The 72089-nt window shown below is 33.1% G+C and overlaps 1 long non-coding RNA gene and 1 other non-coding gene across 3 annotated transcripts; one reads left to right on the plus strand and one right to left on the minus strand.

Annotated features, from left to right (window-relative positions):
• The first annotated feature begins 21826 nt into the window (after positions 1-21826).
• Positions 21827-41071, plus strand: LOC109120950 (uncharacterized). Of its 2 annotated transcripts, XR_011211103.1 has the most exons (5): positions 21827-22277; positions 31430-31562; positions 36395-36587; positions 37144-37251; positions 40808-41071. It is a non-coding gene; the product is annotated as an uncharacterized lncRNA (long non-coding RNA). The 2 variants fall into 2 exon arrangements; XR_011211104.1 differs by lacking the exon at positions 36395-36587.
• A 4611-nt stretch (positions 41072-45682) lies between these two features.
• LOC112942098 (U6atac minor spliceosomal RNA) lies at positions 45683-45811 on the minus strand. Its single transcript, XR_003247975.1, has one exon. It is a non-coding gene; the product is annotated as a U6atac minor spliceosomal RNA (small nuclear RNA).
• Between the last annotated feature and the right edge of the window lie 26278 nt (positions 45812-72089).

Raw genomic sequence — 72089 nt, forward strand, 5'->3', positions numbered from 1 at the left:
AGGATATCTAGATTTAAAAAGAAATAGATGTTTCTTTGAAATTCCAACAATAAAGCTAGCTTGCACATTTCCCCCATGCTTGATCAAGTTTATTCTTTTCCATAGGATCCATATAATAAATGCAAGAATTGCTTAAAAAAATGGTTTAAGTTTTGTAGAGGAGTGAGCATTCCACCAATCCTTCAGAAATTGACAAAGATGTGAACCTGCATCTTCCATAAAAAACCACTTCCACACTTGATATGAATCAAAACAGAGAATAAACAACTGCATCAAAGATTCTTTTATACTATCATTACAACAAAGACACTCCATAGAATCAGTTATGCCTCTTCTAATCAAAACATCTCCTTTAGGAATTCTTTCTAAAACACTTTCTCCCCAAAAGGAAAGACACCTTAAAAGTCATGTCTTTTTCCCAATTGTTAGGTTCTTTCCTAACCTTGCAGAACTCCCAAGCAGATCAAATTTTAAATTTCCCAATACCACTAAGCATCCAGTAAGGATTATCTCTTCCCTTTACAAAAATCATATCGCCCGGAACATTTTTAATGTGCCGACAAACCTCCCCACTGAAGATAGAAACTAATACCTTATTATTTCATCCTCCTGCATTGCACATTTGAAAAATTGATTCAACATTTCCATAATCATGTGAGATCGGTAAGACATACTTCAGGACTCAAAATTGAGTCCAATTATCAAATTAAACAATCGCATGACATTCTCTTGGTTCCCAAAAAAATTCTTCATAAAAAATATCTCTAGCTTGAAGCATAGCTTTCCATTCCTATGAACCACAATTCCATTCCACTATTTGAGGTCTATGTCTCTTACAATATTTATTCCACATGAATTTATCCCATAAAGAATAATAAGTCCTAAACTTCTACAAGAGTTTTGTGAATAGAGATTTGGAAACATCAAATAAGGATCTAAAACCCAAACATCCCTCACTCTTTAGAACACGGATATCATCCCAAGCAATCCAGTGAGTGGCTATGCCCTCCTCTTTAAAGATCCATTAGAATTTATCAGAAATCCAATGAATATCATAAATAACACATTTCGGAGGGCTAATAGCATATAAAAGGTAATAGGCATAGTTTGCAACACATGACTTATCATAATCATTCCCACTCCAAAAAGACAGAGTCTTCTTTCCATAATTGGAGATTATTATGAATTTATTTGAGCAATTTTGAAAAGCCTACCTTCTTCTTCTTACCATGCCCAGTGGGACATCCCAAATACATCAAAGGAAACTTTCCTTTAGACATGCTTTTAACTTCTTCCAAAAACTCAACAGAAGTCAATGCAGATTTGTTGAACATATAATAAAAAATCATGTTCTAATCAATAAGTTGACCAAATTAATCTTCATATAGTGTTAGGATTTTCATAATCAACTCTAAGGATCTTCTGTCTGCTTCTGCTAAGATAATTGTATCGTATGCATATGCAATATGATTCAATTGTTCACTTTAATTGGTAGACCATAAGACTTAAAATCAGATCTTTCAAACAACTTATTAAGAGATAGAGATAAAACCTCCTCAATCAAAATAGAAAGAGGAGGAGATAGAGGGTCCCCTTTCTTCACTCCCTTGGTAGAATGGAAAAAGACATGTTATTTTTCATTAATTAATACTGAGTACCAATAATTACCAAGAATCCTCCTAAACTTATCATTCACATTAGAATCAAAATCAAAACTTTCTCGAACTTTAATCATGAAATTTCAGTCAAATTTATCATAAACATTGTCCATATCCAACTTAGTAACCACATTGTCTAGTTTAACCCTCAATCTTATATCAAAAAACCAATTTCTTGCGCTAAAAGCATATTTAGAGTTATTTCTAACCTTAACGAAGCTAAATTGATCCTTGTAATCAACCTTGAGAGAGAGCCTTTCAATCTACCATGAATAAGCCGAGGTTTTTTTTTAAAGAAAGTTACTCAAACTAATTATTCTATGGTCCTAAAAGGAATTCACCACATCCTTTTTAGGGCTAGAAATAGAATATATGAATGTGTATAGACTCATTAACTTACAAATTATGAACATATACTTGATAAATTAGAATGTTTTGAAGGAATTGAAGAAAGGAAAAGCATTAGAGAAGTAATTAACTAGACTTTGGTTATTCTGTGGAGGTAGGTTATGGTTTATTATATTTGGTAGATAGTTTTTTGATCGTGATTGATATGCATTGAGTGATATTGTGAAGTTATATATGTATTTGACTGTGTGATTTTGTGACTTTGTTTTTTGGTTTGGATAATATATGTGTTCTTTATGAATGGTCTAGAATCGTGAGACCGTGAATTTTATAATCTTAAACCCTCTAAACTGAAGTGATGCCTTAAATAAAGAAGGCTTGATGAAATATTGTTAAGGATTTGAAAAGTGGTGATAATAAATTGAATTATTGGATTGGAGTGTCACATTCTAATACAGTGTTGTTGGATCAAGGTGTCACGTTCTGACACGATAATAATAAAGAGGAGAACATATTGAATTAACTGAATGCACTCAATCTCAAAGGACACATTTCCCAAACGAGCATGGTATGGAGGCATGCACCCTCGATTGTGTGCTTGATATTGAGATTGATTACATACTTTCTTCATCTGTCATTTGTTCATGTCGTTTGTTGTTCATTACCTACTAAGTGTTATAGTTGATATTATAGTATTATTTTATGCATATTATTACTATTTTGAGTTTGTCGGTAATATTTACACAATACATGTTGCCCTATACTCAACCCTACTTGTGTTTTTCTTTAGTGTAGTGCATCGAGTGTAACAACGACTTCGAATTGACTTTAGCTCTAGTCAGTCTTCAGCATATCAGCTTCCAGGGTGAGGTATACATTCAAGCTCATGTTGGATTTTCTAGGTCATGACATGAAGTCCTTAGTTTTCAGAAATAATGTATTTTATTTATTTATTTTTAACATCGCGGATACTATATAAAATAAGGTTAAGCTAAGAAAAACAAGAAAAATCAAATTTTGAAATAAGTAAGATTTCCCAGATTTCAGAAGTAAGTTTTGGTCCATTTTAAAGGGTCATAACTCCCAGCTCAAAAAGAATTTGGATGAGTTCTATATATGGATGGAAATATCATTGTAATATATTTATAGAGATGCCAAGTTTGCAAATTTCCAAGGTCGTATGAGTGATATATGACCTTCGGAAGATGGTGTATTGAGTAGGGAAAGTTCGAAAGTCGGATTTAGTAAGGGTGTTGTGGTCTTTTCCTGAAGTCAATTAATTATTTCGTTTTGGAGTTATATGTTGGGGTCTAAACTGATCCCATTCACTTTACACCCTTAGAAAATAGACTAGGGTTTTGAAAGCAAGGAAAAAAAAGGAGAAGGAATAACAAGACGCAAGAACACCAAGTCTTGCTTTGTGGATTTTCGCTGCAGGTGATCCCTAACAAGGTATGTGTGCTCTTTTGTGTTTGTTTACTTCACCACAAACAAATTTCATTTAAACTAGTCAAGTTCATCAATTAACTCAATTAGAGAGTTGAATCTTGAAAGAAAGTTTGACGTTCTTGTTGATTGATTTTTGTTATTGATCGCTGTTAGTTCTAAGCCATGTTTTGATATATTTTTGGGTCCAAATCATTGGGCACTAAATTAATTTGTGATTCTATGTTTTTGGGGTGGAATCCATGGGAGTTTTGGAAGGTTTAGATATGAAAAACGAAGAATAAATTCGGAAAACCAATTGGGGGGATGTTGAGGCACTACATCTCCAAAGCCCCTTAGGACAGAGTCTGTTCGTCAAGCTCTGGCGCTCCACGCCTCTTATATCGCCAGACAACAGCCTCTGTCCATCAGGCTATTGAGCTCCGTGCCGCATAGAGCGCTAGTACCCCCTGGAGACCTTGGTCTTTCCCTATCTCTTCGTACTAGTTCCTAAGTGATGTACCCCTTATTCCTACTTGTTTCAAAACAATCTAAGGTACATCCAAATATCCTTAAATCATCCATAAACATGAGACCATGATCCTTGATACATAGTTCAGTTAAAGGAAAGTTAAAAATCAAAGTCAAAGAAGTTAAGAATCACTTCTAGAAGTTAAGAAGCAAGTCAAAGCAAATGTATAAGTTCTCTAATGTCTTTCACAAATGTTTCCACTTTGTTTAAATAATTAAAATTCAAGTAAAGAAAGAGAAAATAGTTTAGCTCATATCTCAAAAGCTATAAGAAAACTAAGTATTCCTTAAGAGTTTAAGTTTCAAGTTAAGTAAAGAGAAAGAGTTGAGTTCATTTCTCAAAAAGATATAAGGGAACTAAGTAATTTCTAAAGTTTTAGAAACGTTTCAAATTTGATTAAAGAGGGGAACTAGAAGTTCCAAAGGTTTTTGAACTAATAAGGGAATAATGATTCCAAAAAAGAACTTTTTCAGTAAATTATCTCAACCCAAAGGAAGGAAGTTTTATTAAAAGTATGAGCTAAAGTACATTTCTTTGAGTAGTATTGAGCACCGATGTGGAGATGAGAGTTCATATTAATTCAAGTCTCCATGTAAATCATGTAGATAGCATGGGCATTCACATGTCATACATTTTAGATGATCACTTAAGGAGAGCTAGTGAATCTGTAAGTTGAGTAAGGTCCTATACTAATGGAAAAGTGTAGGATGGTCCTCTTGAAATGTTAGGTAAGACGTTGTACCATCACTTAGGCTCATAGTGATGGTTTTCTGTTAGAGAAACTCCCACAGAAGCGATATTACTTTCTTATATAAGTAAATTTGAGTTTTCTATTGCATTTGCTTTAATGAATATAAATATATAAGTGTATTTATATATATATATATATATATATATATTGTTTAGTTGAGCATATCTAAGGTAAGTTCATCTAATTCCCTCATGATTAAGTCATTATTTACATATCTAACTTGTATACTCTTACATTCAATGCACTGATATTAGTTGGCCTGCATCATTTCATGATGCAAACGCAGGTACCCAGGATAAATACGCATCACTTTTTTGATCCAGATTGAGATTTAGAGTTTATGGTGAACCTCATTGCATCCTGGAGGACGTCTTTTTTCATTTATATAGTACCTTATCTTTTAGGTTGTTCTGTGGACTATGCCAACATCCATTTCTAGAGAGTTTAGAGGCTTTGTAGACTAATGTATTTCTGTTTGGAGTTGATTTTAGTATTAAGACTCAAGTGCATTTTGTCCACTGTTATGAAATGATGTATTTCCCTTATATCATGTGCTACTCATGTAACAGTTGAGGTTTTGTCTTCCGCTAAAATAAGTAGATCAGTCAGGGGTTAGCTTGAGGATAGGTAATGGTCTTCGAGTTCAGGTCTCGCCTGTATTATAGGCTCGGGGCATGACAATATTGGTGTCTTTATTACTCTTAGATTTTGTATTTGAAGATCACATGTACTTAATGTCATGATTTTCTGGTTTTGTGGAAAATATGTAATAGACTTTAGAGGTTAATTTGATTAGTTACTTTAATAATTTTAAACTTTTGCTTTGTGGTTGTCATCCATAGTTGAATAATTGAATATAAGTTGGGGTTGAATTTGTTAGTTCTCCCACCTAGGAGGTTAAGTGTAAGTGTCACCCATGACTTGTTTTGGGTCGTGAAAAAATTGGTATTATAGATTTATATTTGATGATCTCATCACATAAGGATAGGTCTACTAGAGTCTGGCAGAATGGTACAAGGACATCTTTACTTTTCTTTGAGAGGCTATAATACTTTAGGAAAAATATTCTTTTTCTTTCTTTCTTGCTATTAATTGAATCCAATTGGTAGATTACCTTTTTCACTCTATTTTACAAATGATAGAACTATAGTAATACTCTGATAACACAAATATCAGTAAGCCAGGTTTCTCCAAAGCCAATCATTGGGGCTGAAAATCAAGAGGGGAGCAATGGCGAGAGGTCGTGGGAGAAGGTTCACTAGAGGCAGAGGACAAGCATCGGGTCCAGTTAAAGATAGAGCAGTGAATCCTCATCTACTGGCGAGATAGCGAGAGAGGGTGTTCAAGGGGAAGATAAGAAGATTTAGGTTGAGGAAGTACAACCCCAGCCTACTTAAGAGATGAATAATCAGGTTCTTACTTATCTTAGCAGGTTATCTAATAAGGGCAAAACACCCTCAGTATTTTCATACCAACACCTCAAGTTCAGGGAGTACACCATGCAAATGTTGTGGCTCCCCGCATGGATGCTCCCTTAGACACAGGCGTGTTTCCCTTATTGACTACATGGCCTATAATGATTAGTGACTTGCATGACCTTTTTATTAAGTTCTTAAAGTTGAAACCTCCGGTATTCAAAGGTAATTAATCTAAAGATGCTTATGATTTCCTGATTGATTGTTATGAGTTGCTACATAAGATGGATATAATAAAGAGGTTCAATGTTGATTTTGTGGCCTATCATTTTAAATATGGGGAAGTATATACCCCGAACATTGAGGGACATGAGTTCCTAATCTTAAAGCAAGAAAGTATATTTGTTGCAAGTTATGAGGCTAAATTTTGTGCATTATTCAGGTATACCACTCACATTTGCTTCACTCTTCAAGAGCTTATTTGCCCATTTTTAATGGAATTAAGGTCAAATTTGCATATTCTTGCTTTATAGGTAGCTACTTTTGAAAAATCTTTTTAGGACGTGTTTTATTTTCTCATAGACGTAGAGGGGGTGAAGCCGGATGACTTCACCAATGTGTCAATTAAAAAAGCTCTCTATGGGAAGAGACTTTAGTGGTTCACAGTCTAGAGGCAGAGTTCGGGAGCTATCACACATTATTTTCTATAATCACTACAGGCTTAAGATGAGGGTCCATTCTAGAGCACTAAGACTTTTTAAAAGTTTATGGGTTATCTCTAGACTTTTTCAACTTCAGGGAGACCTACACTCGATTTCAGGACTTTTTATGGATATGTAGAGGGCAAACATATGAGAAAAAAATTTTCTAAGTAGAGTCAGACTTTGTATAGTAAAAGTTAGAGATTATCAGGAGTCATAGGTAAAGGTGGTCATGGAAGGTCCCATCATTTTATGGGACGTCATGGTCAAGGTAATGGTGGTTACAAGTTCATGTGAGGTGGAGGGTCAATTGAAACTACTGGAGCACAGTCCTGCAAGGAAAATGGACAGATAGGTGATATGTCCCATAATGATTATTTCATCGAGGGGCTAGAAGTAGGGACACCTAATCTTCTTATCACATGTACTATTATGTTTTGTGATCTCATCGCTTCACTTGCTTGACATGCCTATTCGTATCTGTACTCTTGTTTGTGAGTCTTTGATAGTTCAGAAGGTGTATAGATCTTTCCTTATGATTTTTTTTGGAGAGAAACACTTATGTAGATTTAATTATTCTAGAGAGGGTTGATTTTGATATAGTTCTGGTTATAACATGGTTTCTCTAAGTTTGGGTATATTATGTTGTAATGCTCTGTGACCTTAGCCAAACCTCGGATAGATCCACCAATGTGGGAGGGTGACTATATTTCTATCACATTTCAAATTTTATTTTTCTTCATTCTAAATGGTTGGTGAGTAAGGCTTGTTTAATATTCTTGGAACATTACAGAGATGATACTTCTAAAATGCCTTCGATTGAGTCTTTTGCGATAGTCTGTGAGTTTGTGGATGTTTTTCCTGCATATTTGTGTAGCATGCTACCAGATAGGGATATTGATTTTTGAATTGACTTTTAGCCAAGGACTCGCCCCATTTCCATTCCACTTTATATAATGGTCCTAGCTGAGTTAAGTGAGATAAAGTCCCAACTTCTACGAGTTGTTAGATAAAGGTTTTATTAGACCTAGTGCATACTTGGGGTGCTCCTTTTTTATTTGTGAAGAAGAAGGATAGTAGTTTTTGAGTATGCATAAACTAAATGTAGTTGAATAGGTTAATTATTAAGATGAAGTACTCCATTCCTTGCATTGATGACTTTTTTAATTAGTTAGAGGGTGCTTGTGTCTTCTCTAAAATCGATTTGAGTTTCGGTTAATATCGGGCAATTGACGTGCCAAAGATTCCTTTCCGAAATATTATGAATTCCTAGTAATGTCTTTTAGGCTTATGAATGCCCTTGCTTCCTTTACCTGATGAACAAACTTTTTTAAGCCATGTCTAGACCTATTTGTTATTGTATTATTTGATTATATACTGATATACTCAAAGAGCACGAAGAAACATGAGGATTATTTAAGAATTGTATTGAGGTTGTTAACAGAGAAAAGATTTATGCCAAATTCTCTAAGTTTGCGTTTTGGCTCGATTCAGTGTCTTTACTGGGGCACATTAATTTTAAGGATAGAGTTATGGTGGACCCCACTATGATTGAATTAGTCAAGAGTTGGGTATGGCCTACTAATGTTTAAGAGGTAAGGAGAAGGCTTGTTGGTTTATCTAGCTACTATCACAATTTTTCAAGGGATTCTCTTCCGTTGCTTCCAAGCTTAAAAATTTGACCTAGCAGAATGTTCCATTGTATGGTCAGATGAGCGTGAAGAAATTTTCATGAAACTCAACACTATGTTGAATTGCACCGACTCTTGCCTTGCTAGTGGAAGTTAAGAATTCCAAAATTTATTATGATACATCCTATTCTGGTTTGGATGCAATGCTAATGCAGAGAGAAATATCATTGATATACTTAAAGGCAATTGATAGTGTATGAATGCAACTATTTGACCCATGATTTGGAGTTGGCTGCAGTGGTATTTGCATTGAAGCAGTGGAGGCATTATCTATATGGGGTCAAGTGTGAAATGTATACAAATAATCATAACGTACTATATGTGTTCACTCAGAAGGATTTGAATTAGAGGCAGAAGAGGTGGATGACGTTATTGAAAAGCTATTATCTTACTATTTTATATTAAACAGCAAAAACTAATGTTCTGTTAGATGCCCTATGTACAAAAATAGGGAGTATGACTATTTAGCCCACATAAAGGTTTCTACACGCCCATTGTCTTGAGAGGTTCAAACTATAGCTAATTACTTTAAGATGCTGGAAGTACTTGAGAAAGGAGGATTCTTGGCCTGTGAGGAGGCAAGATCCTCCTTTCTTGACAAGATTAAAGGAAAAAAATTTGATGATGAGAGGGTGACCAAAATTAGAGATTCGTTATTGCGAGAAGAGGCTAAAGAGGTTTTAATTGATGAAAAAGGTGTCTTGATAATTAAAGGGCGGATATTTATTTCCCCTGTTGATGATATTACTCATACTATTCTTGTAGAGGTTCATAGTATGATATATTCCATACATCCTAGTGCAAAAAAGATGTATCGTAATCTAAGACAATATTATTGTGGAGTAGTATGAAGCGTAACATTATTGATTTTGTTGCTCAATGTCCGAAATATCATAAGATAATGTATGAACATCAGAGGCTGAGGGATACTTCACAGAACGTCTATTCCTAAATGGAAGTGTGAAATAATTTCAATGGATTTTATGGTTTGTCTTCCATATATAATAGGTAAGTTTAATTCTATTTGTACAATTATCGACAGTTTTAGTAAGTCTCTAACTTCATTCCGGTCAACATGAATTATAATTCAGAAAAATTAGCCAAAATCTATATCTGTGAGATTGTTTGGTGGCAAGGAGTTCAAATGTCCATCATATCAAATAGAGGTACACAATTTAATTATAATTTATGGAGGTCCTTGCATGTTGAATGTGGTACTAGATTGAATCTTAGTATCTCTTTTCACCATAAGACCGATGGAAAATCAGAGTGAACAATTAAAGTGTAGGAGCATCTGCTCTATGCTTGACTGATAGATTTTGGTGGTCATTGGGATCATTCCTTTTTATTAGAAGAGATTTCATGCAAAAATTGTTATCTCGAGTATTAATATTTCCCTATTTGAGGCATTGTATTAGAGGAGATATAGGTCTCCTATTAATTTGTTTGATGCATTTGAGGTCAGACCTTGGGAACTGATATTTTGAGGGAATTGTTAGAGTAAGTGAAATTCATACATGAGAAGTTTCTAGCAGCTGAGGGCAGGAAGAATGACTGTGCAAATTGGAAGGTCAGGGACTTAGAGTTTATGGAGGGTGAGTAAGTCTTGTTGAAGGTTTCACCCATTAAGGTTGTAACATGGTTTAATAAGTGAGGTAAGCTTAGTCTGAGGTATATTCGTCCATTTGAAGTTCTTATGTGTGTGTTGGAAGCGACATATAAATTTTCCATTCCTTTAGTGTTGTCAGGTGTGCACTCATTGTTTCATGTGTCTATGTTGAAGAAATATCATAGTCATAGAAACTATATTACTTGATAGTTTTCAATCATTCTGGATAAGAACTTCTAGATATTTTAAATAGAGAGGTCTCCAAGTTGAGATCAAAAGAGATTACGTCAATTAATGTCTAGTGAAAGAATCGCCAAGTTGATATGTCCAATGTGGAATTAAGGGAGATATGCATAGAATGTACCCACTCCTTTTGTTGATTCAAGTACCCTTCATTGCCCTCACCTTCTTTGATCGTTCGAGGATAAACAATGGATAAATTGTTATCTAATGTAATGACTCATTTGATTGTTTTGAGTAATAGAGCTTTTTATTTAATAAAATACGTCCCCTAGATTCTGAATGGATATTTTGGACTTTTCATAACTACATTATAAAATTGTTAGGGTAGTTTTAATAATTAAATTAGTCGGTAGTTCAGGAAGATAACATTAAAATAGTAATATTTAATTGTTTTTAGTTCATTAGTTACCCTAGATAATTAAAAAGATTAAGCGAGAGAAACACCAACTATAGTGTCAACTAGAAGTGACTGCCATCCCACTAATGCTTCACCTCTTTGATTTCTTTCAGGAATAGGCAAAAAGTTCAATTTATTAGTAGTATGTTGCATTGTTATTGGTTGTGAAAGAGAAATCAAATTGAGAAGAGGTTGAAATTGGAAATTTCTCATGTACACGTAGGTTTATATTAATTGGGGGTAAAGAATATTTAATGCATTGTAGTGGGTTTCATTATTAAATTTGTGTTAAATAAAAAGTGTTTGTATTCTTTATTTCAGAAAGTTGAGTGTTGAAAGGGTTCCCATTAAATTTATTCTATGATGTGCTGGGAGAAAGAAGTTGCAATGTTTAATTTTAAAGGCAGGGTTTGTATTGATTGAGAAATTTATGCACATGGAAAGTTAATAGTTACTTGGTAGTTGTGGGTTTAAAGAGAATTTATGTTCAACTCTTAGTGATGCAATTGGATTATAGTGTAGCAATTGGTTTCTTGTACGAGAAAATGGTTTCGCAAATAGTGAGTTTGACTTTTTAAATTAATTTAATTAAAAAATTAAAAATCAAGATTTTATATATGGAGATAGGTAATTAAATTTTAGGTGTATCGAATTGATAAAATTCTATTGAAGTTATGCTAATTAGAGGACTTAAGAGTTACCCATAGGTTTGAACTTTAGAAAATTTTGATTAAAAGAATTTGGTACGTTTTTGGGTCTAGGCTAGGCATAGAATACTATGAGTGTTTATAGACTCCTTAACTTACATATTATGCACATATACTTTATAGATTGCAAAGGTTCACACATTGTGAGAAGGAAAGAAATAATTTACTAGACTTCGATTCTTCGATAGAGGTAGGTTATGATTTATTCTATTTGGTAGATAGACTCTTTATAGTGATTCATATGCATGGAGTGATATTATGAAATTCTCTCTATACTTGATTGTGTTATTGTGTGCCTTGGTTGTGTGGTTTTGATAATCTATATTTTTTTTCTAAATGGTTATAACATCTCATAACTCAAAATAACTAAATATAAGCTAAGAAACTATATATAATCACTTTTAGAAAGAAAGGATAAATCTAGAATCTTTTCTAAGTTCAATAAAGTGAGTTTTGGTCATTTTCAAGCGACAATGAGCTATAACTAGTTCTTTATATGGTTGGAACTCCTTGGAGACATCTTTCCAACAACGCCGAGTTTGCATGATTTCGATATCGTATGAGGGAGATATGCCTTTAGGATGTTGGGTATTTAAGGAACTAATGATACTAGGGGTTTGGGGATGAAATCATTGATGTTTGGGCCACCTAGGACCAGAAAACTAGTTAAACATTTTGTTAGACGCACCTGGGCAAGGCTAGGCTAGGCTAGGCGCGCCGATAGTGGCCCAAAAGAGGGCTTCAGTCAACTTGGTCCTTCCGGGAAGCGCCACCAGTACGCCAAAACCAAGCCTCAGTAACTGAAGCTGGAGTGGCGTGCCACCAATGCGCCTGGATCGACATTTTTCGCATAGTTTTCGTAGTCTAGACTTTTCATGTTCGTCTAAAGTACTTTAACATCTTCCAATGATTCTAGTTACCTCAAATGATCTCTATTTACCTAAAAATCATTAACGAACACAAATCAGAACCTTGAATCCAAAATACAATTCAAGGAAATCTAAGATCAAAATCAAAGACGTTAAGAGTAAAGTTTAAATTTAGGAAGCTAGTCTAAAGCAAAGTTCATATGGTTTTCAAGAGTCTTTACTAAACTTTCGTTTAAAGGCTCACGTTTCAAGTTAACGTAAAGAATACAAAGGTTGAAGTCTTTTCTTTAAAAGTTATAAGGGAACTAAGTAGTCCCTAAGTGTTTATTAAGATTTATGCTTCAAGTTTAGCAAAGAGTAGAGAAGTTGAGTTCGTTTCTCAAAAGTTATAAGGGAACTATATTCCCAAAAAAAGGTTACAAATGAGGTTAGGGTCATACTTTATTAATGTAAGTTAAGATAGTGTATCTACTAAGTTAAGTAAGGTCCTATAGAGATGGCAAGGTATAGGATGGTCCTTTTCAAGATGAGGTAAAACGTCGTACCATCACTAAGGCTCACAGTGATGGTTGTCAGTTAGAGAATCTGCCAGAAAAACTATATTACTCTCATATAAGTAATTTTAAGTTGGTTATTATAATTCTTTAACGAATTGAGTTGTTTACACATTCTTACAAGTTGTGTGTGTGTGTGTGTGTATTTATTGCCTTATATAAAATTCAGTATTATATGAGTTGAGCAGAGGTAAAGTAAGTGTTTCTTCTTACTCATTTCGAGCTAAAGTGTAGTTTAGGCATTCAAACTCGCATACTTATACATTTAATATAATGATGGTAGTTAGCCTGCATCATTTTTTGATGCAAAAGAAAGTAAGCAGAGTCATCATCCAGTGCCTCGTTTATCCTTGCATTCCATAGGACTCTTTTATTTGTTTCCATTCTTTTTTTTCATAGAATGTTTTGGGGTTTGTACTAACAATTATCTTAGTATTATTCATGCTTCATAGATATATAGTCAGTTAGATTTTTCGGTTTGAGTTTCTCTCTATCTTGCATTTTAGGTGATTTAATTTTGAGATTCAAGTATCATTTCCCCCCAAGACTTTTATTTAAGTTATTTTATAATAATCTTTCTAGCATTATGATTTATTTAAGTCTTCCTATTAAGTAAGTTATGCCAAGGGTTCTCTTAAGACCAGCAATGGTCATTGGGTGCTGGTCACGTTCAGGGTATAAGCTCGAGGTTTCACAATGGTCTGGAATACTGAGACTGTGAAAGTTATAATCTTGAATCATCTCTAACAATGTGATGTCATGAATAAAGAATACTTGATCAATTATTTTTAAGGAAGTGAAAAGTGGTGATGATAAACGATAAATTAACAATATACTATTGGAAACGGGTATCATATTTCGACACGGTACTATTGAATCTGGGTGAGACATTCCAACACAATATTATTGAATAGTGGTGTCACGCTTCGACACAATATTATTATATCGGGGTGTCACATTCCGAAACAATATTATTGGATCGGGGTATTACATTCTAACATGGTATTATTGGATTGGAGTGTCAGATTCTAACACGGTATTATATAATATGGGTGTCACGTTCTGACACGATAATATTAAGGAGGAAAACATATTGAATTAACTGAATGTACTAAACATAAAGAACCAATATCCCAAATGAGCGTGGTGTGGAGGCATGGGTCCTTGTGGGTGTGTGCTTGATATCGTCATTGATTATGTATTTGCTTCAGTAATAACTTATTCATGTCGTTTGTTGTTTTTCACCTTCTAAGTGTTATAGTTGAGTTTATACAATTAATTTATGCATATTAGTTACTATTTTGATTTGGCCGATGATATCTACTTAGTACATGTTTCCTAGTACTGAGTCGTACTTGTGTTTTTCTATGTTTTTCTTTTATGGAGTGTATCCAGTGTACGAACTATTCAAATTTTCCTCACCTCCGAGGGGGGAAGTGGTGTTAATAGGATCTTAGTTTAGTTAAGGAGTAACTATAAGATTTCGGTTATAGTCTTGGGTTTACTTTTATCTTATCTCACTAAAATTTAAAATTTACTTAAATTGGCGAGACCGTTGACTGTTTTTCATTCTTCCAGTTTAACCATTAATAAAAAAATTTCCTTCTTTCTTCACCCTCATCCTCTTTTTTCATTTTATGCATTTTCCTAGTTTTTAATCCTTTTCTTTAAAATTTTATGTAACGCAAACGTGAATCACTTTGAGAGAATTATATATGAAAAGACTCAAAACATCGAGATCATTCCATATCTAAAAGAATTAAATTTGGGACTATTTAGACATAAATTAGAGTTGATCGAAATTGTATAGTCAATGTATACTTCATATATAGTTACACTATATTTAGTTTTTTGAGTGTATCGTAATGTATAGTCAATGTATAACTCATATATTTGTACACTTTATTATATAGTCAGTACATACTTTACGGAATAGACTCAAAAATACCCCTAAACTATAGAAAATAGCTCAGATTACCCTTTTAATTAGTAAATTCATCACAGTTATGGATCCATCCACAACTTTGAAATCATAAACATAATAAAATATGAATAAATGTTTACTAACCTACAGCAAGGAAGATCCACTTTGAAACATAGCCACGAAATCAACTTCCGAAATCCAGTCGCAAACTGAAGAAATCTGTGAATCGTTTCTTACCCTACCAACAAAAATGAGGTGAAATGGCTGAAAATTAAATATTAAGTGAAATGAGGGGAAAATTAGATATTAGAGATCTTATTGGTCTATGTGGAGGTTGTAAATCTTTGGCGCTTATGTGGGGTCCATGTGGCGCTTACCATATTTTTGTTAATTAGATGGCCAAGTATGACCTAATAATTTAATGGATAAGGTAATTTTGAGCAATCATATAGTTTAATGGCAAATTTTAGCAATACCCAACAGTTTAGGGGTATTTTTGAGTCTTTTTTCGTATACTTTATATGACTTTAAGCAAACTAAAGCATATACATCAAATAGTTTTTTAGTCATATAACAATATTTATTTGCAAATTAATTACTTATTTGTATTATATATAATTGAAAGTATTTGTAAAATCTAAGAGTAAAATAAACATTACTCTTAAATTAAATATCATTTTTGTAATTTTCTTAAAAAGTCTCACATAAAGAATGAGTAATTAACTCATATCCTACTCAAACTCTTCGGTTACTTAGCGCCAAAAAATATTTGAAGAAGCAAAAGTTGTCATTAGAGGGTTAAGCTCACGATAGTTTCCTTCTTTCTCAACCTCCAGTTTCAATTATATATTCATGGCTGTTTGTGAGTTAGAGGGATTCCAGTATGTTTTGTTACTCATTGTCATTGTATGTTTATATTTTGGACATTGCTATTTTTTGAATAAAAAATGAAAAAACTATACAAAATGAAGTTTTGATTTTTTTCCCAGTGAATTGATTTAACGAGAGGACCTTTTTTAGTTGTTATTATGTTAAAAGTTAACATGTGTGGATCAAAAGCATGATATTTTTTTTTTGTTTTTATACTCAATTCTGATTTGATGAAACTACGGTTAGGGTTTTTTTGTGTGTGTTTGTGTTGAGGAATGCATGCTTTCGCTAATAAATTTTTTATATAAGGGAGAGTGACCATGAAAATTGAGAGTTTGAAAAATATTTCTCACTTCAAATCACTTGCAACAACTCAAAAACAATTAACTCCAATTTGTATTCACAACCAAACATAAATCCTATTTTCAATAATCGTTATTCACTTTGAATAATGATGATTGAAAATTGGAGTAGTTTTTGAGTTTTTATGAGTGATTTGGGGTGAAAAGGGCTAAAAAAACTTGAATTTTATGGCCAATCTTATTTGTTTTTATATTCTTTCCTAAAAAAAAGAAACTATGTTATTCACAAATTTCCTAATCAAATTATAGATTAAAATAAGATATGAAGTTCTTTTCTTCTGAAAAATTGAAATTGAAATAAAGGAATGAACTTTGTAAATAATCATATAGCTAGTAGAGCAAGTGATTCATATCTGTTTTATTGGAAGTAATTTCTTCCCTTTCCTTTTCCTTTTGGGTGCTCTTTCTTGAGGAGTCGAGTATTAGAATGTCAAATTTTGATACATATGATATGTTGTTTGTGACTAGCTTTCCAAATTGGATATGGGTGATGTAGAGATGGTGGATGAAGAAATGAATATCCTTGCTAGTGATGTGCTAGTGTCCAAGAAGTGATAGGTCAAGTATGAAAATGGTGTTACGAAAGAGTGCTTGATGGGGATAAGCAATGTTGAGGACAAAACAAATTATAAGAGTGATTCAAAGGGAGAGGACATGAAGAATGATAGAAGTGAGACAGAGAACCAGCTCAACTCTAAGAGTCAGCCAGAGGCACACAACAACGTAGTCGTTGAGGACAAAAACAATTTAGAAGGCCACAATGTGCTAAAAATTTTGAAAATGGAGAAGGGGAACTTTAACGAAATTTGTTGGTAGAGAAAAAAGCACCTACGATTGTTGCTGGATCGGATGATATGTAAAGTGTCTATTTGAAGGTGATTGATGATAAAGTACAAATGACTGATGAAGGAGAACTGAATGAGGTTCATTAGAGTGATAAAATTATATATGATATCAATCAGAATAGTGATGATAAAATGGTGATAGACAAAAGGACCATTAAATTAAAAAAAATGGAACAACTGTTACCAGTGATAGTGCTAGATTTGATGAGTTTCCAATATTGATAATTTAATTTACTAATTCTTCTATTGGAAAAATGCTAGAACTAACTAGTCCAATGTCAAGACCCAAAAATCACAAGTGGTGATTACACCTATATTCCCAACCGATAGGTAAGCCAACCCAATAGATTTCACCATTTCAACTTAAACGTGAAAAGATAATGTTAACTAATATCTAACATACTAAGTATTAAAAATAAATGTGGAAAATAGAAACACCCCCACCCCCCCACCCCCATGATTTAGTGTCATAAGTACAAGAGCTTCTATAGTAGGATACAAGTCGAAACTAATATGAAAATCTAAACATAAGAAATATCCTACAAGAAAATCCTATTAGAATACAAAAATAACCTAATAAATAGAGGTATATTGAAGGGGTGCACCGCAATATATAGTAAGCAGCGAACCACAACTTCAATATAATCCAAACTCATATCAAATCTCCAAGAATATGCCCGAATTTGAAATATAATCTGCACCACAAAAGAGTGCAGCAAGTGTAGTATGTCTACGAAACCATGTGTACCCAGTTTATCTCTTTGACCGACAACGAAGGAGTAGTGACGATAGTTTATATAAGAAAAATCAATTTCTTAATTATACAAGTGTATATTACACTTTCCAGTTAGGTTTTATCAAAGATAGTAATCAATAATCAAGTAAATTCCAACCACCAAATGAAACACATAATCATCAAGTATGAATGATGTCATGAGATGCAATGCAATATGACGCAATGAAATGATAGGCCTTAGAATACCTAGTACTCTCTCAATCGTATATACATGATACTCCTCGAAAATACAACAAAAGTTCATGACCTATGGGTGACACGCGAGGTCCATATACCGACACGGACGATCTTCACGTGTCTTTGCGGAAGATTTTAACGCACTATCATATTATCAAACAATTTTCACACAGACGGTCTCCATGTGCCCAAATTACAATCTTAACATCTCACCATCCCCAGCACGGACGATATCCATGTTCTCAACTTATACTCAATCTCATATTAATGCATGTGCACAATATTATTTCAAACAAACTCAATTATCACAACTATACGAGTGTAACAAATAAAACACAATCACACAAGGAATTTAAGTCAATAATAAATAGGACAACGCCCATATGCTTTCGCATTCACAAATTACAATCCATATTCTATAGAATAACTTTCCCTTTATAACACTGATATTCGTACCAATGCCCCTCACAACATTAGTATGGGACACCCATTTTTCACCCTTACCCGTTGTCTATTCCGTTTTAGTCTTTAATTTTAAAAACATCCTTCAACAAGCCTTGAAAAGTCTTAACATACCTCGAATGTTAATCTTGTGCCATAAATCCTCAAGATTTTGCCTTTTCCTTTTGTAAAGCTTGAAGACGTTCACCATCTACCGCATTTGCATTATTCGTAAGCAAAAAAATATATATACATCACTAGAGCTATACCTGTATTCTGAACCCCAAAACTCATTCAACCTTATGATACCAAAACTAACATCCATGATATATAATTAAAGTCATAAATTTGGATGTCGTCTACTATGTCAAGTCTCATATTCCTAAATTTTAAGCTTAGAGTTAAATACACTAAATAACAAACCATAATAGTTTTGATATAAACTAGGCTTACTAATTAGTAGTGAGTCACAAGAACAACATCAAAAATTAAACGAAAAATAACAAAAACTAAAAATTTCCATAACTTCTATACTTTAGTTCCTTTAGCTTTATTTATATTATATATTCCTCAGTTAAAATCTTACCAACACAAATTTATAAATTTAACTTAATCAAATAAACACAATAAGTCAACAAAATCGTCTCATATACCAAGAGAAAACTTATGCTACTGTGCAATAACAAGAGAAAAATCCAAAACCTTTATACCCTTTTTATTCCCCTTTTCTTTTTATGGAAAAGCGCCTAAAATATCCTTGGAGTATTGAAAATGGTACAAATTACCCTCCATCTACCTATTGGCTCCAAAATACCCTTATCATCGACCTATTGACTCCAAAATACCCTTGCCATACACCTTTGGGTTCAAAATATATCATATATTTAATTTTTTTAAACATCAAACTCTTTAAATATTTTTTTAAATACTTGGCATTCAACTATTGGTTAAAGTTTAATTTATTAATATTATTCATAAACAAACCCACTACTCACCCATTAATAACTAAAATCCCACCCAATTAATCATCCAATTATAATATCAAAATCGCCATAAACACTACTAAAACACAATTAAATTAAAGATTACTGAAAAATGACATAAAAAATTACTCGAGTCCGAATCGAAGCCCCAATTAAATTTAGATTGAGCCACTTATTTAGGAGGACACTTTCAATTGAATTCTCTTTCAAGATTTAATTATAAATTTATGATTAAAGGTAAAGAAGTAATACATCCCGAATTAATTCATGCTTTTTTAAAATATAATTTTATAAATATTTATGATTTGTTTTATAACCTTTAGTATGTTATTTTGAAAAAAATTACCTACGAAGTAACATCACATAATAATACGTAAGAATAATTAAGATAAACATTGTCAGACTCTTATGTTTATCGGTAATTTTTGTTTAGAAACTTGAATGTATGATAATTTACTTCTATAGATATTTTAACCTCAATTTTTTAAAAACACTCAATTGATAGTAACTTTTCTATTTTTGCATTAATATTGTGACATGTTTATTAATTTGGAGGTGTTTAATTAATAATGGTTGAGTAGTGGATTGATTTATAAAATATACTAATAAGTTAAATTATAAAAAATAGTTTAGCGCCACGTATTTAAAAAAAATATTTAAATAGTTTAAATGTAAAACCGTTAAATAAGTGGTCAATGTTGAACAAAAAAGGTGGATGACAAGGGTATTTGGAGCAAATAAGTGGGTGAGAAGGGTATTTGGGAGCCACCTGGTGGATGGAGGGTAATTTTGTACCATTTCTAATACTTTGAGTGTATTTTAGGCCCTTTTCCGTTCTTTTTAAACCTAAGTCACATAATAATTATGATTGGCCCACATTAGCGACGCCCTAGTGCCTCAAATTTAAGGAAATCACCCAATCTAATTAAATATTCATTTCATAAAGAAAGACTTCACTTCGTTACCGCAACAAAATTAAAGAACACAATAGAGATAATTCAACTCAATCATAACCCCTTAATACCAATCCCTTTTCTCCATTTAATAATATAATAACAAGACTATGCCACACTGACTGCCAAAGTTAGCAAATTTCCAAATCCTTAACACTTTACTATAGATAATAGTATTATATTTTTTAGAACTTATTCTAATTATGACTAAAAAAATATTAAATCCCTCTAACTTATTCTAATTATGTGGACCAGGTGATAAAAAGAATTAAATAAGTCATGGACTCGGACCATCGACTATTAATTATATTAATTATTTAATAAAATTTTCAATTACCAAATTTTCTTAGTTACTGAATAGTTTAAAATTTTTAATTCAAATTTTATTTGAAGAGTCAAAATAGACCTAGTTCTTCAAACGGCCTAGGGGGTCGTTATATCCATTGTTTTTTACCAGTCCTTCAACTGCAAATGTTGGACAAAATAGTGGGGAAGCATATGAGAATATAATTGCAATGGTACATACTTTGATATACCCTTGGGGCCCAAAATGAGTATATTAGAGTATGTACCACTACGGAAATATTCTCAGATGCTTCCCAACTAACAACATGTAATGGGTATTCAATCAGTTCAACCAAGAAGAGATTCGACGAGATTATCAAGAATTCACTTCTATTAATGAAATCAAATTCTAAACTTAAATAATATTGATATGAGGATTACTTAACCCATTACAAAAGATCTCACATATATTGATACGGATCACTATCGACGAATTCCACTCGAAATCCCTTGCCGTTCTTGGCGAAATCTTGATCTTTCTCCCTTCTCCTTCTTCTCATCTCTTTTCTCCAAAACCCTAAGCATGGATGAAATTTTTAGTCTGATCTAAAACTTATTTTTACCCATACTAAACACTTAAAACAAATTAGAAAATAAATGGGTAAAAGGAGTAGTTTTCCTTTTCTTAAATCTGGATAGGACATTCCTTACCTCAACAACCCAACATTCTAAAGGTATTGCCCCTTCATACGATATTGATAACGAGCAAAGAAGTTGCAAATATCAATTTTAAAAAGCAGAGTTTGTATTTTGATTGAAAAATTTATGCAAATGGGGATTTAATATTTATATGGTATTTGTGGGTTTAAAGAAAATGGGAGTTCAACAGTTATGAGTGCAATTCGATTATAGTTCTGCAATTTGTTTTTGTACGAGTAATTGGTTACACATAATAGTGAGTTTGACATTTAAAATTAACTTAATTATCATACTAAAAATACGTACTTTGATATATGGAGATAAATAATTAAACATTATGTGTATCGAATTATTTAAATTAAATTAAAGTTGTGCTAATTAGAGGATTTAAGATTTACCCCTTAGGTTTGAAATTTAAGAAATTGATTAAAAGAATTATGTAATTTTTTTATTTTAAATACAACCTAATAAGAGGTCATTTATTTTATAAAATAAAAGTATAAAGAACATACCAAAAGTGGTATGTATTCAACGGGAATAAAACAAAATAAAGCAAAAGAAAAATTGAAATCATAAAAAGGTAGAGCCCCATTTCATCTGCTCCGATCTAATCCGCAAACTACCGCATCTTCTCCGAAAAAAATCCAGCTTGCAGATCTCCATTCATATATAATCACCTCCACACAAACTAAATTTACATGATACACAAATTTTGTGTGAAATCATTTTATTACAAAATTTCTCAATGAAGTTATTATTCGAACCAATAGAGACTTCAATTTGACTGACTTAGATCTAAATTTCCGTAGATTTACGTGATATTCTAGAGAATTTCAGTTTATTGTCCTTTGAAATGGCCTCAAATATACTTTCTCGGGATCTTCCCAAACTTCATCCAATCTTAATCGGGCTTAATCCAGATAAATCTTCCATTCCTTCGACAGACATTTAGTTTTCTTTGGTTCTCACCTATGATTTATTCTCCCTGTAGGTTGAACCCCTAAAGGAGTTGATACCACTGCTTAAGACAACAAAAACACAGGTTTTGTTTCGAAGTGTACTAAATATTTCATTGTTCTAGTTCTTGCATATCAACTTAGTCTGTTACACAATTCCTTGTTGTTGATACATTTACTTAACTTTATGTCACCCTATTTTAGCGTAGTCCTTATTTTGAACTTTTATTATCCGAAAATTATGAATTTTTGATATTTCTACTACAATTACTTTAGCCTTTTGCAGAATCTCATGCCAATTGTTAAATTGTTGCCTATTTATACCTGCAAATTCAACAATATGATTTGTAGAAAAGTATGCTAGGATTGTCCCCTTTTGTGAATGTATGCCATATCTCCACCTCCTTATTAATCAGCCAGATTTTTATGTACCTAACATCCCAAGCTATCAACCATGGAACCTCCTAGTTTCAATTTAATACTTGTTGAGTCAATAGAGAGTCTGTCTCAATGACCAGTGGAACTTTATTATTATGCAAACAATAATCCAGATCCATTTTGATAGCTTTAATTTAAGACTCAATAACTGATACATCTTTTAATAACCTAGTCTCAACATAAAGGAAGGCACCTTCTTTATTTCTTACAGAGAAGGCAAAGAATCCATCACAGACCCATCTGTGTTATAAGTTCCACTGGAAGGATGAATCAATCTAACAACCTTTTAGTTGATTAGTGGTGAATACTCCTCAAAGAACTTCAGAATTAGGGACTAAGTTTTAGGCATCCATTTCAACCAAGGATATCTACAACCAATAAATATATGTTTCTTTAAATCTCAAACACTAAATCTAGCATACTCATTTTCCTCATGATTGATAAAGTTTCTTCTTTTCCATCTGCTCCATATAATAAATGCAAGATATGCCTTAAAAACTAGTTTCAGTTTTGTAGAGTTGTTAGCATTCCACCAATCCTCCAGAACCTGCCTAAGCTGAACCACATGAAATTAGCCTATACAGAATAGAAAGTCCTAAATTTCCACCAGAGTTTTGTTACAAGTATTTCGACATATCAAATAAAGATCTGATTCCCAAACTTCCCTCACTCTTTGGAACACAAATATGATCCCAAGTAATCTAGTGAGTGGCTCTGCCTTCCTCTTTAAAGTTCCATAAGAATTTAGCAAAAACCCTATGAATATCATAAATAACACATTTCGGAGGGCTAATAGAAGATAAAAGGTAAATAGGCATACTTTGAAACACATGATTTATCAGAATCATTCCCCCCCCCCCTTAAAAAATTGCAAAATCTTCCCTTTCCGTAATTGGAGCGTATTATGAATTTATTTGATCAATTTTTGAAAAGTTTACCTTCTTTTTTTTAACATGGCTAATAGAACAACGCAAATACATCAAAGGAAACTTTCATTTAGAGAATCTTTTAACTTCTTTAACAACCTGAACATAAGTTTGTGTAGCTTTGCTAAACATATAATAAGAACTCTAGATCTTATCAATAACTTTACCAGATTAATGTTGATATAGTGTCGTGGTCTTCATAATCAGCTGTAAGGATCGTCTATCTTCTGCAAAAATGATAATTGTATTATCTTCATATGCCAAATGATTAAATTTTTCATTTTACTTGGTTAGTCCATAAAACATAAAATCGGATCTTCCAAAAAACTTGTTAAGAGATAGAGATAAAAAATCCCTAGTCAAAATAGAAAGAGCATGAGATAGAGGTCCCCCATATTCAATCCCCTGGTAGAATGAAAAAAGCCATGTGCTTGACAATTATTTAGTACCGAGTAACAATAATTAGCCAAAATCCTCCAAAACTCATTAGTCACATTATAATTAAAACCCAACCTTCCTAGAACTTTAATCATGAAATTCCAGTCAACTCTATCATAAACATTGTCCATATCCAACTTAATAACCACATTAGCTAGTTTACCCCTCAGTCTAATTTCAAAAACAATTTCTTGTGCTAAAAGAACATTTTGAAAGATATTTCTACCCTTAAAAAAGCCACAATTATTCTGACAATCATCCTTGGGAGAAATCCTTTTAAGCTATCATGAATAAGTTGAGATATGATTTTATGAAGATAGTTACTCAAACTAATTTTTCTAACATCCTAAATGGAATTCACCACATCCTTTTTAGATCTAGACATAGAAATTGCTTATAGACTCATTAACATACAAATTATGCACATATACTTCATAGATTAAAAAGTTCCAAAGACATTGAGGAAAGGATTAACATTGCAGAAGTAGTTTACTGGACTTTGATTCTTCTATGGAGATAGGTTATGATTTATTCTATTTGATAGATAGACTCGTAATAGTGATTAATATGCATTGAGTGATAATGTGATGTTCTGTATGTACTTGATTGTGTGATTGTGTGGTTTGGATAATATATATGTTATTTCTGAATTGTCTCAAATCTTGAGACCATGAAATATATAATCTTTAACCCTCTCTATCATAGTGATACCTTGAATAAAGAAGGCTATATTAAATATTATTAAAGAAATGAACAGTGGTGATAATAAATGATAAATTATTAATATATTTTTTGATCGGGGTGTCATGTTTTGACATGGTATTATTTGATTAGGGTGTAAAGTTCTGAAACTGTATTATTTTATTGGGGTGTCATGTTCTGACACAATATTATTTTATTGGGTTGTCATGTTCTGACACTCTAATATTAAAGAGGAAACATATTGAATTAACTTAATGTACTCAATCTCAAAGAATCCATTTAAAAAATGAGCGTCGTGTGGAGGGAGGAGTCCAAATGTGCGTGCTTGATATCATTATTGATGACGACTTGCTTTTGTTGTCACTTGTTGATGTCGTTTATTGTTTATCATATGCTAAGTGCTATAGTTTATTTTATACTATTACTTTATGCATACTAGTTACTATTTTTAGTCGGCTGATAATATCTACTTGGCACATGTTGCAATGTACAGGGCTCTACTTATGTTTTTCTTTTGTGCAGTGCATCGAGTGTACTAACAATGAAAATTTCCCTCATCTCTAGGGTGGGCTGAGGTTAATAGGATCTTAGTTTAATTAAGGCATGTATATGACATTTAAGTTAAAGTCTAGGGGTTTCCAATACATTATCTCACTAAAATTTCAAAATTACTAAAATTGGCCCAACCTTTTACACTTCTTCCTCTTCCATCTAGGTTCGCCATTAATAATATATTTTACTTCTTTCTTCCACCTCCTACTCTTTTTTCATTTCATTCTTCTTCCTAGTTGTTTATACTTTTCTTTAAAATTCAATGTGCTGCAAACGTGAATCATTTCAAGCGAATTATATAAAAAAGACTCGAAACATCAAGATGATTCCATTGCTAAATTTTGAGACTACTTAAATATGAATTTGAGTTGATCGAGATGAATAGTCAATGTATACTTCATGTATAGTGAAAATATATTTAGTTTTTGAATATATCATAATGTATATTCAATGTATAATTCATATATAGGTACCTTATATTATATAGTAAGTATACTTTATGAGAAAGGCTCAAAAATAGCCCTAAACTATCAGAAATAGATTACATTTACCATTTTAACTCGTCAATTCATCACCAATTATGGATCCATTCACATATTTGAAATCATAAACATAATAAAATAAGAACCAATCTTTACTAACCTACGACCTTAAAAATCCACATTGTAACCCAACAAGGAAATCAACTTCGAAACCCAGCCGCAAAGTGAATAAATTTGTGAATCATTTCTTACCCTACCCACGAAAAATGGGGGGAAATGAGTGAAATTTGATCTTATGAGAAATGAGTGGAAAATTAGATATTAGAGAACTTATTAGTCTATATGGAAGTTTGAAATCTTTGGCACTTATGCGGCATCCATGGGGCACTTAACATACTTATGTTAACTAGAGAGTAAGTATGAATCCATACATTGCCTAAAAGGGTAATTTTGAACTACAATTTAGTTTGATAACAAATTTGAGCAATTTCCGATAGTTAAGGGGTATTTTTGAATCTTTTTCTTATACTTTATATGACTTTACCAAACCATAGTTCATAATCAATCTATATAGTTTTTTTCAAATTATACAACTATATATATTTGTAAACTAATTACTAATTTATATTATATGTAATTGATACTATTTCTAAAATATAAGATCAAAATAAAACAATACTCTTAAATTAAGTGTCATTATAGTATTTTTCTCAAAAAGTCTTACATAAATACATCGGATTAACTCATAACCTACTCACACTCTTCAGTTACTTGGTGCAAAAAAAATATTTGAAGAAGCCAAAGACGTCATTGGAGGTTAAGCTCACGGTCCTTTTCTTCTTTGTTAACCTCTTATTTAGATTGCATAGTCCTGCCACTAGCTAAGGTTGATGAATTCCTGTATGTTTTTTTTACTAATTGGCATTACTTGTTTATCTGTTGAACATTTATCTATTTTGGAAAACAAATGAAAAAACTATACACATATGATAAGTGGACGAAGTTTTGATGTTTTTTCCGATGAAATGATTGGTGGAGGAACTTTTTAGCTGTCATTTTGTTCAGATTTAACATGCGACGATGAAAAAAAGTATTTTTTTTGTTTTTTTATCCTCAAATTTTTTCTGATGAAACTAAGGTTAGGTTTTTTTTGTGCGTTTGTGTGGAGGAATGCATGCTTTCTTTCACTTATAGATTTTATATATAACGCAAGTTAGCCATGAAAATTGAAATAATTTGAAAAACTTTTTCACCTCCAATTTAAATTCAAAACCAAACACAAATTTGATTTTCAAGCATCATTATTCAATTTGATTAATAATGATTGAAAATTGGAGTTCTTTTTGAGTATTTTGTAGTGACAAAAGTTAAAACAACTTGAATTTTATGGCCAATTAGTTGCAAAGGAAGAAAAGATGTTAAGTTATTCATGAAATTTGAAATAAGTTATAGAATGAAATAAGGTATAAAATTCTTTTCTTGTAAAAAAATAAATTTGAAATAAAGGTATGAAATTGATAGAGAATCATATAACTAGTGGAACGATTGATACATATCGGTTTTTTTTACGTTAACTTCCCTTTCCTTTTTCTTTTGGGTTCTCTTTGTTGAGGAGATGATTATTAGAATGCCGAATTTTTATACATATGAGATGTTGTCTGTGACTAGTTGTCTATAGATATTGGTGATGTAGAGATGGTGGATGCCAAAAATAATGTCCTTGCTAGTGATGTCATAGTTTCCAATGAGTCATCGTTCAAGTACGAAAATATTGATAAGAAAGAAGGATTGATTGAGATAAGCAATGTTGAGCTGGTCCTCCATCTCACACGTAGCATTTTTTCAAGTCCTCTCTCTTTGAATACCTTTGGTCATCTATATTTTTCTCAACATTGCATGATCCAATCAAACCTTCTATCTTAACATCATTATTATACTTGACCGGGGATTAATTGGACACTACAACATCACTAGCGGGAACATCCTTTTCGGCATCCACCATATCTACATCACCCTTATCCATTATGGTAACTAGTCACATGAAACATATGTATCAAACTTCGACATTATAATACCCATCTTCTGAAGAAAAAACATCCAAAAGAAAAACAAGATGGAAAAAATAACATCCAAAAAAAACTGATATGCATCACTTATTGCAGCTGCTACATGATTCTCTACAAATTTAACACCTTATTTTTTAAAAAAAAATAAACTTTATATCTAATCTCATTCAATAACGTCATCTCAAAATATATGAATGACTTAGCTTCTTTTTTTCAGTTGCCACTGATATCTATGGCAGGGAAGAAAGACTCCAAAATATATAACATGATTGGCCATAAAATTCAAGTTCTGTTCATTTTTTTTCAATCCAAATTACTCACAAAAACTCAAAAACAATTATTTCAATGTAACATTCACAACCAAACCAACTCTTATTATGAATAATCATTTTTCACTATATATATAATAAAGTGAATAATTATGATTGAAACAGAGTTATGTTTGGTTGTGAATATAAATTTGAGTTGATTGTTTTTGAGTTTGTATGATTTATTTGCAGAGAAAAAAGTACTTTCAAAAGAACTCTCTCAATTTGTATGGCCAAAGTGCATATATATAAAATCTATTAGCAAAAGCATGCATTCCTCCACACAAACACACAAAAAACCCTAACCCTAATTTCATCCAAACAAAAATTAAGTTTACAAAAACAAACAGAAAAAAATCATGTTTTTCATCGCCGTATATTAACTCTAGATAGAATGAAAACTAAAGAGAGGTCCTCTCACGAACCAAATAACTTGAAAAAAACATTGTAACTCCATCCACATTTCACAAGAGTTTAGTTATTTGTCTTTTTTAAAAAAAACAGAGCAACATTCAACAGATAAACAAGTAATGCCGATGAGTAAAAAAACATACAATAATCCATAAAATTGAGCCATATGTAGGAATCTTCAATCAAAATTGGAGGTTGATGAAGCAAAGTAGCTTGACAAAGAAGGAAAAGATTGTGAATTTAACTCTCCAATGACGGCTTTTGCCTTTTCAAATATTTTTTTTGCATTAAGTAACTCAAGAATGTGAGTAGGATGTGAGTTAATTCCTTTGTCTTTACGTTAGACTTTTTGAGAAAATAACTAAAATAAGAATTAATTTAAGAGTATTGTTTTATTTTGGCCATATATTTTAGGAATATGAATTTCAATTATATATAATAAATTAGTAATTAGTTTATAATAATACAATCATATAATTAAAAAATATTCAATAGATTAATTGATTATATGCTATAGTTTGCTAAAAGTCATGTAAAGCATATACTATCTATATAATATAACGTACCTATATATGAGTTATACGCTAAATATACATTATAGTAAACTCAAAAAATTATATATGGTTTAACTTTATATGAAGTATACATTGACTATATATGAAGTATATATTGACTATTTAATCTCGATCAACCCACATTTACCTTTAAATAATCTAAAATTCTATATATGAAATCCTTTCGATGTTTCAAGTCTTTTGATATTGTCACGAACCAAAAATGGACGTGATGGTACTCCTCTTATTTCACCAAGACAAGTCAGCCTAAATCTCAACATTACAATAAAATGCAGAAATTTTATGTTAAACTTAAAAATACCCCCAAAATCTGGTTGTCACGTGTATAAGAATCTAAAATATTTTAATTGAATCAAGAGAAAAAAAAAGTCTTGTATCACATTGTTTCTAGAGTAGAACAAAAACATAAACAGGAGAAAGAAGGTCTACTGTGATGACAAACAGTTACCTCACAAATCTCCAGGTAACCTCGAAGAAGAAGAGAATCTATTAGAAAGGGAACAAGCAAACCTCTAAACACAAGTTAAGGGGAAAAATTGTAACATCTCATAACCCGAAATAGCTAGGATTAATTAAAGAAACTAAGAATGGTTATTTTTTGAAAAGATAGGAGAAATCTAGAAAAGAAATTTCCTAAGTGTAGTTTTGGTCATTTTGAAACGGCCATAAATTCTAAATCAAGATGAGTTAGGTGAGTTTTTTTATATTGGTAGAAATCTCTTGTAGAGATTTTTCCAACTCCACCGAGCGTGCAGATTTTTTACAATGTATGAGGGAGAGTTTCCTATTGGAGATTGGGATGTTGGATTTAGGAAAAATCGAATCTTGATGTTAGTAAGGGTAAATTGGTCTTTTCACCCTAGTATTTCCTAATTTGTTTTAAGGTTTTATTAGGCGTAAAACTATGCCTAATGTATGTTTTAGAAAATTTAAATAGCTTGGGGCTTGGGAAAAAAGAGAAGAGAAGAGGGAGAAAGGAGAAAAAAACAATAATTCGTTAAAAATGCCAAGAACCTCAAGTGAAATTCATAGGGGGTGATCCAAAGAGTTTAGGGTTGGATCCATAGAAATTTAGAAGGTTTAAAATTGAAAATCTGAGACGAAGAGTATGAATTCCCATCTGACATACCCTGAGTGCCGAATCTATCAGAGCCCCTTAGGGCAGGCTCTGTTAGCTCTGTAAGTTCTGGCGCGCCGCGCCATCCAGAGCCTGTCAGGACAATCTCTGTCAGTCAGGCTTTGGCGCCTTGCACCTCTCAGAGCATCAGATTCACCTGGAGATCTCATTTTCCCACCATCTCCTGCTATTTCGTAGGTGATGTATCTATAATTTCTATTTTATTCCAACACTTTAAAGTACATCTAAACATCATGAAATCATCCATATTCATGAGATGATGAACCTTTAATCCATAATTCAATTAAAAATAAATTAGGTTGAAAGTAAAGGATGTTAAGAATCAATTCTAAAGCTATGAAAAGAGTTAAAATAAAGTTTCTTAAGATTTCCTAGAGTTTTATTTAAAAATTGTTAACTTCATTTTAAGGCTCAAGTTTCGAGTTAGAGAAAGAATAAATATTGAAGTCTTTCCTTCAAAAGATATAGGGGAGCTAAGTATTCCCCTAAAGAGTTCATTAAGATAAAAAGTTTCAAGTCAAGGAAAGAGTAAAGAGTTGAGTTCATTTACCAAAAGACATAAGGTAACAAACTATTCCCTAGGAAGTTTATAAATGTTTGTACATTTAAGTTTAAAAAAACTGATATTTCCCAATAGAGTTTTAAACAGGAAAAGAGAACATTGATTCAATGAAGCCTTTTTAAAGCTAAAAAGGTTTGAGAAAATTATCTTAACCTAGAGGAAGGACGTTATTTTTGAAACATGAGCTAAATATTTTTTAAGGTAGTATTAATCACCAATGTGGGGATGAGAGTTCATATTAACTCAAGACTCCATGTAAACCATATAGACTTCATGGGCATTAGCAGGTCATATTTTTGATGATCACATTAATTTATATAGTAGATCCACTAAGTTGAGGATGTCCTGTGCGACCGCAAAGTATAGGACAGTTCTGGGAGTGTGGGCAAGACGCTGCAGCAGTTCTTAGGCTCATAGTGGTGGTTGTCGGTTCAAGAATTTTCCCAAGAACTATATACAATCGCATATAAGTAAAGTTGAGTTGCTGTTATATTTTCTTTAAAGAATAAAGTTATTTACTGTTTTACAAGCTTTATATATGCATATTACTTGTGTTTTAAATTTCTTTATATACATTCATTGAGTTGAGCTGAGCCAAGGTAACTTAATCTTATTCTATCAAGCATAAATTGTTGTTTAGGATTCCAACTTGCGTACTCGTACATTGAATGTATTGATACCATTTGGCCTGCATCGTCTGATGATGAAGATGCACGTAACTAGGATCAGCACGGGGTGTTTCGTTGATCCAGTAAGCAGCTCAAAGTCAGTTGGTGAGCGTTCCTTCATTTGGAAGAACATACTTATTATATTATTTTGTTATTTGATTTAAGTTTTTGTTGTTATGATTATTGTGGATCCTGTCCTAGCATTCATCTTTGTTTTAAAAGACTTAATAGACAAACAACGTTAGTTTTTCCTTAATCTTTTCATTCCTCTTGTAATTTATTAAGACTTGAAGTTTCCATTTTGTCTAGCTATTATATTCAAAGTTATTTATTGAGATTATAATTTTTGTTACCTCTTCCACTGAGTTAAGTAAGCCAAGCGAAGGTACGCTTAAGGCCAAAATAGTAATTGGGTGTCGGCCAGTCCAGGGTATAGACTCGGGGCGTGAAAAACTTGGTATTAGAGATCAAGTTTCAAGAGTCCTAGGATCATATGAAGCTCTATCTGTAGAGTATTCGTCATCAGTGTGAAGCGCGCAACACCTGTGATAAGGCAAGAGCGACATTTATTGATTTCTTCACTTCTTTCATAATTCCATTTGTTCTTTAGAGTTTATCTCTACAAATTTTACCTCAAATTCATGATTGCACATGTTTAAGATCATCATGCATCCACGAAGAGCAGTTAGAGGTTTACCAACTAGAAGGAATGTCGGAAGCTAGAGGTACCTAATGCACCAAATTTGCAACCTCAAAGATAAGTCACGAACACTAAATTGCGTGAGCCTATCCGGAGTCTAAGCCAAGTGGTGATTAACCAAGTAAGGCAACAAAGAGGAGCTCGAAAAGAAGGTCTGTAAGTTCAAAGATTTGGAATTCTTGAGGATAAATCCCCCAAACTTCAGTTGTTCGAGCAATACTGAAGATCCGAAAAACTCTGTGGAAGAACTGAAGAAGGTGTTTGAGGTGATGCATGTTGCTGACACAGAGAGAGTTGAGCTAGATGCTTATCAACTTAAAGGCATTGCTATAACTTGCTTTGATCAGTTGAAGGAGGGTAGAGATGAAGATGCACCACTTGATAGTTGGGCTTGTTTTGAAGAGGCCTTTTTGGGGCACTTTTTTCCCTGAGAACTGAGAGGGTCCCAAGTACGCAAGTTCCTCACCCTTAAACAGGATTCGCTATGTGTGCATGAGTATGGGATGAAGCTCACCCAACTATGTCGCTATGCTCTTGAGATTGTTAAGGATATAAGGAGCAAAGTCAGTTTATTTGTTGCTCGCTTTGGTCGTGCTTCAAGACAAAAAGATAGGGCTGCCATGTTTATTGGGGACATGGACATTTCACGGTTTATGGTCTATGTACAAAAAAGTTGAAGAATAAAAGTTGAAGGATAGAGTGGAGTACAAGAACAAGAAATCTAAGGCTGTTAATGAGTCTGTTCAACTGAAGGGTGGTTCAAGTTGACCATAATTCCAAAAACTGAAGGGGCATGAACCATCATTTGCTTGTGCACCTGTGTTCATAAACAGAGGTGACTATAATGGCCAGAATTCTAAGATTTTCAAGCCAAGACCACCCCAATCTCAAGGCAGTGTTGCAAAAGGAAGAGGTTGGGATCTAACATGTTCTAAGTATGGTAGAAGTCACCCTGATAAATGTCGTAATGGCCAGAAAGGTTGGTTCAAGTGTGGTCAAGCGGGTCACTTCATGAGAGAGTTCCCAAAGAATTAGCTAGGTGGTTAAAATCAGGTAAATAGAAATGAATCATTAGCACTTTCTCCACAAGACACTGATGTAGCTAGAGGATCCACTACTGGCAATAGTGGAGGGGCAAACCGTCTCTATGTGATCACTAGCCTCCAAGAGAAATTGAACTCGCAAGATGTTTTCACGGGTATGATAAATTATTTACTTTTGTTGTTTATGGTTTGTTAGACCCACGAACAAGTTTATCTTTTGTAACTCCTTATGTTGCATATCAGTTTGATATTCTTCTTGAGAAACTTTGTGAACCTTTTTTGTCTTTTAACCCTTGTTTGTTAGCCAGTCATAGAGTGGAGTAGTAGCTCAGTAGTGCCTAAGGGTCGTTTTATTTCATACCTAAGGGCGGAAAGTTAGGTTCAAAGGAATGTAACTATCACTTTGTATGAATCAGTGACTCAAGTGTTCAAGTACATTCCCTTCAAACAGTTCCTATAGTAAAAGAGTCCAGAAGTTTTTCTGCATGATCCACCTGGAGTCCGTCCAGAAAAAGAGATAGACTTCGTCATAGATATCATTCAAATACTCAACCTATATCTACTACGCCATATAGAAAGGAACAAACATATTTAAAAGAGCTGAAAGAAAAGCTAAAAGATCTGTTAGATAAAGGTTTTATTCAACTAAGTATCTTACCTTGGGGCGCTTCAATCCTATTTGTGATAAAGAATGATAGTTCCCTTAAGATGTGTAAAGACTACTGCCAATTGTTTAAGGTGACCATGATGAATAAGTATCCTTTTGCAAGGATATAAGATATTTTCGATGAGCTTTAAGGTGCTTCATGCTTTTCAAAAATTGATCTCAGATCATGCTACCATCAGTTGAAAGTTAGGGAACGTGACATCCCAAATACAACTTTTATAACAAGGTATTGGCATTATGAGATTTTAGTTATGTCCTTTGGTTTGACAAATGCACCAGCAACATTCATGGATCTTTTGAATAGAGTCTTCAAAACTTATTTAGGTCTGTTTGTCATCATTTTTATCGATTACATAATTGAAAGATCATGCTAGTCACATAAGAATTTTCATGCGTACTTTTAAGGAAAAGGAGCTATATTACAAGTTCTCCAAGTGTGAGTTTTCCCTTAAGTCTGTGTAATTATTAGGCCAGATTTTTTGCGGTGATGGGATAAGAGTTGATATCTAAAAGAGAAACGAAGTTCAAAGTTGGCCTAGACCCAAATCTCTTGTCAAGGTTAGGAGTTTTTAAGGTTTGACTGGCTATTATAGAAGATTTTTTGAAGGGTGTTCGGCTATCTCGCCTCTTCTGGCCAAGTTAACTTAGAAGACCTTAAAGTTTCAATGGTCCGAAACTTGTAAGAAGAGACTTCAGGAATTGAAACAGAGGTTGACTAGTGCTCCATCTTTGACCTTATCGGAGGGTACTCGAGATTTTATGGTTTATTGTGATTCATCATAGTTTGTTTGTGCTGTGTTTTAATGCAGAATGGGAAGGTTATACCTTATGCCTCCGAAAAATTGAAGGTTCACGAAAAGAATTGTCCAATTCATGACTTAGAATTAGCTACATTAGTTTTTTTTTAAGATATGAAGTCACTACTAGTATGACATTCATATTGACCTATTCACTAATCACAAAAGCCTCCAATATCTGTTCACCCCATAGGAGCTAAACTCATACAGAGGAGGTGGTTAGAACTACTCAAGGATTATGAACCTTGTAATTCTCGTATAGAGGAGGTGGTTAGAATTACTTAAGGATTATCACATGAGAATTATTTACCCCCCAGGTAAGGCTAATGTAGTTGTTCATGCCTTAAGAAGGTTATTCATGTGGAGTACCCTCATGTTGAGGAAGAGAAGAGGGAGTTGGCTAATGATGTGCATAGATTTGCACACATGGGAGTAAAACTTATGGATTCCACAGAAGGAAGAATAGTGGTGACCAATGGTATTGAGTTATCCTTAGTAACGTAGGTGAAAGAGAAAAAAGACCAACATTCCATTTTGCTCGACTTGAAGGAAATATTCATATGCGAAGAGTATTTGCTTTTGAAAAATAGGGAGATGGTATGCTAAATTATCAAGGTACGCTGTGTGTATCAAGGGTAAATGTATTATAAGAGAGGATACTCATAGCTGTAAGTATTTCATTCATCCGAGTTCCACCAAGATGTACCTCAATTTGAGAGAGGTATATTGGTTGTAGGGCATCAAGAAAGGAATTGTTGAGTTTGTTGCTAAGTACCTAAAATGCAAGCAAGTGAAAGTAACACCAAAGGCCTGGAGATTATCTCAGGCTATAGAATTTCTGAAATGTAAGTGGGACATGATTAATATGGAATTAACACAGACATGCCAAGATCTTGCATGAAACATGATTCTATTTAGGTGATTCTCGATAGAATGACAAAGACAACTCATTTCTTTCTCCAAAAGACTACTTATTTGGCCGAGGATTATGCTAGGTTTTTCCTTTGAGAGGTGGTGAGACTTCAGGGAGTTCCAGTCTCCATCATTTCAGATAGAGGTTCACAATTTACTGCACAATACTAGAAATTTTGCCAAAAAGGTTTGGTTCAAAGGTGAACTTAAGCACTGCTTTCATCATCAGACTGATTGACAAGCAGAGGGTACTATCTAGTGCTTAGAAGATATGTTGAGAGATAAATCCAATTGACTTCAAAGGGAATTGGGATGATCACATTGTGCTAATTGAGTTTGCTTACAACAATTGCTACCATTTGAGCATCTAAATGGCTCTATACGAATCTCTTAATGGGAGAAGATTCAGATGTCTTATTGGGTGGTTAGAAGTTTGTGAAGCAGGGTTGATAGGACCAGATATATTTCATCAAGATATGGAGAAGGTTAAAGTGATTAACGAGCGATTGAAGACGGCATCGAGTCAGTAAATGTCCTAGAAAGATGTTAGGGGGAGGCCGTTAGAGTTTTGGGTAGGCAATTGGGTATATCTAAATATGTCACCCATGAAGGGGGTTATGTCGTTTTGTAGCACAGGGAATCTTAGTCCTCGGTATATTAGACCTTATAGAACATCCATGAGAGTTACTAATGTAGCGTATGAGTAGAAGCTACCCCAAGAGTTAGCATCAGATCATCCCCTATTCAATATTTCTATGTAAAAGAAGTTTATGGGTAATCCTTCACTGATTGTGCAAACTTATAATGTTGGTATTAAGGTTAGCTGATCCTATGAAGAAATTCAAGATCAAATTTTGGATCGTCAAATTCGCAAGTTGAGAACAAAGAAAGTTTCATCAATCAAAGTCCTTTGGAAGAATCAATTTGTTGAAGAAGCAACTTGAGAAGCTTTGGAGGATATGAAAAAGAGCTACCCACATCTCTTCGAATGCGGAGAGAATTCATATCAAGGTACTAATTCTCTTCTTAGCACTTTATAAGACTATGAGAGTAAGCATTTATCATTTCCTTTTGGTTTTTGAGTGCTAAATGATGTTACTACACTTAGCTTAGCGAAAGAGTTCTCATTCAACGACGAATGTTCCCGAGGGAGAGATATTGTATCATCTCGTTTCCCAAAATATATAGTATTAAACAAATAAACTAAGAATAGTTATTTTTGGAAAGAATAGGAAAAATAGAGAAAAAAAATTCCTAAGTATAAAAGTGAGTTTTGGTAACTTTAAGGCGACCATAACTTCTAACTCAGGATAAGTTAGGTAAGTTCTTTATATGGTTGGAAATCCCTTGAATATATATTCTAACGCTGCTGAGTTTATGAATTTTTGATATCATATGAGGGAGATATGCCCATCGCATGTTGGGTTGTTTGATTGAGGAAAAATACTATCCGGATGTTAGTACAAGAAAGTTGTCTTTTCACCCTACTATTCCCTAATATGTTTAAAGGGCTTATTGTGTGTAAACTAATACTAAAGTAAGTTTTATAAAATTTAAATACGCTTAGGTATTTGGTGCAAAGAGAAGATAAGAAGGAGAAAGGAAAAAAGACAAAGAATTCATCAAGAACTCCAAGAACCTCAATTCATGTTCGTCAAAGGGTGATCTCGATAAGGTATGTGAGATAATTCTTTGTTGGGTTCTTCCACCCACCCAACGACATGCTTAAATCAGCGCAAGTATAGTAGATTGCAAGTTGAACATTGAAGTTCTTCATAAAAATCTGTTGAATTTTTTTTGTTGAGTAGTAGTATACCTTTGGTTGTTGATTCGTGTTTACGACTGTTTTACGAGTCTAACATTTTGGATATTGAGAATTTTAGTTATCCTTAATCAAGACATAGGGTGCTTCTCCTACCAGAGCTCTTTAGGCTAGGCTCTATATGACAAAGTTCAGAATGCCGCGCTAGCCAATGCCTCTCAAGACAGTCATTCAGGACAAGCAGAGCCTCTCACCTAGAGATCTCATTTTCCTCAATCTTTATGTACTAGTTCTTAAGTGATATACCTATAATTTATAATTAATTCTAACACTCTAAAGTACATCTAAACCTTATGAAAAATTCATCCACAATCATGAAATCATGAACATTGAATTCACAATTTAATTCAAGGGAAGTTAGGATCAATGTTAAGTAAGTTAAAAAGTCAAATCTAAACCTATGAAGTGAGTTAAAGTAAAATTTGTTAAAACTACCAAGAGTATTATTTAAACATTCTTAACATTGTTTTAATGCTCAAGTTTAGAGTTAAAGAAAAATTAAATTTGAAGTATTTCCTTAAAAGATATAAGGGATCTAAGTAATATACCTAAAGAGTAAATTAAGCTCAAAAGTTTCAGTTCAAGTAAAGAGTAAAGACTTTACTTCATTTCTCAAAATATATAATGTAACTAAATATTCCTTAGGAAGTTTATAATTGTATGTACATTGATGTTAAAGGGAAACTAAGATATCCCAAATGAGTTTAATACTAGAAAGAAGGAAACATTGATTCAAAGAGGGATTTTTTAAGTGAAAAAGGTTGAACCAATTATCTCAACCTAGAGGAAGTAGTTTATTTTAAAAGCATGAGCTAAAGTATATTTTGGAAGTAGCATTGAGCACCGATGAGAGTTCATATTAACTCAAGTATAACACGCTGAAAGTCCATATCTTGGTCTAGATCCTGACATGATTAACTAATTCTTACCCACTTTTTATAAGCCTAAAATTATGAATTGAAACTATGTAGGAAGGGTTAGAGTCAAAACATTAAGAAATGACTTCTAAAGAAATGTGAAATGTTTTCTAGTGTGCCTTGTCATGTTTCATGGTGTTTTAAGAGTTGGAATTTAGTGAAATTTGGTAAAAAGTTTTGAACATATATATAAGAGTGTAATTAGGTAAAAAAAAGGGTTACAACTCCCCAAGGACAAGGGACCCTTCCATTTGACCCAAAATTGTCAAAATTGGCAGTGGAAGTCCCCGATACAATGGACGAGTCGTCAATGGGTCAACAACCCATAAATGGTGTTTGTTGGTTAGGAACTACCCATATTTTCAAAATTGCCAAAAACCCTATATTTGTCCCAAACGACGCCCATGCAGGATGGGCCGTCGATAGAACGACAGGGCATAGGTCGGGGTCTCGTGGTTTTGTGGTCGAGTTTCACTGTTAAGTTTTAGTTACGTTAGATTTATTAGTTAGTTGGTTAATTAATTAAGTGAGGTTTAATGTGCGGGTAATGAATTTATTTGGGGATTATCGAAAGATTAAATCACGTTAAACAAACCCAACACCCCATAATTCCCAAACCCAATTCTCTCTACTTTCTCTCTCTCCCTCTATTAAAAGACCCAATTAAAGATAGAGATTCAAGGTTCACTATGGATTAAATACTTCATCTTTTCTTCATAAAACTCTAAGGAATCCTATGGTATGAAATCCATTCACTCTTGGGATCTGTTTCCCAAAGAGACTCTTCAAAATTTGTTTCCAAAGAAGTCTAAAAGTTTACTTTTCTTCCAATTTCGTAATTGTTCTTGCAAATTGATTTAATAATGGTTTAATTTTATTATAATTTATAGATAATGACTAAACATTAGTTAATTGTTGTAGTTGTTATTCTTATACCTAGTTCTATGGAAGAATTCATGATTGAACCCTTTTCCTTAACTATAGGTTATGAACTGGTGTTGATTTGACTTGTGATGATACAATTGAATTAAATTTTGTATAGATTTCTATCTATGATGTTATAAAGTAAATTTATGGATGAATATTGTTGTATTGATTGTAAGGTCGTGAAGAAGGCTTTGATGGCTATTTAATAAGACTTTAAGATCTTGAGTTCTTTACTTTAATGATATTGGTTTATGCTTGATGATGGTGTAAAATTGTTGTATTATACGTTATTAGATTAATAAGATGATGATATGATGATTATGGTGATATTCCATGACTATGTTGAATTGGGAGATCATGTTAAAGCTATATAGATACAAGGTTGGATGTGAATCCCTTGATTTTCTTACAATGATATGATTTTGATGTGATTATGTCACTACATGAAAGATTATATTGAAAGGAAATGTTCATGCAATACCTATTGAGAACATTACATGATATTAAAGGGGCAAGCCTCTTATGACCTTAATTAAGCTATAATGATAAGAATGACTTAATGGAATTTAAAAAAGTGACTTTAGCTAAGAACCGATCAAACTTGATAATGAGATATGTTGACTCCCCTATAAAGGGAGATTCACCCAATGGTTTTTTATGAGATGAGAACTACAATGCTAGTGGACCTGTAGAGGTTTCAATACATATTTCCTTGTTCCTTAACTATGTTTCCTCCATAGAAATACTAGTTAGTGGATAAAGCTAGAATGTTATATTCATGTTTTGGTACTACTTTGGAAAGTAGACCATATTCTTTCTTGTAGAGTTTCATGACACTGAATTCCATGTTTTTCTCATATGGTCTATGTAGGATGAGGTAAGGGGTTCTACTTAGTGTAGGCATGGGTATTTGACTCTACTTATACATTTGACAAGTTGGCCTTGAGGGGAGTCCTAGGAGGTTGTTCTTATGTCCTTATGATATGAACGAAATGCTTATGTTGACTTTCCATTTTGATGATCATATATGATGTTAGTTTCATTGATGAATATGAGATTGGCCTAAGCTTCTATACATGATGGTGACTACACATGTTGCTATGTTATATAATGTAAGGCATTTCTTATGATCTCTTTCCTTGTTTACTTGATCATGTGGGGTTATGGGGCTTCACATGAGCATTGCACTTGTAGGCCTGGGATGAGATTGTGAATAAGAGTCCTATATGCTTTGATGTTATGAACTCTTATACATGAATTGTTGTTATGAGATTACCTTAGAGTTATTCATGTTGATATAACCTTAATATTATGCTATAAATATTGGTATGGTCTTATTGATGATATGGGTCTTGTATTGGATATGAACTTGTCTTGATGATGTTGTGTATATTGACTTGTATATTCTCTTTTATGTGCATAAAAGGCTTTTAAAGTGCCTAAGCATGGTTTTGAAATAAATGTCCTTTTAAGCATGATTTCAAAGTCTTTAAGTGCATATGTTCCATTCTTAGTACAAGTGGATGTATTAACCTATATTCTTTCCCTTTTCCCAAACAATGTAGGTTCATTCCATTGAAGTGTAGGAGGCCATTTTTCAAGAAAAGTTGGAACCATTTCTTAAGTTATTGGTAGGCCATCATGTTAGGGGATATTACCATTTCTCTATTCTAGCTATGATCTTGTTATGTCTAAAGACACTTGTTGATTCCTTTCCATTGAGACTATTGATGTAAGCCTATAATGGAATGTTGTACTTGTGTATGCGATTATGCCTAACTTTGTAATACTCGTCAGATGGTTTAATGTGAGATAATCTTGTTAGAATATACTTATGTATTGGTTATGTTTTCTAAACAAGAATCCAATGTTAGCTTCAATAAATGGAGTCTATGTAAACTCCATATATTATGTAAGAGGTCTATCGATACCTCAATATATAAGCTTTTTTAATTTTATGCATCTTTGACCTATGATATGTTATGATGAATGCAAAAGTTCTTGTCTAAATCCTTTTCGAGGAAGAGAATGCCGGTTCAATCAAAAGGATGGTTTGAAAAGGTACATAGAAGAGTTTTTCTCATAAAATGAATGTTCCTACTTGGAAGTGGAGAGAAATTAATATGGACTTTTTTGTTTGGTTGCCTCGAACCCGAAGGCAAAATGACTCTATATGGGTTATTGTGGATATATTGAAAAAATTCACTCACTTTATCCACGTCAATTCTACTTATTTAAAGGAATATTATGCTATAATATAGATTAATGAGATTGTGATCATACATGGTATCCCTCTTTCTATCATATCGAATAGAGGTGCTCAATTCACTTCTCATTTTTGGAGGTCTTTTCAAAAAGGGTTGGGTAGTTAAGTGAAGCTTAGCAGCGCTTTTCAATCTCAAATAGATGGTCAAGCAGAGCATACTATTCAAACACTAGAATATATGTAAATAGCTTGATAGATTTCAAAGGAAATTGAGACAATCACCTATAGTTAATTGAGTTATGCATAATAATAGCTACTATTCGAGTATTTCTACGATGCCGTTGAATCACTCTATGGTAGAAGATGTAGGTCTATGGTTGGGTGGTTTTAGGTTTGTGGTTCTTCACTCCTTGGTCACGAAATAATCTATTAAGCATTAGGAACATTTCGGATAATAAGAGATATGTTGAAAACAACTTGAAGTTGGCAAAAGTCCTACAGCCGACAATAGAAGAAGAGACCTTGAATTTGAAGTGGGTGATATGGTCTACTTGAAAATTTTACCCATGAAAAGGGTGATGACATTTGGTAAGAAGGGGAAGCTAAGTCCCCGATATGGGGGCCCTATAAGATATTGCATCGGGTCATCAAAGTTTCCCATGTGTTTCAACTACCTAGTTAAATAACTTTGGTTCATCCTATATTTTATGTCTCCATGATTAAGAAGTGTATTTGCCACCTCGTATCTGTTCACCCTATTGAAGGGTCAGGTGTGAGTGAGAACCTTGCCTATGAAGTTGTTCCCATTTAAATCCTTGATCGACAAAAGAAGGAGTTGAGGAACAAGGAGGTGGTCTCCTAAAAGTTGTATGGAGAAATCACCTAGTTGAGGGAACAACATCGGAGGCTGAGGCGGACATGAAGTCCGATTATACTCATCTTTTACTCAAAGTTCTAGCAAAAGGTGAGGTTACTAATCCTATTGAAATGAACTAATTAATAATGTTTTATTCGACTGGATTTTCTAAAATGAGCATATTTATGATAATGATTCTTGCTAAAATAAGTTTTGATGGAAAAATGCTCTTCTGCTTAACTTTCATGTATTTGTGATTATTTGTCTAGTTGCCTTTATGAAATGATAGTGAGCTTGTTAATGTGTTTCAAAATAAGGTTGGCATAAGTGACTCTTGATGTTATGTTTAGATCATGTTGATATTGAGAATGTAGTTCCTTATGTTGTGATGTTGAGCTCTTACATGTGGTAAAGTATTATTTGAGTTTCTATTTGTAAATTCCATGTTTCTGTGTTGAATGGAGTTGTGAATTACTCATATGATATGTTACTCATGACGATTATATGTTGTTGGTTGGGCTGCTAGTGTTGAGTCTCCTAATTCCACTACAAAAATAATTTAGTGTCATTCGGGGACGAATGTTCCTAAGGGGGAGGGGGTATAATGTAACACTCCTAAAGTGCATGACTTCGTCGAGATCCTAAAATGATGAACTAAGAATTAAACCACTGTTTATAAGCGTAAAATAATGTGTTGGAACTAAGGGGGAAGTGTTAGAATCAAAACTTTACGAAACAACCATGTTGTCCGGAGAATTGTGAAACATGTGCTAGTGTGCCTTGGTATGTTTTATGGGGTTTTAAGAATCGGAATTTAGTGAAATTTAGCTTAAACTTGTAAAATAAATAGAAAAAGTGTTTTTAGGATCGAAAAGCTCGAGTACAACTCCCCACAGACAACCCTAAGAGGACCTTTCCATCTTACCTAAAACTGTCAAAATTTGCAGTGGCAGTCCACGAACCAATCGACTAGAGACCGATGGGTCAAAGGCCCTTCAATTGTGGTAGTTGTTTAGGTCTTATCCACATTTCAAAATGGTTCCCAAAGCCCAGTCTATTTCCCAAATGACGCCCATGCAGGACGGGCCGTCAATAGGACTTCAGGGCGTAAGTCGGGGTCTCTTGGTTAAGGGTCGAGTTTCACTTTTAAGTTTTAGTTAAGTTATATTAATTAGTTATTTGTTTAATTAATTAGGATAGGTTTAAGGGGTCGTTAATTAAGTTAGTTGGGGGACTATATAATGAATAAACCTCATTATACTAACCTAACACCCCATAGTTCCCAAACCTAATTCTTTCCAACTTCTCTATACTTTCTCTCTGTATTCAAAGACCCAATTAAATAACAAGCTTTAAGGTTCACTAGGCCTTCTAGACTTCATATTTTCTTAATCAAACTCTATGGAATCCTGAGGTATAGAAGCTATTCACTCTTTGGATCTCTTTCCCCAAAAGACTCTTCAAAATTAGATTCTAATAAAGTTTAAAAGTTTACTTTTATTCCAATTTCTTAATTTATATTTTAAATTTATTTGATGTTGGTTTCATTTGGTTATTATTGATAGATTATGTTTGAAAATTTGTTAATTGTTGTAGTTATTAGTCTTTGACTTAGTTCTATGGATGAATTCATCATTGAACGTGTTTCCTCTAACCCTAGGTTATGAATTGGGGTTGATTTTATTAGTGATGATACAATTGAATTAATTTTAATCATATGATGTTATTAAGTAAATTGATGGATGAATATTATTTTATTGATGGTAATATCTTGAATAAGTTATTGAATGCTTTTTTGTAAGACTTTATGGTCCAGAGTTCCTTACTTAAATGATGATGGTTTATACTTGATTATGGTGTGCAATTGAAGTACTATATTTGTTTAGATTAAGAATATGGTGATATGATTATTATGACGAAATGCCATGAAGATACAAAGTTTAATGTGAATCACTTGTGTGTCTTAGGGTGTTTTATCGAGCTTTATGTGTTCGTTTTGTGTGAAATTAATGTGAGAGGTCCTAAACTTGTATACAAACATTTTCATGTTGGAAACGTCTCATAAAAATTCCCCAAGGACCAACCAAGGGTCCTAGAGGAAGGACCCATTTGTATGGTCAAAACTGCCTAAGGCAGTCCCACCTACGGAGGCAATAGATGCCTAGTATTATGGTCGACGCCCAATACGTGGAGGGTGTCGATGGGTACTGAAGTATGGAACTTGGAGTTAAAAATTCCAGTCTCGTATCCAAACCACGTACCAGCAGGACGGTGTGTTTGTTGGGCTACGCCCCTTCGATGGGCAAGCGTAAGTGAGTCTACAATTTCGTCTACTTTACTGTAAAGTGAAGAGGTGAATTGGCAAATTCACTCCACATCCAAATAAATGTTTGGGAGGTTTCATAAAGTTATTCTAGGTATTTTAAGTAGGTTTATAAGTTTTAAATACCTACATGAATTCATTATTCAAAATCGAAACCCAAATTCTCTATTAAGCTCTCTAGAACTCCATTGAAGTCAAAACTCTATATGGAGCTTGGATTGAAGATTGTTTGGTGATTAATCATAAATTCTTAATCAAATTTATGGTCTATCATCAATTTATGTATGGTTATTCATCCTTGAAACTCTTTTCTTCAAGGAGCCAAACTTCAAAGTCATTTCCAAAGTCTTTCAAAGATGAACTCGTCCAATTTTTATATCTATTCATGGGTTCTTGCACAAAACGTTTTGAATCATTATATATTGATTAAATTGATTCTAATTTTATGAATTTAGCCTAATTAACCTATGAACCTATTCCAATTCTTGAGCCCAAGTTTTTGACTATTTTGTGGTGACTTGATGATTTCATAATGCTATTGAATTCTTATGTGGTTTTATTAAGGCTATTGAATTATGCCCGAATCATGTTAAAATTGTTAGTATGCTTCCCTTTATTCATAAATCAATGTTCTATGATCTTTTATTCATTTTCTATTGTCACTATTGAATAGAATTGGTAATCATGGCTATGGGTAAGGGTATTTGGGTATTGTGTTGGATGATTTACATATTCTAGAAAAAATTGCTCTAATACGTCATCAAATATTGAGAAAAATTCATCTATGTCAACTATAAAAAGTTTGTTTAATTTATGTCATTTCTTTTAAACAAATTTCTTTTAAACAAAACACTCAATCATGTCATTATTAGTTAACTAAAATAACATAGATTAGTGAAACTCCTAATTGGTAACATAGAAGGGGTCTTTTCTCAAATTTGGATCGAATATTTGATTCTTTGTCTTTTTATAATTTATTAAATAGAGGGTAATTTATATTGAGTGAAATATATTAATGGCCACAACGAACATCTTTTTTTTTTTGTGTTCTAACAAAACAAATTTGGGCAACATCCACCGAAGTGGGTAGCCTTAACCGGATGTGTTTGATAATTGGAAAAGCCCGAAGGTTGTTCCCATTCGTTTCGAGGGAGATGCCAACCCTCTCACCTTTCTACGAATATCTTTTGTTACACACAAAGAACCATTTTAATAAAGTAAATGCATCAAAGACCAACATTAAACGTTACCCATAAATTAAAGACCATTTGGATCATTTACTTATTTCCTCTGTGTGTCATATTTTTTACATTTTTAGATTTAAATATACGTGTGTGAGTGTGTATATCTATATATATACACACACACACACATATATGTGTGTGTGTATGTATATATATATATATATATATATATATATATATATTATATATACTAGTTTTTTTGTAACATATTACAACTAGAATGAACTAGATTAGAACTTAAAATATGAAAATACTTGTTTTTGGAAAGAATAAGAAAATCTGGAAATATTAAGTGATTTTTTTTTGACAACTTCAAACAACTATAGCTCCTAGATTAATATGAGTTAGGTGTTATTCCATATATCTTTGAAAATCTTTTAGAATAATCTTTCCAACACCGTTGAGTTTGCGCGATTCCGAGTTTAGATGACTGAGTTATGCCTTTCGGAAGTTCGGTTATTGGATTCAGAAAAGCCCAATCTGGATTTTGAGAAGGGAAAAGTTGTATTTTCTTCACCTCGTTAAAAAAAATTAGCTTTTCCGCATTAATTTGCGTAAAACCAGACCTTTGTTTAGTTTAGGAAAAGAGAATTCACATTAGGACTTGGAAAAGAGAAAAAATAAGAGAAAAGACGAGAGAAATCAAGAATCGCCAAGAACTCTGAAGGTTTGCTTATGGAATTCATCATGGGTGATCCCTAAAAAGGTATGTGAGATAACATAGTGTTGTTTAGTCCAACCACACGCCAATCTTTTTTTGAATTCAGCAAACATGAGATGATTGAATGTTATGAAAATTAATTCTTAAAGAACATTGTTGAAAATTCATTGAGTTCTATGGTTGTGATGTTGAAGTTTCTTTATGCTTTGATTCATATTTCTGTGTGCAATTTCAATTTGAATCTAGTGTATAATTATATTACTAATGATACTAAGTGTTTGGGGAAAGACCATTGATGTTTAGAAGGTTTACATATGAAAAACGAAGGAGAAAAGTCAAGAACACCTTGGTAAGGGGTTGGGGCATCACGACTCTCAAAGCCCCAAAGACCAATATCTGTCCTAAGTCCTTGTGGCGCCGCTCTTAACAGAGCGCCCCACACAACTCTATGTAATTTGAGGGTTGGAGTCCCAAGTCTCTCAGAGCGCCAGGGATGCCAATTATCCCTATTCTTTCCCACTGTTTTGTACTACTTCAGAAGTGAAGTACCTATGTTTCTTAGTTTATCCCAAAAATCTAAGGTACATTTAAACATCATGAAATCACATATAAACATGAGATCATGAACCATTAATCCATAATACAATTAAAGGAGACTTTAAATAAAACTGAAAGATGTTAAGAGTCATATCTGCAAGTTACGAAGAAAGTCAAATCAAAGTTGTTAAATAATTTCACGAGTCTTTTGCAATGTTTAATTTGTTATTAAGACTTAAGATTTGAGTTCAATAGTTAAAGAGTAAAGTTGAATTCATTCTTCAAAGAAGTATATGGGTACTATGTATTCCCAAAGAGGTTTAAAATAAATGTTTTCACATTTAAACAAGAAAGAAAACTGAGATTTCCAAAGAGCCTTCGGGCTAGTTCTAAGAAAAGAGTTATAGCTATCTAAAGTGAAGAAAGCAACGGAATCTAAGATTTCAAAGATAGCCTTTGAGCTATGTTTTGAGCTTTAATCTCAAATCATAGAAGAAGTATATTTGAATTATATAAAAGTTAGTTCTTTTAGGAGTATTATAGAACACCAAATGAAGGACGAGCATAAGTTCAAATAAATCACATCTCCATAAAACCACTTAGTCACCATATGTAATAAAGGGTCATACTTTTTGTATGAACCCTTTACAAAATACACTAGTGGATCCATTAGGCAAGTTGGTGTCTTATACGTTTGGCTGGATAAAGGATGTGCTGGCATCATGAGGTAGGATGATGTATCATCACAATAGCTCTTATGTGATGGTTGTTGGTTAGAGAAACATCTACAGAAGTTATTGTAGTTTGTAGAGATAGTTTATCTATATATTTTACATACATCTAAGAGATAATTGTATGTTTGTATACATACATAGTTTACAACATGATTTAAACAGGATTTTTTATATTACACTTGCTTTAAATTGCTTTATATTTAAATAAGTCCACTATGTTGAGTTGAGTTGAGCCGTGTAAGTTCTTCTTATTTCCCTATCAAGTATATATTTGTTAGCATTTGAAATTTCATACTCTTACATTCAATGTAATGATGCTACTTATCCTGCATCGAATCATGAAGCTAATGGAGGTTAGGAGAATCGGCATCCAGTGCACCATTGATCTAGTTGAGCACTCCAGAGTCAATGCTGAGCATCCTTGCATTCCGGAGGACTCCTTTACATGCTTTCTAGTTTACTTGATATTGTGGAGTTTGTCCCACCATCCATAATAATTTTAGAGTATTCATAGATAGACAATTAGATGTTAGTCCTTCCAGTCTTTAAGTATTATTCCGTATTGTTAAGTCTCGGTTTGATAGTATTGGCAAAATTAAAATGTATCTGTTTAATAAACATTCTCAATATTTACTTTTTCTTTCGTTCAGTGAAGTTTATGACTATTATCTTCCAGTGAGTTAAGTAAGTTAGGCCATGGGTCCGCTCGAGGCCAGCAGTAGTCATCTAGTGACGGCCATGGCTAGGGTGTAGGCTCGGGGCATGACATTTTCGACACGAGTGATGCACGTGATTACTAATAAAAAAAATGTTATAGTAAATAGTATTGCTTATTTAAGACAAGATGTGAACAATAATCTTTGCACAAAATTATGTTGCTAATTTTTTTGTGAAATTTAAATATGGATTGTCATATATCTTTTATTCAAGCAAACCTATGAAGATGGTGAATGACAAAATTTTATTAGTTAAGTGCAATAAAGTATATATTTATTTCATTTTCATGATGTTCAATCTTGTAATTAGTCGTATCTCACTAATATTACGTTATAAACTATATTTGTTGTGAATTTTCTTGTCATTTAACCAGACTTGCCTTGCACATGTATACCATGTTAAATTGTTTAAATGTCATATGAATATATAAAGAGAATAACTACATTTTATTTTTTTAGAACTATGTTTTGTACATTACTTTTTATTTTATGAGCTATAACATAATAAATGATGTTCTTTTTGTTGTCGCTTATATTTGGCTTCTCCATTGATTGCGTATATAAATCAAAAATAGTTATCTGTCGGTCAATAATTAACTAAGAATGGTCTCCTTTTTTTTTACCGGAAAAACTGAAATTTAAAATCAACGAATATATTCTACGTGTGAAAAGATATATATAATCACATGTTTATCTTATACCTTATAAAGATATATTTAATATACTAGTAAGCGATTTACAATTTATTTAACCAAGCCTAATTTTGTGACACAAGATACGTCCATAAAACATGTATATTGTAATACATGAGCTAAAATTTAGATGTAATTTGTTCTAGATACATTGTATCCAAGTGGATACACTTGTATCTAGTATAAATAGTCAAATCCGCTCACCTCCGCACATATCACTAGTCATTCTCTATCTCGCTACCTTATCGGTATCCCGATTAAATGTGAATCACAACAAATATATGTATCTAGTGTGATTCACATGTATTTGAGATATATAGACAAATCTCGCTCCCCTCCTTCTTTTCCTTCGTTGTCTCTCTCCCTATTTTAGTATATCTGGTATCAAAAGTATGTGTCTAGGTGTATCTACTAATTATCTGATATCAAATTATTACTTAGTGAGACAAAATATACTAATTTCCAAGTATAGAGAAAATTCATAAATATGGTACGAATGTTGTATAATTAGATAGTTTCTCACTTTTTATTTTATAAATATTTTAGATTTAGGGCCAACAAATGAATTGGACATCTTTTATCATTTAGGACCATTTAAATCAAGTAAAATATAGAAAAAAATGATAAGAAATAACAATTTTCCTATTTCCGTTACAAAAATTTTATGTGAAATTTGGGAAAGGGCACAAGTACCTCCTACACAATTGTAACAACTATTTGAACATTTTGATCACTAGAGCTTTACATTCATAAAATAGTTCCGATATATTCTAGATGTATATTTTGAACTATTCGTAACTACATTATAAAATTAGTGGGATAGTTTTAATTGTTAAATTAGTTCGTGGTTAAGGAAGTTAACATTAAAATTGGTAATATTTAATATTTATTGTTTCATAATTAGTTACCCTAGATAATTGAAAAGACTAAGCGACAAAAACACTATCTGCGACGTCAACTAGGAGTGACTGCCATCCATGTAATAATTCAAATTCTTTGAATTCTTCCAGTAATATCTATTATGTCGTATTGTTATTAATTGGGAACGAGAAATCAAATTGAGAATAGGTTGGAATTGGAAATTCCTCATATACATTGTAGTGGGTTTCATTATTAAGTTTAACTTATATCAAAAGTTAAATGATGAAATGTTGGTCATTCATATTACTAAATGATGTGTTGGGAAAAAAAGTTGAAAATTCAATTTTACACAAAGGTTTTGTAATTTGATAAAGAAAATGGGGCTTCAACACTTAGTAGTGCAATTGAATTATAGTTTTGCAATTGTTTTCTTGAATGAGTAATTGGTTTCACATAATAGTGAGTTTGAATTTATACATTAACTTAAATATCATATTAAAAAAATATTTTGGTATATAGAGATGCATAATTAAATATTATGTTTATCAAATTATTTAAATTCCATTATTGTTAGGATAATTTGAGAAATTAAGACTTATCATTAGGTTTTAACTTTTGGAAATTGATTAAACGAATTAGGCAAGTTTTTGTCAAATGCAACCCAATAAAAGGTCATTTATTTAATAAAATAAAAATTTAAAGAACAGACTAAAAGTGGTCATTCAAGAAGAAAAATTCAAAATAAAACAACACAAAAATGGAAAGCTTAAAAAGTAAGAGCTCCATTTCATCTACTATGATCGGTTCCGTAAACTTCGGCATCTTCTCCGATTAAAATATAGCTTTCAAATTTCCATTCATTTTCAATACCTCCGCACAAACTACAATCTACAAAACACACACATTTTGTATGAAATAATTTTATCGCGAAATTTCTCACTAACGCTATAATTCGAACCAATTATTCTTCAATTTGAGTGGCACAGATCAATATTTTAGTAGAGATACGAGATGATTAGAGCATTAAGTTCATTTTTCTTTGAAGTTACTTATTTTTTAAAAGAATAAGAAAATATTGATATTTTAAGTAAGTTGAAATGTGATTTTTTTGTCAAATTCAAACAACCATAACTCCTAATTCAGGATGCGTTAGGTGTAGTTGCTAATATGGTTGGAAATACCTTAGAAGTATCTTCTAACACCTCCAAGTTTGCATGTTTCCGAGTTTTGAGGAGTGAGTTATGCCTTTCAAAAGTTGGGGTTGTTGGGTTAAGGAAAGCCCAATTCGGATTTGGGAAGGGCAAAGTTCTCTTTTCCTTATCTATTAAATTTAATTAGTTTTTAGAAATTAATTGTAGTAAGAACAGACCTTTCCTCAATTTAGACTTGGAGAAGAGAGAAAAGAATATAAAACATGAGAGAAGTGAAGAATTGCCAAAAACACTCAAGCTTTGCACGTGGAATTCGTCGTGGTGATCCCTAAAAAGTTATGTTAGATAACATAGTGGTGGGTTAGTTCACCCACACTCCAATCTTGTTTTAATTCAGCGAATTATAGATTTTTGATTGTTAAGAAAGTGAGTTCTTGAAAAACATAGTTGAAAATTTTTTGAGTTCTTGACAGTTGTGTTGTTAAAGTTTAATGACCGTTTCATTCATGTTTCCGTGTCAAAATTTAGGTTGAATCTAGTGTATATATATTTTACTGATGACCCTATGTATTTGGGGAAACAACCATGGAATTTTAGAGGGCTTAGAGATGAAAAACGGAGGAAAAAAGTCTAGAACATCAGGGTAAGGGGGTTGAGGCGTCGGGCCTCTCAAAGCCCCAAAGACCAATGAATGTCCGTAGGGACTTGGGGCGCCGCGCCAACCAGCGCTCCCCACCTAACTCTCTGTAATTTGAGGGTTGGCACCCAATGCCTCTCAGAGAGCCATGGATGCCATTTCTCCCTGTTTTTTCCGCACCTTTTCGTAGTAAATTTCTGAAATGATATACATATGTTTCTTAGTTGATTCCAACACTATAAGGTACATCTAAACATCATGAAATCATACATAAACACGAGATAATGAACCTTAAATCCATAATCCAATTCAAGGAATGTTAATATAAAAGTCAAAGAAGTAAAAATCAGGTTTAGAAGTCAAGGAGCAAGTCAAAACAATGTTCTTAAAAGTTTTCAGTAGTCTTTAGCAATGTTTTAACTTTATTTTTAAGATTTAAGAGTTAAGTTCAGTAAAGAGAAAAGTTGAAGTTCTTTCCTTAATGAAGTATATGGGGATTATGTATTCCCAAAGTGGTATAAAAGAAATATTTTCACATTTAAACAACAATGGAGACTGAGATTTCCAAAGAGCCTTCGAGCTAGTTTTACAAGAAGATTTTTAGCTTTATAAAATGGAGAAAACAGGGGGAACTAGTATTTCCAAGATAGAATTGGAGCTAAGTTTTGAGTAGTAACCTAAAATCTCAAAAGAAGTGTGTTCTAATAACATAAAACCAAGTATATTCAGGGTGTAATATTGAGCACCGAATTGGGGATGAGTATGATTTCAATCACTCACATATTCATTGAAAAATATATCCACCATGGATAGAAATGGGTCATACGTTTTAGATAAACCCTTGTCAATGTAGACTAGTAGATCCATTAGAATGTTCTGGTCTGATACCTTTTGTCGGGAATAGTATGCGCTCGGCAGCGTGAAGTAGATCGCTAAAACATCACTATACCTTTTATGTGATGATTTTCATTTAGAGAAACTCCCACAGAAGTTATGTTATCTTATATAAAAAATTTATTTGAATTTTTACATACATGTAAGAGTAAATTATATATTTGAATACAGACAGAGTTTACAATATGTTTTAAATATCTTTTCTTTATATTTCACTTTCTTTTAAAGTACTTTATATTTAAATGAGTCTAGAATGTTAAGTTGAGTCAGCTAAGTACTTAAGGTTTCCTTATAAATCCTATATTGTTTAGCATTCGAACTTGCATATTCATATATTCAATGTATTAGTATTACTTGGACTGCATCGTATCATGATGCAAACGCAGGTAATGAGGATCGACATCGACTGCACTATTTATCCAGTATAGCACTCTGGAGTCAGTGGTGAAACTCCTTGCATTCCGAAGGACTCTTTAACTTTTTTTCTAGTTTAGGCATTTTGATGTTGTGGTGTTTGTCCCAACATCCATCTCGTTTTAATAGGATTTATAGATAGACAATCAGATGTTAGTCCTTTGAGTCTATAAGTATTATTTCTTATCGTTAGGACTTGGCTTTCCAGTTTTAACCAAAGTTGAATGTTTAGGTTTCAAAAGAACTTTTATTATTAACATTTTCTCGAGTTCAGTTATGTTTATGATTTCTGTATTACGTTGAGTTAAGTAAGCTAGGCCAAGGGTCTGCTTGAGGCCAGCAATGGTCATCGATTGCCGGACACAGCTAGGTGTAGGGTTGGGATTTGAAAAACATGGTATTAGAGACGAGAATTCAAGAGTCTTATGGATTCTACGATGTCGTGTCTGTAGACTCCAAATCATTGGTGTGAATCATGCCACATTTATAATTAGGAGGCTACTACATCTAGAAATTTCTTCACTTCTTTCACCCTTGTTTTGTGTGCTAGAGTTTATCTCTGAAAGTTTCTCTCTAATTCGTACTTGTGGGTGTCTAAGATAACCATGCCTCCACAAAGAGTAGCAAGAGTTCGTCAAGATAGGAGGTAAGTAGAGTAATAAGGGGTAGTCAATGCACATGGAGTGCAACCCAGATAGAAGGTTCTAATGAAAAATTCACATAGGAATTAGGATGAGGAGTCATGCAGTGACTAATTAGGTGGGGCAGTAAAGAGGAGCTTGATAAGAAAGGGATGACACTTTGAGGATCCGTGAGTTCCTAAGGATGAATTCACCAACTTTCATTGGTAGAAGGACTAATGAAGATCCATAGAATTTCACTAAAGAACTTAAAATGGTATTTGGTGTGATGTATATTGCAGAAACTAAGAAAGTTGAGCTAGTTTCATTTCAACTGAAGGCTAATTCTAGGACTTTGTTTGACTAGTAGATGAAGGGTACATATGAGGATACACCACATCCATGTTAAGCTTGTCTTGGAGAAGCTTTTTTGGGGCATAGCTTTCCCTGAAATTTGAAAGAGCCTAACGTAAGTGAATTTCTTCTACGTAAGAAGGATTCTCTAAGTGTGCATGAGTATGGGTTGAAGTTCACCAAACTATCTCGTTATGATCCAAAATGGATAAGGACATGAAGAGAAGAATGACTGTGTTTGTTTATGGATCGGGTCATTCATCAAGCAAAGAGGTCAGGATGCTATGCTTAATGGGGACATGGACATTTTAAGGTTGATGATCTATGTGCAGCAAGTAGAGGATGAAAAGACGAGAGATAAAGAGGAGTTCAAGAATAAGGGGGCTAAGACAAAGAATGAGTCCGTACAGTAGAACAGTAATGCTAACTGGTCATCCTGCCAATAGAAACAAAAGGGTCCTACAGGTCATTTGCTAGTACACCTACACCTAAAAACAACGGTAAGTACTCTGGTCATAGTTCCACAGTTAAGCCTGCCTATTCACATGGTAGTTTGGAAAAACGAGGCCAAAAAACCTCTTGCCTGATCCAAGTTAGTAGAACAAATTTGGTGTTTGTCGTGAGGGCTCTGCTGGTTGTTTCAAGTCTGTTCTGACCGGGCATTGTATGAAAGAGTGTCTAAAAAATAAGAAGGGAAATGGTACTAGGTAATAGAGACCAGTTTTCTTTAGTTGCTCCACCAGAAAGGGCTGCAACTAGAGGAACTACTTTCTGTAATTGCTGATGAACAGACTACTGATATGATCTCAACAATCGCCAAGACTAAGAGGATTCACCAGATGTTGTCATTGTTATTATTGAGTCGTTGAATTAATTTTTTATGGTTTGCTAGAACTAGGAGCGAGTTTATCTTTTATAACTCTATATGTTGGTATAAACATTGATATTATTCTTGAGCATTATAGTAAGTCATTCAGTGTTTTTACACTTGTTGGTGAGTCCATTCTAGCTAATAGAGATTTTCGTGACTGTCCTGTTTCCGTCAATCACAAGATTTCTATGGCTGATTTAATTGAGTTACGCATGGTAAACTTTGATATCATTCTTGGTATGAACTGACTTCATGCCTATTACGCCTCAGTTTATTTAGAACTCAATTTTTTAGGTTTCAATTTCAAAGTTAGCCAATCTTAGAGTGGAAAAGCAGTTCAACGGTGCCTAAGGGTCATTTAATTTCGTATCTTAAGGGAAAGAAGTTATTTTCTAAGGTGTGTGTCTATAATTTAGTATGAATTAATGACTTAATTGTTGAAGTACTTCTTTTTCTGACAGTATCAGTAGTAAAAGAGTTTCCGCAAGTCTTTCCACATGATATTCCTAGAGTCCCTCCTAGAAGAGAGACTTTGGTATATATCTACTTCTTGATACTTATCCCATCTCTATTAAGACATTGAAAATGGAACAAACAAAGCTTAAAGAGTTGAAAGATCTGTTAGATTAGGGCTTTATTCGACCAAGTATGTCACTTAGAAGCACTTCAATATTGTTTGTAAGAAAGAAAGATGGTTCCCTTAGGATGTATATAGGCTACCATCAATTGAAAAAGGTTGCCATCAAGAATAGGTATACTCTTCCAAGGATTGATGACATTTTTGACAAACTTCATGGTGCTTCATATTTCTCAAAAATTTATCTCAGATGAGGCCACCATCTGTTTAATGTTAACAAATGTGACATTCCATAGACAACTTTCATAAAAAGATATGGGCATTATTAGTTCTTGGTCATGTCCTTTTTATTGAGGAATGCGGCAGCAACATTCATGAATCTTCTTAATAGAGTCTCCAAACCTTATTTAGATATGTTTGTTATCGTCTTCATTGATGACATATTAATTTATTCAAGGAATGAAAAAGATCATGCTAGTCACCTCACATAGTCCTTCAAACTTTAAGAGATAAGAATTTGTATGCTACATACTCAAAATGTTAGTTTTACATCAAGTCTATAACATTATAAGGCCACATAGTTTCCGGTGACGGAACTAGAGTTGATACCAAAAATATGGAAGAAGTTTTGAGTTTTCCTCGATCAACGTATCCAACACATATTTAAAGTTTCTTTGATTTGGTTGGCTACTATAGAAGGTTTGTTGAGGTTTTTTCATCTATTTCATTTGCTTTGACCAAGTTGACTCAAAATACAGTGAATTTTCAATGGTTTGTAGGTTATGAGAAAAAATTTCAAGTATTGAAAAAGAGGTTGCCTACTGCCTCAATTTTGACTTTATAGGAGGGTACTCAAGGTTATGTGGTTTATTGTTATGCATCTAGAGTTGCTTTGGGTTGTGTCCTAATGTAGAATGGAAAGGTTATACCATATGTTTCCAGATGGTTAAAAGTCCATGAGAAGAAATACCCCACCCATGACTTAGAGCAGGCTGCTATAGTTTTTGCCTTGAAAATCTGTCGTCACTATTTTTATGGTGTTTATGTTTATATATTCACTAATTACTAGAGCCTACAATATATGTTCACTGTGAAAGTGCATAATTTCAAGCAAACAAGATTATTAGAATTTCTGTAGGATTATGACATGAACATTCTTTACCATGCAGATAAAGCTAATGTGGTTGCTGATACATTAAGTAGGTTTTTGATGGGTAGTACCGCCCATCTTGAGGAAGAGAAGAAAGAACTATGAAACATATGCATAGACTTACATGCTTATGTGTACAACTAACGGATACCATAGAATGAGTTGTAGTGGAGATGAATAATCCTTAGTGTGAGAAGTGAATGAAAAGAAGGACCAATATCCATTTTTTCTTTAATTGAAGGCAAATGTTCATGAGAAAAGAGTATTAGCTTTTGAGAAAAGAGGAGATGGAGTTTTGAGATATCAACTAGATTGTGTGTACCAATGGTGGAAGGACTCCAAGAGAGGATCATAGATGAAGCTCATTGTCCAAATATTCCATCTATACGGGTTCCACAAATATGTATCACATTTTGAAAGAAGTATATTGTTGGGAGGGTATGAAAAATGGCATGGCTCAGTTTGTTGCTAAGTACACAGATAATCAACAAGACAAAATTGAGCACCAACGTTCTGAAGTTTTAGCTCAGAATATAGAACTGCTAGAATAGAAGTGGGAGATAATTGAATATCATCATGGGATTACAAAGGTCTCGCTGGGAGCATGATTCTATTTGGGTGATTGTTTATAGAATGAGAAAATCATCACACCTTTTGTCGATAAAGACTAACCATTCGATAAAGGATTTTGCTATTTTGTACATTCAAGAGGTGGTAAGCATTCACGGAGTTAGGTCTCCATTACTTAACATAGAGGTGCACAATTTATTGCACAACTCTGAAAATCTATTAAGAAAGGTAAGGTTTCAAAGGTGAACTAAAGTACTGCCTTTAATCCTCAAAATGCGCTTTGACTGGAAAGAAGAGCACACTATTCAGACCTAAGAGGATATGTTTAGGGAATGCATCATTTATTTCAAAGGGAATTGGTATGACCACCTACCTCTAATTGAGTTTGCCTACAACAAGAGTTACCACTCTAGCATATACATGGATCCGTATGATGTTTTTTTATTGGACAATATGTAGATCTACTATTGGATGATTTGAAGTGGGTCAAGCTGAGTTGATAGTACAGTATTTAGTTCACCATGATATGAATGAGGTGAAAGTGATTCAAGAGAGGTAGAGGACCCCATAGAGTTCTCAACAATCTTATATGGATGTTAGGAGAAGAGTATACTTGAAATTTTAACCCATGAAGGGTGTTATGAGGTTTGATGAGAAGGGAAAACTTAGTCCTCGATATATTGTACCTTATAGAATATACAAGAGAATTGCCAATGTAGCTTATGAGTTGGAGATACCACAAGAGTTAGCAATGGTTTATCTAGTATTTCATGTATCTATGTAGAATAAGTGCATGGGTGATCTTTGATTGATCATTCCAACTGAGAATATTAAGATCAAAGATAACTTTTCTTATGCGGAGATTATAGTTCAAATCCTAGATCACCAAGTTTTGATGTTGAAAACAAAAAAGTGTAGCATCGCTGAAGGTCCTTTGGAGGAACCAATTCATTGAGGAAGCTACTTTGAAAGTTGAAGAGGACATGAAGAAGACATATCTTTGAATCTGGAGAAAATGCACACCAAGGTACTAATTTCTTATTAGTATTACCTAGTTTTGAGTAAGCATGTTATTTGGTTTCATTTGCTTGTGGGTGTTTGATTTTAATATTGCTAGGACATGAAGAAGAGATATCCATATATCTTTATATCCGGAGAAAATGAAGACCAAGGTACTAATTTTATCTTAATACAACCTAGTTTTGAGTAAGCAAGTTGTTTGGTTACATTTGCTTGTGGGTGATTGAACTTGATGTTGTGACCCTTATCCGAGTAAGAGTAACCTCATTCGAGGATAAATGTTCCCAGAGAAGACATATTGTAACATATTGCAACTAGAAAGAACTATAAACAAGTTAAATTTTTTTTTGAAAGAATAAGAAAGTCATGAAATTTTTAGTAAGTTTAAAATTGAGTTTTTGGTCAACTGAGAATGATGTAACAGCTAGATCAGGATGCATTTGGTGTAGGAACAAATATGGTTGGAAATACGTGAAAATAATCTCTCCAATGCCGCTGAGTTTCACGATTCCAAGTTCGGATGAGTGAGATATGCCTTTCGAAAGTTGGGCTATTGTTTAAAAAAACCAAATCCATATTTGGAAAGGGCAAAGTTGTCTTTTCCTTACCTAATTAAATTAATTCTTTTTGGGAATTAATTGGGGTAGAACTATACCTTATTTTGGTTTAGAAAAATATAATTCACTCTAGGTCTTGGAGAAGAGAGAAAAGAAGAGAAACGAGAGGAGAAATCAAGAATCACCAAGAAAACTCAAGCTTGGTGCGTGGAATTCGTCGGGGGTGATCCCTAAAAAGGTATGTGAGATCACATAGTATTGGTTTAGTTCATCAACACGCCAATCGTTTTTCGAATTCAATGAATTTGAGTTGTTTGAACGTTAAGAATGTTTTTTATTTACATTTTTGAAAATTCATTGAGTTCTTATAATAGTATTGTTTAAGTTTCTTGATGGTTTGATTCATGTTTTCGGGTGAAATTTTGATTCAATCTAATTTATATTGATAGTAATAATGATACTCTATTATTGGGGAAAGAACCATGGAAGTTTAGAGTGTTTAGAGATGAAAAATGATGGAAAAATGTCGAGAACACCAGGGTAAAGGGGTTTGGCCGTCGAGCCTCTCAATGCCCTATAGACCAATCTCCTCAGACAAATATCAAAGACCCACATACCAATCTCACAGCCCCACATACCATCCTGATAGCCCTACCCTAGTCCCTATTAATTTAGGGTTGATATCCCATGCCTTTGAAAGAACAAGTGATTCCAATTTACCCCTTTCTTTCCCCACCTTTTCGTACGAGTCATTAAGTTATGTATCTACGTTTCATAGTTAATTCCAACACTCTAAGGTGCATCTAAACATAATGAAATCATCCATAAACATGAGATCCTGAACCTTTAATTCATAATTAAATTATAGGAAATGTAAGATCAAATTCAAAGTAGTTAAGAGCCAAGTGTAGAAGTTAAGAAGCAAGTCAAATCAAAGTTCATAAAAGTTTTCAAGTGTCTTTGGTAATATTTTAAATTTGTTTTAAAGACATAAGAGTTGAGGTCACAAAAGTGTAAAGTTGAAGTTTTTTCTTCAAAGAAGTATATGAGGACTATGTATTCCTTAAGAGGTTTAAAAGAAATGTTGTCACATTTATCCAAGAACGGAAATTGAGATTTCTAAAGCGCCTTTGGCCTAGTTTTAAGAAAAGAGTTATTACTTTATAAAATGAAGAAAGAAATGGAAAGTGAGATTTCAAATATATCCTTTGAGATAACGTTTGAGCACTAATCTCATATTAAAGAAGAATGTTTTAAAAACATAAGAGCTAGTATATTTTGAGAGTAGTATTGAGAACTTAGTTGGGGACAATCATAAGTTTAGATAGCTCACATCTCCATAAAACTATGTAGCCACCATGGATAAAAAAGGGTCATACTTTTTTGATTAACCCTTTTCATAGTAGGCTAGTAGATCCATTTGGAAGTTAAAGTTTTACACCTTTTTGCAGGTATAGGATACGCTGGTAGCGTGTGGTAGAGCGTTGTATCATCATTATAGCTCTTATGAATTGTTTTCGATCGGAGAAACTCCAATAAAAGTTATTGTATTTTATATGCACATTTTATTTGTACAGTGCATTCACACAGAGTTTACAATATGTTTTATACAACTTTGCCTTATCTTACACTTTCTTTTAAATTGCTTTATAGAAAAATTAGTCAAGGATGTTGAGTTGACCTGAGCCAGGTAAGTTCTTCAAATTTTATTATCAAGCCTATGTTATTTAATATTTTAACTTGCATACTCGTACATCCAATGTAGTGATGTCAGTTTGCACGCACCATATCATGTTGCAGACGTAGCTAACGAGGGTCGACATCCAACACACCATTGAGCTAGTTAAGCACTCTAGAGTCAGTGGTTAGACTCCTTGCAATTTGAAGGACTCTTTTACGTATTTTCTAGTTTAGTCATTAGGATGGTGTGTGGTTTGACGAACATCCATCTCAGTTTTAGAGACTTCATATATAGCTAGTCAGATGTTAGTTATTTGATTATTTTAGTATTATTCCTTGTTGTTAACACTTGGGTTGCTAGTTTTGTCCTAGTTTTAATCTTTATGTTTTAAAAACATTTTAAATATATACAACTTCTTTCGTTTAATGAAGTTTATGATTAATTTCCTTTGTTGAATTACATAAGCCAAGAGTCCGCTCGAGGCTATCAATGGTCATCGATTACCACAATGTCAAGGGTGTAAGATTGTGGCATAACAAACCTTGTATTAGATCCTAGAGTTCAAGAGTCCTAGGGGATTTCTGAAGTCGTATCTCTAGAGTTCTAGTTACAGGTGTGAAGTGTGCCTCATATATAAATACAATGCTACTACATCTAGGAATTTTCTCACTTCTTTCACACACTTTTTGTGCTATAGAGTTTATCTATAAAAGTTTTCCCTCTAATTCATATTTGTGCGTGTATCAGATAACCATGCCTCCACGAAGAGCAGCAAGACTTCGTCCATCTAGGAGGAACGTTGAGGAACAAGGGGTACCCAATACACCTGAAGTTGAACACCGAGGAGAACTTACTAATTCCAAATTCAGAGAGGAAATTAGGATTTTGAGTCAGGCTATTACTAATCAGGTCGTTCAGCAAAAGGAATCTTGACAAGAAGGATCTGACACTTCAAGGATTTGTGAGGTTTTTAGGATGAATCCCTCACCTTTCATTGTTTTAAACATTGTTGACAATCCAGAGAACTTCACTGAAGAACTGAAAACGGTTATTGAGGTGATGCATGTTGGTGACAGTGAGAGTCTTGAGCTAACTGCATATCAACTCAATGGTATTGTTAGGACTTGGTTTGACCAATCGAAGGAGGGTAGATATGAGGATTCACCACATCTGAGATGGGCCTATTTTGAAGAAGACTTCTTGGGGCTTTTCTTTCCCTGATAATTCAAAGAGGCTAAGTTAAAAGAATTTGTTGTATTTTGGAGGAATTTTTTACGTTTTCTCTAGTTTAGTGATTAGGATGTTGTGGTTTTGGAAAAGTTTGAATGTTTCATTTTTAAAAACGTTTTCAGTATTTACATTTTCTTTAGTTAAGTTTATGATTACTGTCTTCCATTAAGTTAAGTAAGTAAGTCCAAGGGTCCGTCCGAGGTCAGCAATGGTCATCGAGTGCCGGCTACCCCAGGGTGTTAGCTCGAAGCATGGCATTTTCGACACGAGTGTTGCACTTGATTACCAATTCAGAATATATGTGTTATAGTAAATAGTATTGCTTATTTAAGAGAAGATATGAATTAGTTAAGTGCAATAAAGCATATTTTATAAAGTATATATTTAGTTTAGTTTGATGGTGTTCAATCTCGTAATTAGTCGTATCTCACAAATTTTACCTTATGGACGGTATTTTTAGTGCATTTTTCTTGTCATCAAACTGGATTTGCTTTGCACATGTATTCCACAATAAACTATTTAAATGTCATATGAAGAGAACAATTACATTTTATTTTTTAGAACTATGCATTAATTTTTATTTTATAAGCGATAACATAATAAATCACATTCTTGTTGTTGGCTCTTATATTTGACTTCTTCATTGACTATGTACATAAGTAAAAAATAGTTGTCTTTCAATAATTAGCGATGAAAGCTCTCCTTTTATTTTTGTCAAAAAAAACTAAAAATTTAAAATGAAGAATTTATTCTATCTTTGAAATCTTAGATATAGTCACATGTTTATTGTATACATAGCTTATATATTTGTAAGCGATTTTCATTTTATTCAACCAACCATAATTTATTGAGACAGAATACGTCAATAAAACATGTATATTGTGATACATGAGATATACTTTAGGTGTAATTTATTCTAGATACAATGTGTCCAAGTGTATTCACTTTTATCTAGTATACATAGACAAATTTCGCTCATCTACGTTGCATATCACACGCCATTCTCTATCTCGCTCCTGTATCGGTATTTTGAGTGCATGCATATCACATAGAATGTATGTATCTAGTGTAATTCATATGTATTTGAAATATATAGACAAATCTCACTCGCCTTCTTATTGTTCTTGCTTGTCTCTCTCCCTATTTTAGTATATCTTGTAGCAAATATATGTATATAAGTGTATCTACTGAAAATCTGATATTAAATTATCAATTAGTGAGAAAACATAATAATTTCATACTATAAAAAATCAATAGATCTGTTTCGAATGTTGTGTAATTAGGTCCAATGAATGAAATTAACACCTCTTATTATTTATGACCACTTCAATCAAGTAAAATATAAATAAAATGATAAGAAATGACCATTCATCTATTTGTATTACCAAAATTTTAGCAAAAATTTGGGAAAGGGAAAAAGTACCTCCTACACTATTATAACGACCCATTTGACCGTTTTGAGTTGTACGACATTCTATTTCATAAAATACTTTTGTTAGATTCTACATGGGTATTTTGGACTATTATTAACTACTTTATAAAATTAGTGGTGTAGTATTAATAATTAAATTAGTTGGTGGTTCATGAAGATAAAATTAAAATTAGTAAGAGTTAATATTTATAAGGTCAATGTTAGTTACCCTTTAAAATTAAAAAACTAAGCAACAGAAACACTATCTACAATATCAACTAGAAGCCACTGTCATCCAGCTAATGCTTCAAACTGTTTGATTTCTCTCTATAATATTTAGTATGTTACACTGTTATTGATTGGTAAAGAGAAACCAAACTGAGAAGATGTGGAAATTGGAAATTCCACATATACACAATAGCGGGTTTCATGATAATGTTTTGAGTTAGAGCAAAAGTTAACTATTGAAAGATTGGTCATTCATTTTTATTTAATGATGTGGTTGGAGAAAGAAGTTGCAAAGATCAATTTTTAAAAGAAGGGTTTGTATTTTGGTTGATAATTTATGCACATGGGGAGATAATATTTATCTGGTATTTGTGGGTTTAAAGAAAATGGTATTTCAACACTTAAAAGTGCAATTGGATTATAGTTTTGCAATTGTTTATTGTACAAGTAATTGGTTTCACAAAATAGTGAGTTTAACTTTTTAAATTAACTTAATTATCATATTAAAAATAAATATTTTGATATGGATATAAATAATTAAATAATATGTGTATTGAAATAATTACATTACATTGAAGTTCTGCTAATTGAAGGAATTAAGACTTACCCCTTAGGTTTGAACTTCAAGAAATTGATTAAAAGAATTAGGTAAGTATTTTTTAAAAAAATGCAACCCAATAAAGGGCATTTATTCAATAAGTATAAAGGACAGACAAAAAGTGGTCTGCATTCAGCGAGAAAAAAAACAAAAGAAAGAAAAACAAAAATGGAAAGGTTAAAAAGGAATAGCTACATTTCATGTGCTCGGGTCTCTTGCCCAAACTGCCGCATTTTCTCTGATGAAAATCCAGGTTGTAGATCTACATTCATCTCTCAACACCTACGCACAAAATACAATATACAAGACACACAAATTTTGTGTTGAATTGTTTTATCGCAAAATTTTTCACTCACGCTATAATTAGAGCCACTGAAGACTTCTTCTGTTGAGTGGTGTAGGTCTAAATTTCAGAGATACGAGACGTTCTAGGAAAACTATTCTTTTTCTTTCTTTTGTGCTATTACTTGAATTCAATCGTCATCTGACCTTCTTTTCTCTTTTTCATAGATGGTAGAACATGATCAATAACTGTTATAACACCAACACCAGTAAGACTGGATTCTCAAAAGAAAACTACTGGGGTTGCAGCTTTAGGGGGCAATGGAGAGATGTCATGGTAGAGGTCATGAAAAGGCCTACTAGAGATAGATGACAAGCACCAGGTATGAATTGAGGAAATAGAGCTCAATCCTTCACTAGTTTATGAGGTATTGAGAGAGGGTGATGAATCTGAAGCAAAGAAGATTCAAGAGTACCACTTTATCCTACTTCAGAGATGTTAAATAAGATTCTTACTCATCTCACCGGGTAATCTGATTAGGGAAAAATACCCTCAGTGTAATCTTCACCGACAACTAAGGTCTAGGGAGTACAACATGCAGTTTTTGTGGCTTACCACATGGATCTGTCCCCGACAACAAGCACATTTCCCCGATTCACTATATGTCCTATGATGACTAGGGACAAACATGAACTTTTTATTATGTTCTTAAAGTTGAAACCTCCAGTCTTCAAGGGTACTGAATATGAATATGCTTATGATTTAATGGTTGATTGTCATGAGTTGCTATTTACTTAGTTGAGAGGTTCGGTGTTGAGATTGTGACATGTTTGTTTCAAGTTCATGCAAAAATATGGTGGCGGTATCATATATAGTTTCGAATAGCAAAGACACCACCTATGACTTGGAGACCCATTTCTAGTTTTTTTTATGGAGAAAAAGATTCCCCGAACATAAAGGGACCTGAGGAGAGATAAGTTCCTAAATGTAGAGCAAGGAAGGATATGTTTTGTAGCTTATGATGCTAAATTCCGTGCATTATCAAGGTATGCCACTCAACTTTGCTTCAGTCCTCATGAGCGGATTTGTTACATTGTAAGGGGATTGAGGTCAAATATGCAGATTCCATCTTTACTGTTAGCTGCTTCTGCAAAATCTTTTAAGAAAGTGATTGATTCTGTGATAGAGTTAGAGAGGGTGAAACCAAATAAATTCACCAAGGTGTCAATATTTAAAAAATTTCCTAAGGGGGGTGAGTTTAAAGGTTCATACTCTAGAGGGCAGAGTTTAGTGGACTATCCACACGTTCTATTAAGTTATAACTAAAGGCTTAAGTTTAAAGTCCATTACAACATTAAACCCTTTTCGATGTTTGGGGGTTATCTCTAGTCTTCTCCTTCTTCATAGAGACCTTCAATTGAATCTAAGACTTGTTATGGATGTGTAAAGGTCATACATATCATGAAATATTCTCCAAAGAAGAGTCTGAATTAGTACGATCAGAGTTACATATCTTTAGGAGACCAAGGTAGATAGTCATGGTAGAAGCCGTCATTTTAGGGGGACGCGATGGTAAAGGTAATGGTTTTCACCAGTTAATCAAGGTGGCGGGTAGGTTGGACCTTCCAGAACGCATATCGTTAGGGGTAATGGACACACATGTAATAGGGCCCATAGTTATACTTTCTCAGGAGGCCAAAGGGTAGGACATCTTATGTTGTTATCACAGGTACTCTTCTAATTTGTGATCGCATGACTTATTTATTTTTTAATCCTAGATCCACATTTTCTTATATATATTCCTTGTTTGCTACTAGTCTTGATTTGCATCCTGACTTGCTTGACATGCCTATTCGTGTCGTTACTCTTGTTGGTAAGTCTGTGATAGTTGTGAAGGTATACAAGTCTTTTGTTATGAATTTTGTGGAGAGAGACACTTACATAGATTTGATTGTCTAGATATGTTGATTTTGATATAATTATGTGTATGAATTTGCTTTCTCCAAAATTTGATATCTTAGATTTTAATGTTAAGACTGTGACCGTAGCCAAGATTGGGATAGATCCACTAGTGTGGGAGATTGATTATATTTCCACCCTAGTTCATATTGTATATTTTCTTTGTGCTAAGAGGTTGGTGAGTAAGTCATGTTTATCTTTCTTGGAAAATCTCAGATACGATACTTTTAAAGTGCCTTAGATCGAGTCTATTCCGATAGTCTATGAATTTGTAGATATTTTTCCTGAAGATTGTATGACGCCAGATAGAGATATTGATTTTTGATTGACCTACACCCAGGGACTCGCCTAATTTCTATTCCACTATATAGAATGGCGCCATTAGAGTTAAGAGAGTTAAAGGTCACACTTTAGGAGTTGTTAAGTAAAGGTTTTATTACACCAAGTGCATCTCCTTTTGGTTCTCCAAATTTTATTCCGAAGAAGAAGTAAAAGAGTTTCCTATGTGCACAGACTAGATGTAGTTTAAAAAGTTTGAGTATTAAGAACAAGTACCCCATTCCACGCATTGATGACTTGGTCGATCAGTATCATGGTGCTTGTGTATTCCCTAAAATATACTTGCAGTTTGGTTATCATCAATTAAAAATGCATGAATAGACGTGCCAAAGACGAATTTCAAAACTAGGTATGGGTATTATAAATTCATAGTTATGTCTGTTGCATTCATGAGCCTAATAAAGAAATTTTTTACGCCATATCTAGACCTCTTTGTTATTGCATTGATATAATGATATACTCAAAGTTAAGGAAGGAACATGAGAAGCATTTGAGAAGTGTATTGGGGTTGGTAAGGAAGTAAAGGCTTTATGCCACAGTCTATAAGTGTCAGTTTTAGATTTACTCAATATACTTCATGGCATGTGATTTCTAAAGATAGAGTAATGGTGGACCCCACTAAGATTGACATAGTAAAAACTTGGGTAAGGCTTAGTAATATTTACCTAGCTACTACCGTCGATTTGTTAAGAGATTCTCTACCATTGCTTCCAAGCAAACCAATTTGAGCTAGCAAAATGTTCCATTTGTATGGTCGGATGAGTGTGACGAAAGCTTCCAAAAATTCAAAACCTTGTTGAGTATTGCACCGGCTCCTGCCTTGCCAGTAGAAGCTAAGAATTTCATTGTTTATTGTGGTGCATCTTAATCTAATTTGGGTACAGTGCTAATGCAAGAGAGTAATGTAATTACTTTCCTACAAGGCGATTGAAAATGCATGAATGTATATATCTGACCCATGATTTGGAGTTGGATGTAGTGGTATTTGAATAAAGGTAGTGGAGACATTATCTATATGGGGTCAAGCACGAAGTGTATACAAATCATCGCAGCTTACAATATGTGCTCACTCAGAAGAATTTGAATTATGTTGTAGTGAGTTACTGATAGACAATGATAGTACTATTTTATATCACCCTGGAAAAACTAATATTGTGGTAAATTCCCTATGTGAAAAAGAAAAGAGCATGGAAAGGTTAGTCCATTTACAAGTTTCTAGACGCCCATTGGCTAGAGAGGTTCAACTCTAGTTAATTATTTTATGAGAATGGAAGTACTTGAGAAAGAAGGATTCTTGGCCTGTGTGGAGGCAAGCATTATTTTCTTGACAAGATTAATAGAAAGTAGTTTGATTATGAGAAGCTGAGCCGAATTCCAGATATGGCATTGCGAGGAGAGGCTAAAGAGGTCTTTCGTTTAGAAAGGAATTATGAGAATTGAGGGGAGGGTATGTGTTCCCTGTGGTGATGATTTGACTTATACTATTCTTGTAGAGGCGCATAGTTTTATATATTCCATACATCCTGGTGCAACTAAGAAGTATCATGATGTGAGACAACATTATTGTACATTAGAATGAAGTGTGACATTGTTGATTTTGTTTCCTAATGTTCGAATTGTCAGTAGGTAAAGTATGAATATTAGAGGCTTGGAGGGATACTTCAGAGAATGTCCATTCCTTAATGGAAGTGAGAAATAATTGCAATGGATTTTGTGGTTGGTCATCTAAAGACATTGGGTAGGTTCGATTAAATTTGGGTAATTTTTGACTAAGTCTACTCACTTAATTCCAGTCAACATGATTTATGATGCAGAGAATTCACCAAACTCTATATCAATCAGATTTTTCAATTTCATTGAGTTTTAATGTCCATCATATGTGATAGAGGTACACAATTTTACTTCTAACTTATGGAGGACCTTGCATGCGGAATTAGGTACTAGATTGGATCTTAGTGCTACCATTCGAGCAGTCTAAGTGAACTAATTCAAGTAAAGCTATGCTTCGTGTGTTCTTGATACATTTTTGTTGTTATTGTTACCAGTTCTTACCCTTAGTAGAGTTTTCATAATAATGATTATCACTCAAGTATTGATATGGCCCCATGTGAAGCATCGTATTGAAGATATCTACCCGATCTTTTAGGAATTTTTAGAGAAAATGAAATTCAAATATGAAAAGTTTCTACTAGCTTAGAGAAGGTAGAAGGAGTATGCAAATTAGAAGGCCATGGACTTAAGTTTATGGAGGGTTAGCAAGTCCTGTTGAAGGTTTCACCCATGAAGGGTGTAATGTAGTTTGGTGAGTTGTCTAAGCTTAGTACGAGGTATATTGGGTCATTTGAATTTCTTAAGTGTATGTGGCGTCATATGAATTGTCCTTTCCTCCACTGTTTCCAGGTGTGCCCTTAATGTTTTAAGTGTCTATGTTGAAGAAATATCATGCTGATAGAAACTATATTTTTTGATAGTAATTCAATCCTTCTCGATAAGAACATTTCTTAAGAGGACAAGATCTTGTAGCTATTCTAGATAGGGAGGTCTTCAAATAGAGATAAAAAGATATTGCCTCAGTGAATGTCTAGTGGAAGAATTTCCAAGTTGATAAGTCCACTGTGGATACTGAGAGAAATATACACAGAAGATATCCACACCTTTCGTTGATTCAGGTAGCCTTTATTGCCCTTGCCTTCTTTGATCGTTCAATGATGAATGATGAATAAATTGGTAAAACACTAATGTAATGACGCATTTAATAATTTTGATTATTAGAGTTTTTATTTAATTAGATACTTTCGGTAGATTCTAAATAAAAGTATTTTCTACTATTCGTAAATATATTATAAAATTAGTAGGGTAGTTTAAATATTTAAACTAGTTGGTGCTTCAGGAAGATAACATTAGAATTACTATGACGTAATATTAGTTAGTTCATAATTAGTTACCCAGATAATTAAAAAGACTAAGCGAGAAAAACACTACATGTGGTGTCAACTAGAAGTGGTTGCCATCCAGGTAAAGCTTCAACTCTTGAATTTTTTCCAGTAATATTTAATGAGTTCTTTTTAATAGTAGTATGTTGCATTTTTATTGGTTGGGAAATAGAACACCAATTGAGAAAAGGTTGGAATTCGAAATTTCTTATTAACACGTATGTTTATATTAATTAGGGGTTAAAAAATATTTAATGCATTGTAGTGGTTTTATGTTGAATTTAAAGTTAGAGAAAAAGTGTTTTCATTTTAATTTAATAAAATTACCTGTTGAAAGGTTGACCATTCATTTTATTTAGTGATGTGCTGGGAGAAATAAGTCGCAAAGTTCAATTTTAAAGGCATGGTATGTATTTTGATTGAGAAATTTATCCACATGGAGAGTTAATAGTTATCTAGTATTTGTGGATTTAAAAAGAATAAAAGTTCAACAATTAGTGGTGCAATTGGATTATAGTGTTGTAGTTTGTTTCTAGTACTAGTAATTGGTTTCACAAAAGTATTTTTTACTTTTTAAAATAATTTAATTATCATATATGAAATAAAGATTTAGATATATGGAGATTGATAATTAATATTTATTAGGTGTAACGAATTGTTTAAATTCAATTGAAATTATGCTAATTGAAAGAATTATGACTTACCATTAGGTTTGAACTTTAGGAAATTGATTAGAAGAATAAGGTTAGTTTTTGGGGTCTAAGGTAGACATAGAATAATATGACTATTTATGGACTCGTTAACTTAGAAATCATACAAATATACTTGATAGATTGGAAATGTTCGAAGGGATTGCGGATATGAAAAACATTGTAGAAATAGTTTAGTTAACTTCGGTTTTTTGGCAGAGGTAGGTTATGATTTATTTTATTTGATAGATAGACTCTTAATAGTGATTGATATGCGTAAGTGATATTGTGAAGTTCTCTATGCACTTGATTGTGTGATTATCTGAATTGGTTGTGTGTTTTGGATAATCTATGTGTTCTTTGTGAATGGTCTTGATTCTTTAGACAATGTAATTCATAAACTTGAACCTTCATTATAGAAGTGTTGCCTTGAATGAAGAAGGCTTGGTAAAATATTGGTGAGGATTTTAAAAGTGGTGATAATCAATGATAAATTAACAACATATTTTTTGATTGGGGTGTAACATTCTATCACGGTATTATTAAATTGGGGTGTCACATTCCGACAGAATATTATTAGATCAGGGTGTCACATTTCGACACGGAATTATTGGATCGAGGTGTCACGTTATGACACGGTATTATTGGATCAGGGTGTCACAGTCTGACACGATAATGTTAATGAGTTATACTGAATTAACTGTATCCTTGTGGGTATGCTTGGTATAGTCATTGATTACGTACTTCCTTCATTTGTCACTAGTTCATGCCATTTATTTTTATCAACTGCTAAGTGCTTTAGTTGATTTTATGCCATTACTTTATGCATAATAGTTACTATTTTGAGTCAGCCGATGATATTTACTCAGTATATGTTTCCCTGTTTTTGAGCTCTGCTTGTGTTTTTCTTGTGTGGAGTCCATCGAGTGTACCAAAAACATCGATTTGCCCTAAGCTCCGGGGGTTTGAAGGGATGGGGGTTAATAGGATTTTTGTTTAGTTAAGGTGTGTCTATGACATTTCGATTATAGTCTAGTTATAACTTTTCCCTTATCTCGCTAAAATTTCAAAATTACAAAAATTGGCCAGACCTTCTACTCTTCTTTTTCTTCATCCTTCTAGTTTCACCATTAAAAACATCATTTCCTTCTTCTTCCCCCTCCTCCTCTCTTTTTATTTCATGCGTCTTCCTAGTTTTTTATCCTTTTCATTAAAATTTGATGTACTTCAAGATTTAATTATTTCAAGCGAATTATATACAAAAAGACTCAAAACAACAAGATTATTCTATATCTAAAATTTTAGACTATTTAGAGTTCAATTAATCACCGTCGAGATTGAATAGTCAATGTACACTTTGTATATAGTTAAACTATATTTTGTTTTTTGAGTGTATCGTAAAATATAGTCAATGTATGACTCATATATAGGTAAGCTATATTATATAGTTAGTATATATTTTATGGAAAAGGCTCAAAAGTAACCCTAAACTATCGAAAGTAGATCAAATTTACCCTTTTAATCCTTCAATTAATCACCAATTATGGATTCATCCACAACTTTTAAATCATAAACATAATTAAATAAGAACAAAGACTTACTAACTACGACCTGAAGATCCACTTCGAAACCCAACCAAAAAAATCTACTTCGATACACACCAACAAGAAATATGTGAATTATTTCATACCCTAGGCGCTAAAATTAGGGGAAATAGCTGAAATCAAATCTTAAGAGAAATGAGGGAAAAATTAGATATTAGGGCTCTTAATAGTCTACATGGAAGTGGGAAATCTGTGGAGCTTATGTGGCGTCCATTTGGAGTCCACGTGACACTTAACATACTTCTGT

Source organism: Solanum lycopersicum, chromosome 8 (assembly GCF_036512215.1).
Source record: "Solanum lycopersicum chromosome 8, SLM_r2.1".
NCBI lineage: Eukaryota > Viridiplantae > Streptophyta > Magnoliopsida > Solanales > Solanaceae > Solanum > Solanum lycopersicum.